At 35.2% G+C, this 72,089-nt stretch overlaps 1 protein-coding gene across 1 annotated transcript; it reads right to left on the reverse strand.

The window, feature by feature from the left end:
* Positions 1-16,922: 16,922 nt before the first annotated feature.
* On the reverse strand, positions 16,923-41,367 carry MCHR2 (melanin concentrating hormone receptor 2). The gene is made up of 5 exons (XM_074190220.1): positions 41,186-41,367; positions 31,136-31,345; positions 20,846-21,040; positions 18,439-18,558; positions 16,923-17,247 (listed from the first exon to the last, which is right to left on the reverse strand). Exons 1-5 carry the CDS (start codon positions 41,365-41,367, stop codon positions 16,923-16,925), a joined length of 1,032 nt encoding a protein of 343 aa, XP_074046321.1.
* Between the last annotated feature and the right edge of the window lie 30,722 nt (positions 41,368-72,089).

Genomic DNA, 72,089 nt, shown 5'->3' on the forward strand with positions numbered 1-72,089 from the left:
CAATGGGGAAACTGCATCAAGAGGATTCTATCTTAAACCATAAATTTATCCCAAGAATATGCAACTACCTGTAAGCAGTTTCAGGCTATATACAGTACATGCCAGGTTCTGCTATTGACTTCATGACAATTCAGACAACCATCTCTGTAATTAAAATTCAAAATTTTTATCTCAAATAGAAAAATTTCACTAACCGAAGATAAGGGACTGAATATTATTAATTGTCTTTGCTTTTCTCTAATAGTTACATTTCACTTGTCCTTGTAAATTGAAACTAATCACATTCTGGGATTTTAGACATATAAAAAACTGATAATTGACTCATATTAATGTATTGAAATCATATATTTAAACCCCCTTATATATTTTCATAATTTTTTGAATGAAAACATTTTATAGAAAACAATGTTAGTATGTTTTAAAAAGATGCCCCATTAAATATTTAATAGTTTTCAAATATCCATTTTTATCACTTTTTTTAAAAGCTCAATTAATAATCTAACATCATCTGGATAAAAATATTTATTTTCTAACATTTCTACTATGATTTCCTGAATTTCACAATATGAGAGAATATAGAAATATAATAACAGACTAATGTCATGTATTTAAAACATGAAGCAAAACCAGTAAGATGACATCAATTCAGCCAAATGCAATCTTACACTCAAATTATCTTACATAGAAAATCATTAATCTTAAAACCTTTGGAATTTTATACTAAAACCTAGTATGCAATTACATTCAATTAAATAATAATAATAATAATAATAGTCAACATTTATATAGTACTTACTTTGCCAAACCAAGTACTTTGTCAAGCACTTCACTATTATTTTAAAACTTTGATCTCACATCACCCTGGGAGGTGAGTATCATTATTATTTTTCTCTTTACAGATCAAGAAACTGAAGCAAAGATAACTTCTTTAAGTTATATATTATATATATTTATACATATTATATAAAATATATTAATATTACATATTACTATATTATAAATTAAGTATTATAGCTAACACATTTCTGAGACTGGAGTATAACTCAGGATTCCCTGTATTTTCCCTCTTTTTTTTTGCATCAGATGGCACAGTTAATAGGAGAACATGTTTAAAGAGCTAATTCAATTATTTTTGTGTACATAACTTAGACCCATCCTCTCTTTTCTCAAAGTTTTTCGGTTTTTAAATCTGGGAGAAAGATAGGGAGAGATTCACATTACCATCCAAGTGATTTGGAGCTCATGAGATTCCAAAGATTGGGGGATATGCTTCCAGACTAGTGTTTTAGGGGCAGAATACTATATTTCCTAATTATATCTCCAATTAAATAAATAGCTAATCTTTATTCCATAGAATTTCTCATTTGTAATTTAGCACACAATTTAACACAACTCCAATTAATTACAATACTGCTACCTTTTTGATTCCTAAGAACTTGCAAATACATGGTTTCTTTCTTTTATGGTTTGGTGACTTTGCTTCTAATTGACTTAAACAATCGTGATATATAAAATTTTGAAAAGTCTACTTAAGCCTTTCTAGTTCTTAGTCATCTCCCCATGGTTCCCTCTTTGGCTTAAATCACATTTTAAATTAAATTTTATTCATTTTGAAGTTGCTCCAAGACTTAAACAATCTTTTTTTCTTTTTATAGTCTAAGAAAGATTGATGAGAGGGAGCTATTTAAGTTTCAGATAAATTGTAAAATGCAAACCACATATCGATTTTTTTTCTTCACTGGGATTACTTTTCACACTAGCTGCCACACTAAAACAAAAGGTCTATCAGAGTCTGGGGAAAAAGTAATCTAAGCGTCATTTACTCTCTGAAATTTTTACAGAATTTAACCATTATTTTTCCTTAAAGCAAATTCTATGGAGTGCTACCCAAAATTCACCAAGATATTTCAGCATATGTTAAGCTTCTGCTAAGTGCCTTATCATACCTTATCCATATAAGATGAAGAAAAGGAAGAGAATTCTTGGAATTATCCAACGTCACAGGAGTTCTTCCTACAATCTTAAAATGATTACTCTCTAAACTCTTTAAACTCCAGTCCTCTTAATCTCTCTCTTAAATCCACTAATATGTTTTTAGCATTTCTACAAACCAAGAAAGTATTTTCTTTTCTCCCACTGGAAGCATAAAATGAGAGTTAGTCTTGCTTCCTGGGATAGAGAGTTTAGCATCTGGGAGTACTGCTTCATTAATCTGTTCTTTGTCTACAGCTTTTTAGTAGTTTTTCTGGCTGGCTGTATTTTTCCCTTAGAAATATGTAGCAGAATGTACAGACCACACTAAATATGACACAGGGTAAAGATTTTCTTACATTTTTAAAAGAAACAAACTCAAGACAAAATAATTTTACCCGGCATTGGTGTTGCCAATTTAAGATTGAGTGGTCTTGAAGGGTGAAAGAACTCACACCCAACCTGGGATTTGAAGCCTGCAAAGTATACAGATTACAATCTTTTTTCCTCATGGAGAAGCAGCAAGCATCTTGTGAGCTACTTAGAGGGCCAGGAGAAAAACAAAAAAACTAGGCAAGGGAGGGAGAGAGAGAAAGAGAAAGAGAAAGAGAGAGAGAGAGAGAGAGAGAGAGAGAGAGAGAGAGAGAGAGAGAGAGAGAGAGAGAGAGAATGCCAGGGAGAGCTGATTAGACTGAGATTCAATGAAGTGGGCGAGCCACTGTCTTGTGGAAGCTGGGGTGGGGGGGTGGGAATGAGGACACGTTATGAATTTATATTTAACTGGAATAATAGGAGTCAATTTACATCACAGAATCAGATATTTTTCTAACAAGATAAAATTTAACAATATAAAGGATTTCAAAATGTTTCCAGTTACAAATCTCCTATGTCCATAACTGAATCAATAAGACAAACACAATTTGCTAATTTAATTTTTTTTTTAATTTTCAAGGATGAAAAGTGCCAAATTAGCCAGGTACTGTACTAAAAGTTTTCAGTGCCTATATTTGGGAACCTAATTTGTGATGAGAGCGCTTACCTGGGTTAGGGAGGGAAGGTCTCTGAACTGGGATGTGAGTCAGAGGACAATTTCTGAACTAAGATGGGGGGTACCGATCTGGAATAGAGGTCAGAAGAGAGTGGGGGGCTGAAGGTGTTATTGACCTGGGACAGGTGCAACTTAGAGGGTCCCTGATCTGAAATAAGAGTTGGAAAGGGGGATCTAGAATGGAGAAATCAAAAGGGGTCCCTGACATTAGATGAGAATAAAATGAGGGAGTTGTCTAAGTTGGGTGTAGGGCAATACACCTAAATTTAAACATAAACCCTACCTTATTCAGGACAATTTGGGATCAAGAGCAGGAGTCTTATCTCTAGGAGCAATTTTCTATGAAAAATGCCCCTGGTGAAAGATAAACCCAAGTACTCTAATCTAAAGAGTTTTTCTTAAAGATTATTGTTCTGGGGGTCATAATCCTGACTCTATCTAGTATGGTTGGCAAAAAACAAAACAAAAGAAAACAAAACTGTGGCAGTTGAAAGATGAAATGACTAAGGAAATAAAGGTCTGAACTTCAATTTATTAAGCAACGAATGCCCAATTGTATAAAAAATTGGGACTGGGTCTCCTCAGTTTTTGCATTGGATCCCCAAAACACGGGGGAGTCAGATTTTTATGCATTAAAAACAATCAAATAAAACCAATTAATTAAAAAAATAACTAGGACACAAAATTAGGTAATCTGATTTCTAATTGGAGGAAAGATTGGGGATTTTCCAAATTGGGTGTGGGAAAGTGAATAGGTACAATTGACTCTTACCAGCTATTTGAGCTGGCTCTAGCACACCCCTTTAAATCATCAAACTGCTCATATGAAAATAAGCCATCATCCTATATCCTTTATAAAGTTATTTAAGTCTTTCTGACACAATTTATTTTCTATCCCTATTGATCAAATCCTATCTGACAACTTTGATTGCTTATACATGAATTTTAGTAAGTTGGTTTTTAGGTTTTTCTTTCTTTTTTTCAAGGCAATGGGTTTAAGTGGCTTGCCCAAAGCCACACAGCTAGGTAATTATTAAGTGTCTGAGACCAAATTTGAACCCAGGTACTCCTGACTCCAGGGCCAGTGCTTTATCCACTGCAACACCCAGCCGCCCTGTAAATTAGTTTTTTAAAATTAGACCATAGTTCTTTCCCTACTATTTTAAGGATCATATATGAAGGAGATAATATCTAACATCATTTGTCAGTTGATATAATTATTTTTTCTTTACTCAAGATAATTTTATGCCCCTTTTAAAGCACTAACTGTTCCATATAAAAGACTATTATTGTAAAATGACATTATCATACATCAATGATACTGAAGCCATGAACATCTTATATATTGTCATAGAAGGCAGGGAAGTTGAAGGTTGGTGTAAGAAGTACAAAGAAAGGTTTTTGAAGTCTCTCCATGGGGAATGCAGTAGGGAGTCAATATAAGGGGAATTAAAGCATTGCTATACATGAATGAAGATTCAGCTGAAATTATATCATATCAAAATATGTTGAATTTTACACCTTTCCATTTAATCCCTGGAATGAATACAGCCCAAGAGTGTACATCTGTGGCCAAAGAAAAGCAGGGAGTTTTTTTTTTGAATTATAAAGATTTTATTTATTTTGAGTTTTACAATTTTTCCCCTAATTTTACTTCCCTCCCCCCACCCGCCACAGAAAGCAGTTTGTCAGTCTTCACATTGTTTCCATGGTATACATTGAACCAAATAAAATGTGATGAAAGAGAAATCATATCTTTTAAGGAGGAAACATAAAGTATGAGATAGCAAGATCAGACAAAAAGGTACCAGTTTTTTTTTCTAAATTAAAGGTAATAGTCCTTGGTCTTTGTTCAAACTCCACAGTTGTTTCTCTAGATACAGATGGTATTCTCCACTACAGACAGCCCCAAATTGTCCCTGATTGTTGCACTTATGGAATGAGCAAGTCCATCAAGGTTGATCATCACCCCTGTATTGCTGTTAGGATGTACAATGTTTTTCTGGTTCTGCTCATCTCACTCATCATCAGTTCATGCAAATCCCTCCAGGCTTCCTTGAATTCCCATCTCTCCTGGTTTCTAATAGAACAATAGAGTTCCATGACATACATATACCACAGTTTGCTAAGCCATTCCCCATTTGAAGGACATTTACTTGATTTCCAATTCTTTGCCACCATAAACAGGGCTGCTATGACTATTTTTGTACAAGTGATGGTTTTTTTTTTTTTTTTTTTTTTTTACCATTTTTCATCATCTCTTCAGGGTATAGACCCAGTAGTGAATGGTTTTGCTGGATCAAAGGGTATTCAAATTTTTGTCATCCTTTGGATGTAGTTCCAGATAAGCATGGAGTTTTTAAAAAAGAGAGATAAATATTTTGAAAGTAAAGAGACAACTCATGGTAGTCCAGATACCCTATTATCATCTTTTTGGAAGAATGAATGAATAATATTAAGTGCTTACTGTATGCAAAGCATTGTGCTAAGTCCTGGGGGTACAGTTAGAAAAGTGAGATAAGTCTGGGCTATCTTCAACAGCATCTGAGGAGAGATGGTGGTCAAGGTGATATTAATTGTACTCACACATACATAACATAAATACATATATATTTATTTATACAAACATATCATAAAAATTGACAAAAACTATGCCCTCCCTCTTAATCCCTACCCCCCACCCTGTGAGCTAGTGAACTCAAAATTAGAGTGTAATGGTACTGACTTATGTTTCTAAAAAACAACTTGGCCAAAGGGTAAATACTTATCTCCTATTTACTGGAACAATTTTGTACACTCCTTGGGAAATTTCCCTTAAGTATAACTTTCTTCTGAACTCTAAGGGAAAGTATCTCTGTGGAGTTCAGAGCTGACATTTTTCTTTGCCATGACAAAATATTGCTACCTTAAAACTGTCACAATCCTCATGTCACTATCTTTCTACCTCTGTGGGCATTTCCTCTATGTTGGTCATTCCCATTCTAGTGTCACTGTTATAGGTTCATATCACCTGGGGAATGTAAAAATGGAATTTCCTCTCAGGAGTTTAGCTAGTTATTCACTCCTTACATTGTCCTGCTATTTAGAATAGCATTCTAAATTGACTTTCTGGGTTTTTTTTAAATGCCCTCATGGGGCATTACTGATTCATTTCAACCAGTGGCATACTACTTTCCATGTGGCCTCATCTGTCTTTATCCAATGACCTATGATCCTTTCACAATGATCAAAGACTTTACAAGACTTTACTTTTAGCTGATTGATTCAAAAAAGATAGTCTGGTCTTTCAGTAATTAGTTGGAGTTGAGGTGGACCTCTACTCTTACACCTCTATGAAAATTTTCTCTTCTGTTCCTAGCTGGTGATCAGCTCTTTCTATTCAAGTTTTCTGAAAGCATCTTCTTTCATTATATCACCCTTATTTGTATTTATGCTATATATGCCTCATTATAGAATATTTCATATTTTGGTCTCCACTATCTACTACAATCTTTGGTACATGATAATTATATCTATATTATATATGTAGATATTTAAATATATATGGATAATTTATTAGTTGACATTTAATCTCTTTAAGTAATACAAAACATATAGGGTTTCCCAGAGGGAAATTTTGAATTGTTAACATTTAAAACATCACTCCTTTTGGAACACTGTTTATAAATCATCTCATTTGAACCTTACAATAATCCCCTAGGGACAAATATAATAGATATTATTATCTTCTTTTTCATAGAAGCTTAGGAATTGTCTTGATTACCCAACTAGGAATTAAGTGTTGGAGGCAAGATTTGAATCTAATGTTTCTTGACTCCAAGTCTATACTCTTTTCCTTATACCTTTCAGCTTCTGTCATTTCTCTGTAGATGTTTACTTGATTTAAATTATTTCATTTTGTTCCTTCAAATGACCCTTTCACAAATTAGTACAAATTACTATGGATTTATTCATTTCTGTAGTTTATCTGTAGGGGGAAAAAGTATCGAAGCACATGTTCAAAGAAAGAAAGGAAGGAAAAACAGTACCCTCCAAAAGACCTGACTGATTCAAAAACCTGAAAATGGACATAAAAGTTTTCATCACTTACTTACTCTTATTGGCTTGCCTCTTGCAATTTCACTAGTGTGTGTGGTCCTTTCATAGACACAGAGATCCCAGCCCCTCAAGATCTTGTAATGCCATCTTTGGGAGTTGTTTTAACCAGAAACATTCACACCTAAGGGATGAACTTCCCCAAATTTAGTAGATGAGAAGTATAGTGATGCTCACAAAATATTAAAGGAATTAGAATATCTTCAATGTGTTAACTAGATGCAGGCATTTTTTTCAAAGGGTAGTGGCTATATCACTAATCATGGATCTTTGATATGTTCAAGTTTATCAGAGTGATAAGATATTTGGAAAGAATGACAAGGGAGAAAAGTAGAACTTTATTTCGGTAGGTTACACATGGTACATATTTAAAAGCAATTTATGTTATGTATGATAGAAGCACCACTTAGACTTAGATTTCTCTATGCATTTACATCTAAGTTTTGAATGGTGATTTCATCTATTAGAAGCATCCTCCTGAAATCTTTCCCTCTGATTGGCTGGATTTCAATTTAGAACCTTCATTTCAAGGGGAATGTCCAGATCCTCCATATCTTCATTTGTTTCCAGGCTGCATTCCTTACTTTCCTTTTGGATTTTCTCTATAAAGCCTCCACCCTAGGTACTTTTATATCTCATCCCCAATATTTCAACTTCCTTTTTTTATATGTTGTCTTCCCTCCCATTGGAATGTAAGCTCTTTCAGGGCAAGGACTGTCTTTTTTCATATATTTATATTCCTTGAGCTTAGTATAGCATGTGATAAATAGTAAGCAATTAATAAATACTTGTTAATTTGACTTGACCATGCAGCTAAGAAGCCTGAGGTTCAGTTATGCCTTGCATCTCTACGGAATGACTTTTGATGAATTCATGATGCAGACCAGGAAAGACTACATCTTTGATTTATTGCCTTTGAAATCACTTTCTCTTTTCAGCTCAGGGCATGACTGAGAAAGTTTAGAAGATAAATAGTGGGAGGTAAAGCAACTTGAAAATAGTGAGAAAAAATAGGTTTGCCAACTGGTGTATAGAGTTCTTTGTTATGCACATGTTTGATAATATAATAAAATATATAGCTATTCATGCCAAATATTCCCCCCATATAATTGTGTCACATTATAGAAAATTTCCTGAATATGAATTGGAAGAATTTAATTAAAACCATAAACATTTTGGGCTTTTCTCTTGGTGGAAAATAGATAAAACAATTTACAAGATGAAATATAAGACATATTTATGAAACCTAATATCCATAGAAAGTCAAAAAAGTTGTAAGATACAACTCCTCAAATGTACTAGCATAAAGATTCTTTTGTATGTTGAAGTGACTTGGTTGTATTCTATGTGCTTTGAATGATAACTTGATGGTCATCATTTATGTTTTTTTGTGAAACTGTCCTTGAAAACAATTCTAGGAAATGAAATAAATATAAAGTTAGTATTAATACAACTAGTAGTCTGTAACTCCTTTAAAAATAATAATACTTAGAGGAAGAATGGATCAGACTAAGAAGTTATGGAAGAGCTTAGAGTTGTGCAGGAAGAGAGATGAAATTCACCATTTTGAGGGCTAGAAAGGTCTGGAAAGGCTTAAAAGAGGAAAAGAGGAGATTGAGTCAAATAGTAAAGACAAAATAGCCTTGCAAAAACCTAAAAAAACCCCAAAACTTGGGGGCGGCTAGGTGGCGTAGTGGATAAAGCACTGGCCCTGGAGTCAGGAGTAAAGACAAAATTATATTTCAAAAATTTTCTTTATGGTGTACTGAAAAGAGTTAGATCAGAGGATCTGAATTCAGACTTTAGATTTACTTATTACTACCTTTGGTTTCCCTAATAAAATGAGGGGGGTTGGATCAGATGGCATCTAAGTCATCTTTAAATCTTTCCCCTTTAAATCTGTGATTTTATTATTCTTCGTTGATCATCTCAGAGACTAAACTCTCCCTCTTCCTCCTTGTTCTATAGTTATTCAGAAAGAAAGAAAAAAATCCAATTCCTTCTTGAGGCACCATGCAGAATGGGTTAGGTCAGGATCTTCCCAGGTTAGGGAAGATTAATGAAGTTTGGAAGTGATTATGTAAACCATTGGGGAAAATGGAGGTCACAGTTTCATAAGTAATAATGAATAGTTGAAGCCCATGTTAGTTACCTGAAGGCCATTTTGCTTACCTTTGTCTTCTATTCTGGGTGAAGAAGGTATGATATTCTTTTGCCTGACACTAAAAATATTACCAGAGTCTCATGGTGTGAAGACTAGGCTCTTTTTGACAGAAATCAGCCATGGGTCAATTTGCTGTTACAGAAACTTTAGAAAGACTGATTGCTCTGACCTATAGATAGTCCAGGTGAGTTCTTAGGTGGTATATTTCACAATAGCAATATCTTCTGTTGTTCACTAATGCATGAAATTAAGGAGGCTTCCCCAGGTACACCAATAGAAATTTTGTTACCTTCATTTAAGAATGTTATTCCTAACACTATTGTTCTATTAGAAACCAGGAGGGACAGGATTTCAGGGAAACCTGGAGGGATTTGTATGAACTGATGCTGAGTGAGATGAGCAGAACCAGAAAAACACTGTATACCCTAACAGCAACATGGGAGTGATGATCAACCTTGAAGGACTGGCTCATTCCATCAGTGCAACAATCGGGAACAATTTTGGGCTGTCTGCAAAGGAGAGTGCCATCTGTATCCAGATAAGGAGCTGTGGAGTTTGAACAAAGTGCAAGGACTATTCCCTTTAATTTAGAAAAAAACAGATATCTTATTGTCTGATCTTGTTACCTCTTAGACTTCTCTTCTCCTTAAGGATATGATTTCTCTCTCATGACACCCAATTTGGATCAAGGTACAACATGGAAACAAAGTAAAGACTGACAGAGTGCTTTCTGTGGGGGGGGGGGGGAAGCAAGATTGGGGGAAAATTGTATAACTCAAATAAGATCTTTAATAAAAATAAATTAAAAAAAAGAATGTTATTCCTATAGAAATGCAAATCTTCTTGGGAAAGGTAGCAATTTGGGGTAGGAGTCATTTACACTCTAGTGACAATAAATTTTGTATAATTTAGTGGAAATTATACTGTATTTGGAGGCAGAGAATCTGGATTTTTGAATTTTGGTTCTGCCACTTATTAGCTATGTGATCTTGGACAAATCATTTAACCTCTCAGGACCTGGGTTTCTTTATCTGTAAAATGAGAGTATTGGCCTCCAACATCCTTTCCAATTCTAAATCAATGATCTTATGATCATGAAAGCAGCTTTTAACAGAGAAAGAAGAAATTGGGCAGAAGAATTAGTAAGTTTCAGTTTTCCATCCATTTTATACTTTTATCAATAATTAGAGTTTCTAGTTAGTTCCAAATTTCACCCATTGCACCTTTGAGGCAATTTTCTCACCTTGAATCAGGGCTATCTCTGTCTTTGCAGATTTGTATCTAGTCATTACATTTCTTAACCTTCAGAAATGTAGCCTATTATGTAAGTTAATAATTTTAAATGGAGGTGGGGACATCATTTATTCAGGAAGGTTATTCATTTTTTTCATAGTACTATGACAAGATACATGAAGCAGAGAAACTGAAATAAGTATTCTCTCAGTTGGATATCTTGAAACCTTTCAGGCAGAATGTTCTAAATGGAGTGTCAAAACCTTTCCATTCAGTGATTAGAATGACATTGAAGATTTCCAGTCAAAATGTTGCTCTATACCTCTGGGATGCCTGTTTTTAAATTATAGGAAACAATCCATGTCTTTATGTTTTCCAAATAGAGGTCTCTGCCTTCAGTGTATAAAAATGCTATAAATTCTTCAAATGAAAGGTAAAAGGAAAGGTAAAATCTTAATAAACTGTTTATAATGTAGGGCTGCAGTTCTTCCTGTGGGGGGAAAAAATACAAGGTAAAGAGGACAAATATTTATTGATTCCAACCACATGCAAGGTGAAGTGTGAGATTCATAGTTGAACACAACAGAGCCATTAATCTCCAAGAGTTTTTAATGTAATTGGGGAGATGAGGCACAAACACAGAAAAAGTTACATATAAGATTTAAATTAGCATCCAATAAATACAAAAGTTCAAGAACTTACACAAGACCGTACACAATAATTGTAGAATGTGGAGACTAGGGTTGTCAGAATGGCAGAGGGAAGAAATTACTAGGCTCCAGAATGGTTTGGAAAGGCTTTCTGGGGGTTCATATTGTAAGAAATCTAGAGCTAGAATGGACTTTAGAGATCACTGAGTCCAGCCTTCCTCATTTCCTGATGAGGAAATAAAGCTTAAATAAGTTAAATGACTTTACTAATGTCACACAGCTGGTAAGCATCTGAAGGTAAAATTCAAACCCAGATCTTCCTGAAACCAAAAAATAGCACTCAATTCAAAAGAGGGGTTTTGAAGAATGTAAGTGATCATGAGAAGAAGAAAAAAAATGAAACTATACAAGCAAAGAAAATTAACTTCAGCAAAGTCTGCTTAAAATCCAGACTATAGAGTTGTTTGGCTGTTTGGTGGTTGGTCACCCTGGCTTCTGGGTTCTTAACCTGTTGTTGTTCAGTTTTTTGTCAGTCATGTTCAGCTCTTTGTGACCCTCTTTGGGTTTTGTTATCCTTTACAGATAAGGAAACCAATGCAAGAAGTTCCATGTGATTTGCCCAGGAAATTACTCAGAGTATGACTCTTCCTGATTACAGAACTTGTATTCTATCTACTGGGCACCCATGTTTATATTGATTTGTAAAATTGCTATCTTTTCTTTCCTCCCAGAGTCCTCTTTACTCTGGAGGTTCCTTAGAGCCCTGGACTTTACACAGTTACCCTCTGTCCCTGAGGACCCTATATCTGATGGGCTGGGCTGCTTTCTCCCAAATCTTCCATAGACTTTCTCTATAATGCCATCCCCCCATATTTGTACCTTCACGTTTCATTCCCTTAACTTCCCATTCTCATTTCAGCTTTTCTTTTATGTGTTGTCTTCTATTTGAATCTAAGTTCCTTGTGGGCAGTAGCTATTTTTCTGCTTGTATTTTTATTCCTAACACTCAGGAATTAATGCTCGGCATAAATTAAACCTTCAATAAACTTGCTGACTTGTTGACTAACATCATTTTATTAAGACCTCTTAGTGAATTTTTCTGAGATCCGGATAATATTTATAAGTTTCTACAGCTAAGCAGAAAGTAAATGTTTCAGTTTCAGTACCCCAACAGGGCTTAAGAGCTACCTTGCTGCTCAACTGAGGTATTCAGTTGGAATGGTAATAATCAGGGGGAAATGACAGAGGTACCCAGATATCATCATATGATGCTCATGATTGCAACCTCCAGTGAGTCCTAAAACTTAGTCTCAAACACACCTATTTAACTATGAATAAGTCACTTAACATTCCTGGGGCTTGGTTTCTTCACTTGTAAAATGAGGGGGTTGGACTAGAGGTCTCCAAGATCCTGTAAGGATCTATGATCCTGTGAAATGAGCATTTAAATGAATGGTTCCCTGTTCAAACCATGTAACCTTCTGGGTTTTTCCTTTGAAATCTTTTTCACATCTGCCCCTTTCTCTACATCTTCAGTGCCAACACTTATCTGGATATAGACCTAGGTTATGTTAATACTCTCCTAACCAGCTTCCATGTTTCCAGTCTCCTCTTCCATTCCACAAATCATTGCTTTACTAACCTTCCTAAAACACTGCTTTCATCATGTTGCTCCCTGGCTTAAAAAAACCTATTCAGTCTCTCTAAAGTCCTCCATGTCATGTCTAAATTTCTCTGTTTGACTTTTAAGATAGTCTTTGCACAATGTGGCCCTACTTACCCATCTAACTCTATTTCCTTCACTCTAAAGACCAAACCTCTCTCCAGGGAGTGTCTTCCCTTCCCCTCCAGGACTCAACTTTTTATTCCCATCACCTAGAGGGATATCACAATGGTCTAGGCAAGTGTTAGATAAGGATGATACACTAGGAATGGAGAAGAAAGGAAGGCTAGAAGAAAGTGTTCTTCATTCATATTACTCTCCTTACTTCTTTTCCTGCATCCAAATCCTATGGCTTTAAATCCAGGCCAAATCATCTCTCTTTCATGAAGCCTTACTTTCATGCTTTCATAGTTTCTACAATCTTCATCCATCTTACCTTTCTTTGAACTGTAACACTGCATTTCTACCATATAATTTAGCCCTCAATTTTATACAGTCCTGTATTGGTTACCAGTTACTTCCTATTTGATAGTTTTTGTTTTTTTTTCTATCTAGACTGTAAGATTTTTGTTGGCCAAAAACCATGTTAAACACCTATTTCCCTTATAGTGTTCAATGCAATGTAAACAAATAGTGTCAGGCAAGTTAGACAGAGGTTATGAATATTCATAAAATAAAATGCTGCAGTTGGAAGGGGACTTAGAAATCATCTAATTCAATATTTTCATTTTGCAGATGAGAAAACTGAAGTTTAGAAAAGGAGTGATTTTCCTGATGTTACATAACTCGATAGGGGCAGAGCTGGAACTAGAACCGTCTCCCACCTCCCTATCCAGAATACTTTCCACTACTCAAGGTTGAGGCCTGACTCTCTAGTTCAGGAGGACTTCAGTTATCTAGAAATCTGCTGAAAGTCTCAAGATGCCAAAGACCAGAACATCTGTTAAACTCTTGGTTTGCCTTAGTAAGAATTTCATTTCTCAGAAGATGGAGCAACGAGAGTAGATTTTACTTTATAAACATTCTAATAACAAAAATTAGATAGTATTGTAGAAGACCTAGGAAGAAAATGACTCATACTGGAATTTATATTATTGAAAGAAGGGAAATTCTGTTTATATCAGCTACAGATCCATAACTTTGGTAAAGATGTTTACCAAAAGATTGAGGGAAAAAATATGATAATATAAATAAAAAAATAAAAGGAACTATGTTCCTAAAGGAATATGGCTTGGAAAAAAACCCCTTAAATTCTTACAATATAAACATGAATAATTCCAAGCCTATTTTTTTTTTTTAGGTTTTTTGTAAGGCAAATGGGGTTAAGTGGATTGCCCAAGGCCACACAGTTAGGTAATTATTAAGTGTCTGAGGCCGGATTTGAACTTAGGTACTCCTGACTCCAGGGCCAGTGCTCTATCCACTGTGCCACCTAGCTGCCCCTAAACATGAATAATTCCAAAAGGGAAAGAAATTTATGTGACTGTACAGTGAGTTCTTTGATGAACTTAGATTTTTTAAAAAATGAAAAAAAAAAAGATGAAATAACACATAACCCAAGAATTCAGAAAAATTATAGAGGGTTATGAGAATGTCAAGAAGTTATACTAATAGAAGAAGAGAAGGAGGAACAAAGAGAGAGAGAAAGATCAGAGAAGATGAAATTTGTGAAGATGATCAGAGTCAAGCAAAACAGTTGAAGCCAAATGAGATTGATATATCCTGCTATGACTCATGTGTTTCCATTAATCCTGATATTTAAAGGGGCTCCATCCTGATCAGGTTCTAATATCCCCAGGACCAAGCTCTTATATGCACAAACTGAGCTAAGCAAATTAAATATTAGGATAAGTTAGGTTAGACAAACTCAAAAGTGAAAACAGCAAACCAGAGTCAACAGTAAGAGGAAATGTCACATAGTTGTAAGATTACTTCTGAGATGATTTTAATGGAAGTCCTAAAAACCAATATCCCAAACTTGAAATGATTCAACTAGACCCAAATGTTTATGAGAGGGGAATGCTTACAAGAACTCATAAAATAATTAGTAGTAAGAGGCAGCCTGGTGTGGTAGAAGGAGCTCTCAAGTCAAAAGAACTGAGTTTGAACCCTAATTCTGATATTTATGAGCTGTGTCACCTTGGGTAAATTTGTTCACCATTTCATTTGTAAAATGGCATTAATAAAGTTACCCTAACAGGACTGATGGAGGAAAGTATTATGCATATCTTAAAGTCTTATAGAAAAGTTTATAATACAATACTGATGTATTAATCAAATATATGGAAATAGTCATTAAATTTACTTAGATTTATACATAAATATATGTAATAGGGATAAATATTATATACATATATTTCATCAAGAAGATTTAGCAAACCATTCTTGTATGTTTGCATAAATGTACTTATCATTAGAAAAATATACAAAGGTACCAAAAATTAATAAAACATCACCTGCTTCATTCATGCTTCATTAGTTACCGTATTAATTTATAACTCATAGACAGGGACTTTTTCCTCAACCTATGAAATATTATTGCATGTTTGATATTTTCAATTATTTTAAGAGAATTGAAAATATTAGAAAAAATTATTTTCCCATAGCCCCAAGCACATTTGAAAGTTTTTATAAAACACCAGATTTAGTTCTAGTGTTTAAAAAACAAAGAATAGAAGTTGTCAAATTACAAAATTTATATATGGCTGCTTGTATTAGGTCTTAAAATGCAATTTAGGATTTGAAACAAGTATAAATTTTACTATGGTAGCTACAGTGCTAAAAGGAATGGGAATATAGTTCTTTAATTGCACCCACTTCATTGGCACCATAAATACTTGCAATTAGATTGTGCAATGGGGAGGAGCCTAAAAACTCTTTTAAATGGTTTTCTATTGTATCAAACTCCAGTTCCAAGTACAGTATCTTTCAAGTACTATCTGTATTCAGTGTTTTACCAGTTTGATTCACTAGAGAAAATTTGAGTCCCAGGGGGAAGATGGGTTATTAGAATCTTTTCTGAAAGGTTGATGAAAGATGATTAGATTCAGTTGTCAGTGATGCAAATCTTTTTGTGTTTCTGTAATGGAGGTTAGTTTATAGATTTTATTTGCTATTTGAAACGAGCAATACTACCTGCTCTAAAAACATTAATAGTTTTCTTCAATATATGTACATATATACTATACACACACACACACACACACACATATATATATATAAATAAAAGAAGAGGAGAAAGTTTGTAATGAATAGCTGTGATTTGAAAATGATATACTTTTGACCCTGTTTATAAAGGCAGGTTTCTTAACATGAAGATGATACTTTAGGTGTTGGGTTAACAATCTGAAGAAACATGACAGTGTGTTCCTATTTCCCCATGGTTTAGAAGTACAAGAACAACAATAACAAAATATAAGCAAAAGTTACAAAATATACTTGTGACCTCTTGTTTTAGATCTGAAAGTCTTAGAATGCTAGTCTAGGTCCTAGATTTAGAGATTTCAATGTTAGACTTTTGATCTAGACTCAGAAGCATGGGAGATAACCCTATCTTTGCTTTATTAGATTTTCCCCTTCAGTGTTTAAAAAAAAAAAGAGCAGAAGAAGCCAGAGCACCTTAGAGTCTCACTTTGCACTAAGTGCCACAGTGAGGTAATGAGCATAAGACCCCTTCTTAAAAGGGATTCAGATACATAAGTACTAATAGGACCCTCATTGAAAGGCAGTCCGGTGGTAAGGAAGTTGAGGGCAGTGCTGTGGGCAGGTCAGCGTGTAGAAGGCTGTTTGGCCAGGTGGCTCAGCTGGCTGGCCATCTGTGGTGGCGCAGTGCCCAGGTGGCTGATAGCAAGCACCACTACTGGGAAGACTGGGTATCTTAATGTAACTCCTGCCTCCAAACAAGGGACAAAACCTTAACTACAACGAATACATTGAATTCATTGCATTTGACCTGTTATATTAATGATTTATGATGTTGTGTCCTACACAAAAATAAAGATTACTACATTCTATTGGGCCTACTTGATATACCTCCAACAATGGTCCTTATCTAAACCAATTTGCATTTCTATGCCCTCAGTGAGCCAAGGATACCCACTAAAAGCTTGATTTCAGTGTGTTTTCAATATTGTTTATTTCCCTCTCAGTCGTCTTCCTTTGGATGTGTATACATTGAGTCAGACGTTTCCGGAAATTGCCACTCAACAGGATGTAGAGAAAGGGGTTGATCCCACTGCTGGCATAGCTGAGGCAGATAGAGAGGTAATAGCTCACGTAGAACGTCAGCGTTGGCTGTGCCATCTGCAGGTTGACCAGCTGGATCACGTGATAGGGTGTGGCACTCAGGACAAACACCCCCACCAGCACCAGGACCATTCTTGTCAACTTCAGAACCCTTTTCCTGGGTACACTAGGGTTATAGCTGCAAAGGATGCATCAGGAAAGAAGTGAATGTATAGACCAGGGTATGAGGAAATGAGAAGAAAATGAGAAGAAATTTCAGTAAGGTTTCTAATGGTTTTTCAGTGGCATGTGGATCTTTAAAAAAAAAACTCACTAAGCATATATGAATTCACCATTTAATACTAAATACTTAAGATTTATATTTGGACAGAGCCATAACTAGCATGGGTAAAAAGGTATTTTCTCCCAGGATACTTACATTTTCGTGTGGAGGCATGTTCTGTCACCTAGAAAGTGTGCTTTCCCCCATTGTTACAACAATGCCTCACCTAAGGGTCTTTTCATGTTACAACTGGCAAAACTACTTCCAGGCCATGTGCTACCTCTTGACTGGTCCTTTCCTTGAAACTTTCTTTTCCTCTAAACTCCTTCAGAGGAAAAGATGAACAATTCCCTTCCTTTCAGTAACTATAGTCTCAGTCATATTGTCAGTGTCATTAGTGCCTATCATTCCTCCTCCCACAAATGATTTTACTCCATGAAAAAATATTCCTAGTGAGAGATTTGCAATTATATACTCAACTGAACATTTCCCCAAGTGAATCTTACTGATCACTACTCTTGGAAACAATGGTCTATGACTTGGAGATGATAGTTTCCTGATGGCTACTGTTTTAGCCACTACACTAAAATGCCATGTAGGAATACACAGATATTTATACCTTACCATGCTGCTATATGCACATAAATATGGCAGCATGATATCCTATAATATATAATGCACATAAATATACTCTTATATATACACACATAATATAAGACTTTTAGAACACATACACATACACACATGTATGTCTTAGAGAGTTTCCCCGAAAACAGTGAGAAATTAAGTAACTTGTCCAAGGTCACACAGCCAGTAGATCAAAAACAGGACTGGAAACTAGGTCTTCCTAGTTTCCCTGCCAGCTCTCTAATCATTACTCCCTTCCTCTCTCCCTCTCCCTCTTCCCATCCTTTTCCCTCTTTTTACCCCACTTCCCCTTTGCATATACAGACATGCAATATATGTACTCATATCCATATTATATACATACATATGCACACTCATATTTAAAATAATATTTATGTAGCACATATATTGGGATATATATATATATATATATATATATGAAGTTTCATTAACCAAACTGATAATAAAATAGACTCTTACCATCCTGCTTTCTTGTTTTGTTGAAACATCTCCCAGGTGTAACATAAAATTAAAATATAGCACACCAAAATCAGAGGCAAAGGGAAAAAAAATGTTGTTATAGTCAAATAAAGTGTGTACCTGTAAAGTAAAAAAAAAAATAAAGAGAATTGATACAACTGTGACATCAGACTGAGAATTTACTCAATAGTTTATAGCCCATCATAATCTTTCTTCAGATTTGGGCAAAAGTATAAATGTCTAAGAGGCTTCATGTATGTTCCTACATCAACAGATCCAGGAAGACAGGGGTTCTTAAACTTTTGTGTGTCTTGGACCTCTTTGGCAATCTGGTGATCCTTTTTCAGAATGTTTTTGAATGAATAAAATAAAACACATAAGATTGCAAAAGAAACCAAAATTTTGTTAAAATAAAGATATAATTTTTCCCCATTCAAGTTTATGTACACCCCTATAATCTACCCATGGATCTAGTAAAAAAAACTCCTCATAATGCAGTATTTGTTCTGCACCTCTTTGTGATGAAAGAGGACAAAGTAAAGATATATAGAGAGTGAAAAGGAGCTAATTACTTAGAGTGATTTCTGCTGTCAGTTCAGTTAAGATTACTTCATATTTCTTCATGTGAGGAGGGACATGTGAACTGTGAATATGATTTTATTTTCTTCATATGTATGAACACACGAGGTGGCTAAATGGATCAGTGGATGGAACATTGGACCTGGAGTCAGGAAGACCTGAGTTCAAACTCAGACACTAGGTGTATGAGCTTGAGCAAGTCACTTAATCTCTGTTTGTTTTAATCCACCAGAGAAGGAAATAGCAAACCTCTCCAGTATCTTTGCCAAAAAAACCTGATGGACATTATGGTCAAAAGGGCTATGAAGAGTCAGACACCAGTAAACAATAATATCAATATACTATCCCTTCTGGCAGCTCTATTCCCTGATTGCCTCCTTTTCTATCTCTAGTACTCAGCATAGTGCCTTGAAGGCATTTAATGTTTGTTGCTCTATTGGTCATAGGATGAAAATGGCTGTACCATTTTGAAGGACAAACCTGTAAAATGACAAGTTGTTTCATCTTTCCTTCTCTCTCTGCTCAGGGTATTTCCCAATTATTTTTCTCCTGGGGTCAAGTTGTGATATGAAGTCCTAATGCCAGAGTGAAAAAAGCAGACAGGAACAAGCAGCAGACCAGTACAAAATGCCTCCATTTCCATGCTCATTTCTTCCTTTTATTAAGTTTATGCTCTACATTTGTTAAACTTATCTTGTTCCTGCTGTCTTTAAGGAATTTTTTGAAATTATCCTTTGAAAATTATAACATTGGGTATAAATTGGATTAAGGGAAAAATAAATGATGGGTAGAGGTTCTTTCCATATAACATATCTACACAGATTTGTTTATATGGAGTCATTGCTTTCATTGTAGAATTTAGGACTCAGCCACACTTAGTCTTTGTCTATCTAATGTTGAAATAAGTGATTAAGTTGATCAATTCAGTTAAAATTAGTTTGATAAGTAGAAAACAATCAGCAAGTGTGCTGTTTTATAGTCTTTAGATAAATGAAAAAACTCTACTTGGTTATCTTGATTAGTACTCTTCAAATAACTGAATAGAGCAAAGATTTAGAACTTTTAAGAGTTGTTAAAGGTCATCTATTCCCACTCTCATTTATAGACGGTAGTGGGGAGAGGGCAGATGTCAGCTAATTACAGAGAACCGATGGTCACTTGGGCAGCAAGGTAGCAAAGTGAATAAAGTGCTAGAACTGAAGTCAGAAAGACTCATCTTCATGAATTCAAATTTGGCCTCAGACACTTATTGGTTATATGATCCTGAGCAAGTCACTTAACCCTGTTTCCCTCAGTTCCTCATCTGTAAAATGAGCTGGAGAAGGAATTGGTCAACCAGTTCAGTAGTTTTGCTAAGAAAACCCCAAATGGGCTCATGAAGATTCATACACAATTCAAATGACTGGGTAACAATAATAAAAATATTCACACATCTCAGAGACAGAATTTGAACCCAGGTCTTGAGTCAGTTACCTAGATATAGACTAACATTCAAAATTGCCCTTTAGTGCTTTCCTGTTCTTGATTATTGCATGCCAGGCTAGCTAATATAGTGTGTTGTTTTAAATCAAACAGTTTAATATATTCTAAATCAATTTTGATACCATCTTAAATTCAGGTTCTTTTATAAAGGTTATCAAATGTTCAGGCTCTTCTGACTCCAAAATGAAAGTGTCCAATTGATCGTGGAAAGCTAGGAGATGAGAGGAGAGGAGTGTGCTGAGTACTTGGAGAGGATGCTCTCCAATGCTGCTCATTCACAGACAAGTGGAATGGAGTACTTGACAACTTAATTCAACTTTATTTTCTCCAAGTTTTAACAACTTACCAAAGCACATCATCAGGGGATGCTAAATCAAAAGCACAACTTTCAAAACCATCTTTGAATTTGATGACTTTTGAGTAGATCCAGACAGGCAACATCAGAGCAAATGAAGCTACCCAAAGGCACAAGTTGATTCGAATGGTCTTCGACCTTGTTCTCAAACTGGTAAGCCTAAATGGCTGGACGAGAGCCAAGTACCTGTAAAACCAGTTGAGAAGGGTTTGTGAACAATCAATAAAAGCTCTGAGCTCTAAGGATGAAAGGTTCATGACAAGAGTAAATTATTAGTATTATTATTCTCCCTGAAGTGCAATTCTATCATGATGAAGGAAAGTAATACTTTTTGAAAGCTGGGTTACACCTTTAGAGAAAACATCTTTTCAGCCTGGATGCCTGAATAAACCACTCACACAAATAACTGCCACTACAAATAAGAGTGATAATGATAAAAAAAAATCTTTAGACTGAACTTTACCTTTACAATGTTGCCCTTTATAGATATTCTCTGAAAATTAGATTCTGATCGGGGATTTCCTTCCGGAGGAAATGTCCTTATTATGATTTCAAGAGGATTCACTTCTAAGTACAATCGCATTGATGGAGAGAGAGTTATGGTGGGTTTTTTTTTTTTGAGAAGGGTGAGAAGGGTATTGGAAAGTTCCATAGAAACATAAAGGAAGAATAAAGTTATGTTTAAATCCATCATTTCCTTTATTTATAGAAACACAATGTCAAATAGAGGGAGAGAGAAACAAACCTATAGAAAGCTAGTCATATAATATAATTAATCCAGTTAAAACATATACATATGTATACATATACATACATATACATATATGTGACTATATATATATATACAATTGGAAGTAGAAAACAAATGTATATAAATATATTTATATAAATATACATATATACAATATATATAAATATATATAAGAATCATCAGAATTTCTCCTCTCTGATGACAAAAGAACCACCAAGTTTGTATTCTAATACTTCAGTAGCATATGTGTTTTATAAATAAATGGCAATATTCTTAAAAATATTTGTTTCTAGGGCGGCTAGGTTGCTCAGTGGATAGAGCAGCGGCCCTGGAGTCAGGAGGACCTGAGTTCAAATTCGGCCTCAGACACTTAATAATTACCTAGCTGTGTGATCTTGGGCAAGTCACTTAACCCCATTGCCTTAGACCCCCCCCCCCCCAAAAAAAACCCAAAGGAATATTTGTTTCTGACCAGATACTTTGGAATAGATTGTAAAAATACGTCAAAGGGAGGAGGAAAAACCCAAAATAATAGAAAAGATAATATGAAATTTTAAAAAGTTAACTGAGAAGCAGAAAACAATGACATATATATATATATACTTTATAAAATATTTTAAGAATATTTTGCAAATATAGAGAATATCTTTTTTGAAGATAATATGCAAAAGAAACAAAAAGTCTTTTACAGATGATTTCTCTCATTGGATCATATCTTTTAGAGTAATAAAACTGAATGAGAAAAGAATACAAAATTTCACTGTTGATTTTTTAAAGAAATCATTTGATTTGGTGATATAAAACCTTGTCCCCAGATATCTTCTTCAACAAGGTGTTACCTTTACCACTATTAAGTGAGACATGAAACAGGGTGACATATGGCTGCCAAAGATAGCTGTTAATCTCCTGAATGGCATACTGTGCAGAGTACAAATAGAATAATGATTTTCTGTAAGTGGGTAGGTACTATAGAAGATTCTTTTAGTGGATGACATTGTTCAGAAACCAAATCTCATAGTATACCATATCATATACTGACTTTACTGATGTCTTGAGCTCTGTCCCCACTATTGCCCTACCTTTGCCAAAAGTTCTCTTTTTCCATGCAAAGTCTTTCAAAGGTTCAGAAAATTTTGGTTTTTATAAATAGAATAGATCATGGAAGCATTGTACAATTTTCCAAGTAGAGTTTAGCTTTCTCTTCTGTTCAGTTATTGGTCCAGCTCATAATTCACATGGGATATTTGTTCAAGATATTTGTAGTGGTAGACTAATTCATCTAGCAGTATCTCCTAATTTGGGCAATATACTTTCTTCATCCACTTGATTTTCCTATGTAAATTGCTAGGCTAATCTCTTTTGCATGGCCATGGATTTCATTGAAGAGGATTTGTTTGAGTGTATCTGGCAACGGGAAACAACTGTATGTAGAAGTCGAAGACACCTGTAGCTGATCACAGTTGATGTTTTGATGTATCATTGAGGCAGGGCTTAGAGAAGAAAGGGGAGGAAAAAACAATTGGTGCATAGGGCAATTTGTGCATGGCTGTAGAGTCAGGAAGAATGAGTTCAAACCACTCAGTGTGTGTGGTGGGGGGAGAGGGAGAGAGAGAGAGAGAGACAGAGAGACAGAGACACAGAGACACAGAGACACAGAGAGACAGAGACAGAGAGAGAGACACAGAGAGACACAGAGAGAGAGAGACAGAGAGAGAAAGAGAGAGAGGGAGGCAGAGAGAGAGAGAGAGAGAGAGAGAGAGAGAATGTGTGTGTGTGTGTGTGTTCTGGAAGATAGATATGATTGCCAAAGCAAATATGTAGGCTGGCACAGTTTGGCTTTCTGATAATAACTAAAATAATACTAAAATAATAAAAAAAGATGTGAGATGTGGGATTTTGGGGATTAGTGAATTTCCAAATAGTGATACTAGTATTAGGGATCCAAAATTGTGCAGTTTTACTACTCATAAACTTAATCTTGATCTTAAAAATAAATTGTGTGACTAAAGTGGTGACATCATAGGATCATAGATTTAGAGTTTCTAGATCTCAAGTCTCTGTCTACTTCATACAGTTGTCAAACTGATTTTCCTAGATACACTTGTTTGGTTATCCCCTCTCTCCACTGCCCCCCCCCAGTATAGCCATATCATTGTGCATACTATTCAGCACATACATAACTTTTCTCTTTTCTATACACATTTTCAATGGCTATTCTTCATGCTTGGAATACACTCTTTTCATCTTCACCCTTAAATTCCCTTGTTCATTCACTTCAAAACTCATCTCAGGTGTCAACTTTTAAATGAAGATATTCCCCATCTTTTAACATCTTTCTTCACCCAAATACTTTTGTATTTATTCTATATAAGTAGTATGGGCATGGAGAGTGTTGCCTCTTTTCTTAGGTGATTTCTCTTTCTGAGATGGCTTATTCACTCTAGTAAAAGAGCTGCGGGTAATAATGGATCCAGAGAGTGGGACTCAATGCAATAACTCACTGTCATGTTCTTCTGCCAATTTACATAATGTCCACTGAGGAGAGAGAAAGCAAAATTTATAGAAACTTAGAATGGAAGTCACATGAAAAGGGGGAACCATGTACCTAGGACAACTTAATTCTGAACTGCTCTCCTTTATAGGAAACAAGCTGTACCACATGTCACATACCATATTCTGGGTCTCTCTCCATCCTTCAGGTACAGAGTCACTTCTTCAATGACTAGTACTCTTACAGCAGTTTTAAGCTCTTTTAGTGAAAGCAGAAACCTTAAGCGTTCTTCAGAGCTATTCAGATCTCCTCCCTTGGCTGTACCCTGAAGGAACATTAGTTCTCTAGGAAAAACAATTTCACCAAATCTGTAATCCACAGCTATTTATGTCTGCTCTCTAAGCTTGGAAGAGGTTTTCCTCTCTCAGACTGTAATTGGGGGTAATGAGTAAAGTAGACAAATATCTTAGGGGATTTTCTACCTTTCAACCTATAAGTAACAGTAGAGGGCAATTCAAACTGGACTTTCCTTGCTCCAGTTAGCTCTTTAAACAACAGAAGATTTTCCTGTTCTCTGTTTAGCTTTTAAGAACAACAGTCAGATCAGTTCCCAGCAGGTTTAAAGACTATCTTCCTCTCAATAGGACTTAGTTCTAAGCAGTGGCTTTTCTCTCCTTTTCTGCTTAGCTTCTGTCTCTTAGTTCTGTTTCTATATTGCTCTTGGTGCTTTGCATCTATCTTTGTTAACTTATTCTAGTTGCTACCCAGTTCATGCTTCAAAACAGGATTAGCTGGTAAAATATGGCTCCTTTCTACCTTAGAATGAAAACCAAAATTCACATTTCTATAATACACAGCATGGGCAAACAATCTAGAATTGTCCCATAATTACCAAAAAGTTATGATCATATGAGATTCCCAGTATAAACCTCAAAGTCTGAACAACAGTATATGCAAATGACTGCTGGGGAAAAAGACATTTTGGCTATCTTTCCTTCAGTAAGTAGTTTTTGCTCTGAGGGACTGTTTTTGTCACTGTATCTCACACGATTTTCCCTTCCACTTCCAATAAATAAAAAATGTACAAATAAGAAACTACTTCAGACATTATTTATACATGTATGTATATATAAACACATATATTTATTTGCATTTATATATGTTGTATCTCTTTTTTAGAATATAAATTTTATATAGGAATTTTGCATCACCAGCCCCTAGTAGTATAATGCCTAACACAAAGTAGGTGTCTAATAAATGCTTCTTGGTTGGCTGACTTTACAGGGTATTTAGTACAGCTTCCTCATTTTAAAAATGAAGAAAAAGGCATCCAAAGAAGTGAAATTATTTGCCCAAGATCAAATGTGCTATAAGTGATGTAAGTGGGATTTGAACTCAGGAATCTATAATAAGTTTGGTGCTCTCTAATGTATCACACTACTTCTTTAGAATAGGCCTTTGACTAAAGGAAGTTGGTAGTGTTATTGTATATTCTTATTCTGCTAGACAAATATGTATGACTTAGTATACAAAAAGAACATTGTCAGATTTTGATGTAGCTCACCAATCTTTTGGAAATGCCATAGTTCCAAAGGGAATCAGATGCAGGTCCTATGCTCAACCAGTCTGGGTTCTGAGATCTGTTCATGGCAATCAACTGATTTGGGAGCCTAGTTCCAAAGAATGTTTGCTCCTAGACTATGGCTTCAGATGTTCAAGATAACTTATTCACAAAGGCTGCCTTTGCTGAAAAGCCTGGCTACACATTTTATTTTCCTTCCAAATGTCCTGGAGGCAAATAAGATGAAAGTTGGGAATGTTAAAATTTAGAGAGCTATAATACAGTGCAGTGGCTTCTGCTTATTATTGAAATATTCCACAATGGCTGCAATTGGCTTGTCTCTAATCATGGAAAGAAAAATTATAGAAATACTTGAAACACTTGAGTTTTATGATCCATTAAACTGACAGCCATCAAAGTGTTTTAAATATATAATTGAAAAGGTTTGCTGATCACATTACTGAAGCTATAAAAATCAGCCATCAAGAGCTTAGTAGTTTACATAGAAACTTCTATTTCTCTTTTGAGAATATAGGAGAGAATAGATATTTCTTTGTATTTTTTTTTTAAAATTTGGCAGCATAGGGATTCTTTGGTTTGTGAATTTGCTTATAAAGATATTTTGATAGCTATATTTCAATATAATTGGTTTCCTTTGTAATCTTACATATTTTTATTTTAGGCATTTAAAAACATAATTCTGAGAAGGGGTCCATAGACTTTGCCAGACCATCAAAGGAGTCCATGATACAAAAGAGGTTAATAATCCCCAGGATAGGGAATAAAATGATAGACATAGATTCAGGAAGTTATGGGTTTAAACACAACCTCAAAAAATTACTTGATGTGAAATCATGAGCAAGTAATTTATTCACCCTCAGTCTTGTTTTTTTTAATCTGTAAAATGAGGGGGTTAGACTCAATGTACTCTAAAATCCTATTAACTTCAAATCTATGATCCTTTGGTCATAGATTTGGGATACATCACAATATACTCTCAAAGAAAGAATATTAATCTCTTTTATTTCTTATATGCATGTGCATTATGAACACTATAAGGTGTTTTCTTTCATATTGAATATGGGTGATAGGGAGGTTCACTGAAAACCAAGGCATATGGGGGGATCAAGAAGAAGACTGGGAACCCGATGGTATTATGGACTAAATAACTTCTTGCTCCAGTTTGTAACAAGAACAAGAGAAAAAATCCATATTAAGAACTAGACTCAGAAGGGCTGTTCTAGGTAGCAAAATAAAAATGGAAATACTTCTCTGAAATAGGTGGTAAAATGTGCAAAGATCTTGTATTGTTTTATCCAGAACATATTAAACATCACTTTCTATATGCTTCTGTTTTGGAAGCTCTCTGTGAACATCAAGTGAATGATTTCATAAAATAAATGTCCTAATCTGTATCTGGTACTCCTTGGATGTAAGAGAGAAAGAAGGATAATTGAATTCCTTCTTGTGTAAGAAAGGAACTCACAATTTTAATTGGATAAAGAGGAGCAATGGAAGAAATCAGGGGAACTCTCACTGATCCACTTAGGACACAGCACACTCCTAGAATTGCATGAGAATGCACCTGCAGGAGCCTTTGGAGGTAAATACATGGAGCTCAATCCCTCCTGAGCACTTGAAGTGATGTATGTGGCTTAATGATGAAGGATTTGCCCTTGAGGTTGCTGAAACACTCCCAAGAGGTCCTTTGGTTCACATTGGAGCCATGAAAGGGAAGGAAAAGAACTCTGTTGAAAAGAATTGGCCACTGAGTAGCAAAAGCTGCCACTCAGTATATTTTGAAGGAAAGGACAATTTCTACTTTACTTTTGCCTCTCCCCTGAACTTGAGGATCAACAGCTCTCTATGCTTCTCTCTCAGTAAGAGGGAGGGAGGGAGGCTCCCTGGTAGTTATTCTACATACTCAAATACATGTGCACTTGATTGGGTCTGATTTCAAATTTCAAAGTCATAGTTAACTCTTCGGTTTTGTTGCTGTTGTTGTTCATCAACAGGTGATCAAATAATGATGTTGTGATGAAAATTTCCTGACTTAGTTATCTGGTAAACTAGAAAGTTCTGGAATCATCTGAGAGATTCAGGAGGTCCCCTTTAAACTTTAAAATTTTTATTTCTAACCCAAGAATTATCCATATATTCTGACTTGTCAGAAGACATAGACCTTGATGGTGATGTTCAGACAATGCTGAGTCAAAGTGAAGACCAAATGCTTGTTTAAAAGTCTTACAAAATGTTCCATGTGTTATTTTAGGAAAGTATAATAAGAGTTATGGATTATTGTTTGTTGCTTTAAGTCTTTGTCAAAATAAGCTTATGCATCTTTTGTTCTTTAAGCATTTCCTTTGTGTAATTGAAATATATAGCTGTCTTATATCAGACCTATCATGTATATTGGACAATTCTGATAATTTCTTCTGGGGAAATATTAGGCATGAGTCAAATGTAGACTTAAAGAGGTTTTTCCATGGGCTCCAAGGTAAGGGCATAAAGAGCCAGAGAATATGAGAGAAAGATCTTGATTCCTGCCTATAGAAGACAAATTCTTAGATTGAACCCCAGAGCAAAAATTCTATAGTAGGAAAGAGAAGAGATTACTTGAGCCCAGCAGGTATTGTTAAAGAATTTTTTAGGAAGGAGACAAATTGTCATTCCTAAAATAGATTAACACTTTCCTTCCACCTGTGTCTGGTAAGAACAAGGTGTTCTTAAATAATGATGACATCAATGGATGTAGTTAGAACTTAAGTGTCTATGAAGCACATTGAATCAATTGCATTATATTATTTGTAGAGGCAGCTAAGTGGCATAGCAGAGTACTAGGCCTAGAGTCACAAAAACTCATCTTTGTGAGTTCAAATCTGGTCTGAGATACAAGCTGTGTGACCCTAGGAAAGTCACTTTATCCTGTTTGTCTCAGTTCTTCATCTGTAAAATGAACTGGAGAAGGAAAGGGCCAACCACTACAGTACCCTAAACAGAGCAATATTATTTGATCCTTATAACCACCTTTTGAAGTCAGTTCTACAGATAACATCACCTCTATTTTTCAGATGATTTTTCAGATATAGTGTATGAGATAGGATGGATTCAAACCCAGGTCTTGTTGGCTTCAAGAACACCATTCAGTTGAGAAATTGGTGATACTAAGTTCCCATTACCTGGAACTATTTTGCTAGTAGTGGTGATGGATTCCTTAAGGGCATTAGCTATCCTCAACACTGTGGAAATACTGGCTTATTTGAGACTTCCTGAATATCAACTATAAGAGCCCTGCTCCACATTACTTATATTTTTATGTAATCATAAGGATTTGGGTGATCCCATTAGTGTAAATCCCTGTATGTCACCCTGGATTTATCGAGCCCTCTACATTCTCTCATCCTGTCCACTTTGTGACCAAAATACACAATTTTCAGGTCTGGGTTACAGACTGTGATCATGGGACAAGATATAGTTAGCTGGTCTGCATCAAATTTGTACCCATGACTTTGGCTCTGTACTAGATGTAGTCATGAGAGTACTAATTACTATGTAAGCTATTAAAAGATGTAAGAGAAAGATGCAAGTTTTACATTTTGAGATTTTTTTTAGAAATGAGGTAAGAAATTAAATATTTGATATTAAAGTATAACCATGTTATTCATCTCCATTTAAATTCCCATTATGTGTAGAACCAAAATAAAATCATCTGCTTGGTTTTTAAAGCCCTTCATTACTGGGTTCCTTCCTTTATTTATAATCTTTTTTCCTCATATTACTTGTTTGTACTTTTGGCTCAGTAACCCTTGTCGCTTGGCTATTTCTCAGACATTACACTCCATCTACCAAGTCCATGAATTTTTCCTGGTCTTTACTCATGACAGCAATGCTTTCATTCTTCATCTGTCTTCTGACTTCCCTGATTTCCTTCAGATCCCATACAAAATCTTCCACAAGAAGTCATTCCACATCCGTCTTAATTCTGATGCCTTCCCTTTGTTGATTAGCTACAGTTTATATACAAGATAATATCTTGTTTGTGTGGAGTTTTTGCAGTTGCCCCCTTCTTCTCTCCTTATTATAGTGTGAGCTCCTTGACAGCCAGGATTATTTTTTTAAACTTTTCTTTGTATCCCCAGCTCTTTTGCACAGTGTTTGGCATTCAATAAAAAGCTTGTTTATTTGACTTAATATTAGCATAGATGACTTATGCTGACCTTGCTGATCCTGGGTAACACATTTGCACAACTGCTCCCCTCTTCCCCACCTCAAGGACATATTCAGGCAAGATACTCATAATTCAGTCCAATTCAATTATCATAAAATACATGAAGCATCACTGAAGTCCAGAACCTGAACAAAACCTCTTACTTTGATCCAGTGGATTCACTGATATCCTGACATTTTGTTTATTATTGTAGCTATTGTGCCTTCCTCTTGATGGGAACAACAATGAAGAATTTGAATACAAGATATTTTTCAGTGGTTTCTGACTTGTCCTTTGTGGTTCTGTGCACCAGGTTTAATGCCCTGAAAGTATGTTACTGTTGGCTACTGTAGAATAAATTTCTAATAATGTAAAGTGGCATCATTTTTATTTCCCTAATGAAATTATTAGGTCTATAGAGCTGTATAACCCCAGATAAAAATGGATCCTTATTGATGTATATTGACTTAGAAACCCACAAATTAATATCCTCTACACTGAGTATTTTTATTTATTTTGTTAAATGTTTTCCAATTACATTTTAATCTGGTTCTAGCCCCACTCTGGAGTTTTGTCTGCTGTTTTGATACTTCTGGTCTATAGAACCAAAGATAATCTCCATGGGAGACTCAAGGGTCCTATAATTATACTCACAAACAGCTGTATTTGAAACTCAAATCTGCTTAAATATTCAGATCCAGAATCAGTTGGCATAATCATTGACTCAGCTTCACTGTCAAGGGTTTTTCAGATTCTCTGTCTTGCTTTCTGACCTATGACTTCCTTCTGCAATTATACTTAAGAAGTAGGACTATGTGAGTCAATGAGAATTCAGGAAAGGTTCAGTTATTTTTCTAGACATTGCTTCATAAACTCTAGGAATCCCAAAAAGGGGGATGCACTTGGAGGGAGAAGGCACAGAATTGCCAGGAGAAAATACAAAGGAAAAAATGAAAATCCAGGAAATGAATATAAAACAAAATATATCAATAAAATGATTTTTAAAAACAAAATTAAAAATTTAATATGAAATTAAATTATGTAATTACGAAACCTGAAAAAAACTTTAAGTGGGAAAGTTTCTACCCTCAATTACTTGATATTATAGTGAAGAGCAAAAAAAACCCAACCCAGCCCTATTGTTGAGAAACTGACACCAATTTTACCTATATTTGAAACATCTCTGCTGAATGTTCTACTTGTAAAGCCAGATCAAAGTTTTCTTTATTTTTCTATCCATTAATGAGGTATTTCAAAACACATTTGCCTACCTGTCCAAACTCATTACAGTCATGATAGCACTGCATGCAAACTGGTTGCAGGTGTCCAGTGAGGTTATGATGGTGCAGAGAGGACTCCCAAATACCCACTCTCCTCCTCTGGCCCATTGATGAATAAGAAAAGGCATTCCAATGATATGGACTAAATCAGCTACAGCCAGGTTGCAGATATATATGTCTGGTATAGTTTTTTTCCTAGACCTAAAACAAATAGAGAAAGATGGATGACTAATCAAAAATGCTATCTCTTCCCAAACCTGGGAAAAACTGTCACTGTCCTAGAGACCATTAAAATGGCATGCTTATTTTTAAACAGATAAAAGAAAAATGGATTTATATCATTTTATTCAAAAATCTTAAAATTGGTTTATCATGCCACTGTCATTTTCCCCCAACTCTTCTCCCTGCACTTCAGTCTGAACCTGTGATGTTTTTGAGTATAGAAAAACCCCTTCTCTGATACATACCCACCCACCCATATATGTATATACATTTACACATATACATACACACACAACTCTTCTGTGATACAGTAGTTAGAATAATGAACTTGTAGTCATGAATGTTTCATTTTTAAATTCTATCTCTGATGTTATTATATAACTCTGGGCAAATCACTGGACTTTACAATTCTCTAAAATGAGGAGGTTAGATTAGATGGCTCCTATGGCCCTTTCAGCTCCCCATTTGTGATCTTGTGAAAATTAGAGCTGGAAATGAGTCTCCAATTCTGGAATAAAGAATAACTAGAAGGGACCTTAAAGGTCATCTATTCAAAAAACCCTCATTTTATGGAATCGAAAATCAAAGCCTAGAACAGCTTTTCTAAGCTTAGTGAGATAGTCAATTATAGAATCCAAACTTGAACCTGGGTAGGTCCTCAAAAGCTAGAACTCTAAAACATTGAGAGTAACTTTCCTGTGGTCAAACACTCAGAATATGTCAGAGGCAGAACTTGATCCTCAGTCTTCATAACTATTGAGCTGAACCTCTATCTCCCTTACTATCTAAACATAAGGTTAGAATTAATGTTCTTGTTGAAGTAGTTCAGTCATTTTAGGTTCTGTCCAACTCTTTGGGACCTCATTAGGCTTTGCTTGGCAAAGATTCTTGAGTATCTGCCATTTTCGTCTCCAGCTCATTTTACAGATGAGGAAAATGAGGCAGATAGAGGTTAAATGACTTGCTTAGGGTCACACAGTTTAGTAACTGAGACCAGATTTGAACTCAGGGAGAGGAGTTTTCCTTGCTCCAGGTTAGCCACTCCATTCACTGAGCCACCTAACTGTCTCTAAGCTTAGAATAATAGGTCCAGCTAATCAATGCTAGTTAATTTTATGCTCCCTCAGATCAGGGATTATATATTTCCCTATCTCAGGGTAATAACTCCTATTAATCCCTTAGTAATAGTCCCCATTAATACTGGGTACTTATGACTGTGTAGCAACAATGAATTATTTGCATTTACATTTGCCAGTGGAATGGCATATTTATGTATTATCTTCCACTGTTGAGTCCCTATTCCAGACTCTTATGTTGAGTCCCACTTCTGGATTCCCTCAATCTTCCCCAGGCAATGTTGGAGGGGCAGGAGACAAGGGAGACAAGTGCTCCATTTATTTACCAAAACACCAGGGCTTAAATACTTTTCCAGTCTCTAATCCACTACCATTCCCATGCCACTTAGAAAGATAAGACTCTGGAGTTTGAAGGTACCAGATGAAGATAATTTACAATGCTCCCCATACACAAGGGTTCCTAACATTCTACCCTTTACCTCAGTGTGGAACTAAGATCATTCCTTAAAAAGGAATTAAAATTATTATTGGCAACCTTTTCCACAACAAAATAATCTAAGCCAATAACAATTCTTTGACCAGAAACATGGAATACAGGAAGGGAGTAAAGGTTTGTCATAATTGTGTTGTGGGCAGCCAACCTTACTTTTTCAGTTTAGGTATAAATGAGTTCTCAGGATGCATATAAACACATGAAAGTTGGGGAAAGACACAGGTGAGTGTGACACAAAGTAGAGTAAGATACGGTAAATAGAGATCCAGGGAAAGTAACTTAGGAAATTCTAGGAGAAAAAGTTCTCGTTACCTAGGGAGTCAAAAGTTGCATGGGGGCAGTTGGATGGCGGGGGTATCATTTCAGTTAATCAGACAAAAAGCAATTTATTAAAAGTTTACCATATGCAGGCACTGTACTTAATTCTGTGGATACAAAAAAAAGTTTTAAAAAATGTACCAGATCTCAAAGGATCTCATTTTCTAATGCAGGAGACAAAACACAATAATGAAATACCTGTATGATCTCATAGGGAAGATGATCCCACCAGGGGATTGGGAAAAGGAGAGCTAGGGAAAACCCTTCTGCAAAGAATGGGAGCTAAATCTTGAAGGAAACCAGGGAAGCTAAGAGGAGAAAGAACATTACAAATAGGAGAGAAAGTGCAAAGTCACAGACTTGGGCAATGCTGTATTATGTTTAAAGAACAACCCATTATTCTGAGATGATTGTTTAAGGAATGGAAGATCATTATATCATTACAGATATTATCTGTAAAGTATTTAGGGTTTTTTTTTTTTCCCTAGGTTTTTGCAAGGCAAATGGGGTTAAGTGGCGTGCCCAAGGCCACACAGCTAGGCCATTATTAAGTGTCTGAGACTGGATTTGAACCCAGGTACTCCTGACTCCAGGGCTGGTGCTTTATCCACTGTGCCACCTAGCCGTCCCATCTGTAAAGTATTTCGCATATTGCCCCACACATTGTAGGCATTTATTTTCTTTTTCTTCCTCCTCCTTTCACTTCTTTCTTCCTTCCTTTCTTCTTGAGGTTTTGGCCAAGGGTGGACATAGGGGAGGAGGGCTGAGAAATTAAATGACTTTCCCAGGGACACAAGACTAGTTAAATGGCAGCTACAGACCAGAAACAGAACCTGAACCTAGCTTTCCCTAACTCTGATAGAGTTTGGCATTTCAAACACTACTTTAGGCTCTCTACCTCTTCTTATACTAATAGAATTTAAGGAATAGTTATAGCTCCTAAATAATTAGGGGATGAAATAGTTTCTATCTGAGAACCAAATAATGTCCCAAATAAAGTTAGAGTCTTGTTTCTGTTACAAAGTAGAATGACTGATGAAGAAAAGGAGGTTGGAGAAATATTTGAGTTCTAACCCAATGCCTCCTGATTTAGTTTTCTAGGACTTCCATCTCTTTTAACAGTGGGAGGAAAGCGATAGATAGAGATGAGGCAGAGGCAGGTGAGGAGCAGGATATAAAGATGTTAAAATTCAGAAACAGTACCATAGATTTTGCTACCTATTATATTTTATCTGGTTCTTATTCAAAACTCTCCTAGTCCTTGGTAGATAGGAGTTAGCAATTTGCATTTAGCTGCCACAGCCTTCAGGAGACAACTTTATCATCCTTTTATTATTGTGTATAAATGTAAGATTTTAGTTGAGACCGTGGTAAGCTAGCATTATGTTCTATATAAGGAATAATGTAATCACAATTAATTAGAATGTAAAATTTTAGTGATCATGTTTTAATTATTACCAATGAGATCATTGTGTCTTTACAATGAGAAGGCTGCTGGTCCTGGAGTCAATGGAGCTGGATTTAATTCTCACTCTGATAGCTTTCTCACCTTGGGAAAATCGCTAAACCTCTCTGGGCTTCAGTTTCTTCATCCGTAAAGTGAGAGCATTGGTCTAGATAACCCTAGTGTCCCTTTCAGTTCTCAATCTAGGATCCTGTAAATTAGCTACCTGTTTTTTACTGATAATTAATTACAGCAGTTCTGGGTGCTATAGTGGATAGAGGTGCTGGACTTAGAATCAGTAAGACCTGATTTCAAATCCTTCCTAAAATGCTTACTATCTGTGAAATATTGGACCAGTCACTTAAATTCAGTGTGTCATAGTTTTCTAATCTGTAAAATGAAGGGGTTGGACTTGATGGCTTTCAAGATCCATTTCAGACCTACATCTATAAATTTATTACATGTGGCAAGAGTTTTAAAAATAATCTTATTTTCATTTAAAAGAAGAAAAAAATCTAAATGTTGTAGTGAATATAGCAGAAACCCTGAATTCTTACCCTAAGAACAAAAAGAAAAAAGGTGTTTTCTTAAGGATGTAACAGTTTACTTATACTTGTTCTACATTTTAAAATTTTTATTTATTTTTTATTTTACAGCAGCTACGTGGCTCAGTGCATAAAGAACTGACTTTGGAGTCAAGAGGATAGGAGTTCAAATCCTACCTCAGACACTTGCCACTTACTAGCTGTGTGACCTTGAGCAAGTCACTTAACCCTTATTGTTTTGAATCCAAAGCTATCACCAGGCATCCTAATCCATATCTGATCACCAGTCCCAGATAACTCTGGAGATGAAAGTGAGGCTTGGTGACTTAACACAGCAGCATCCCCCCCCACCACTCGAATCACATGCTTGTCATGGCTTCACCTCCCTTCACCTTCGAAAATGAAGGATAAACATTATTTTGCCAGTTTAGAGATACTTAGGCAATAAATGCAAGAAAATAAATTCATTAACTAGTTTATTATTGCAAATGACACTATGCAAAACAAAAGCAATGGGAAAACAAATCTTCTAATCTGCCATGTCTGTGTGAAATATTCTTATAATTTGGGTTTTATTTCCCATAGTTACTACATCTTTTGCATTTTATATGCCTGCTCATTGCTGTGGGTGAAAGACTTTTATAGTTGTCCATGTGTGTGTATGTGTGTGTGTGTTTGTGTGTGTATGTGTGTGGGGGTGTGTGTGTATGTGTGTGATAAAGTTCAATCATGTTTGAAGGGCTACTTGTCCCTGTCTGCTTACTCAATAGGACACAGCACCTAAATCTATATTTTGATTTATTTTTCCTCGTCTAATCCTTTCTCATATTTCTTGCTGTTAAGTTTCAGTAGATAGCTTTCTTGCACATTCCAAGGGTTTAAGAGACCAATGAAGAGAAGTGGTTTTGTTTTCTCAAGTAGGAATTACAGTCTAAATGTGCTCCAAAGTTAACTTCCTATTTCTCACTTTCTACTAGGAGTCAGGTATGATGAGGCTTTTAAATGTTATTACAGGCTTTTTTTTTTTTTAGTTTTTGCAAGGTAATGGGGTTAAGTGGCTTGCCTAAGTCCACACAGCTAGACAATTATTATGTGTCTGAGGTTGGATTTGAACTCAAGTACTCCTGTCTCCAAGGCCGGTGCTCTATCCACTGCGCCACCTAGCCGCCCCATTACAGACTCTTGACAAACTCTTTCCCAACATAGTAACTTTGTTTGATTCCTCAAAATTGATTTTTGTTACTTAAATGATGATTTCATTATTATATTTTGAACACCCCCTGAAGTGAGATTTGAGTTCAGATCTTTCTGGTTCCTCCTCTCTCTGTGCCTCAGTTTCTTCATTCAAGTCCAGGGTTCTATCTGCTATTTCTTGATAGGTTGTATGGCATATTGGATGGAGTACTGGTTTTGGAGTCAGAAGATTTAGATTTAAATTTCTACCTTGGTCACTCACTAGCTGATTGACTTGGTCAAGTCACTCAAAATCTCATAGCTTCTCATTTTTCTCATCTGCAAAATAACATAGTTGAACTCAGTGACCTCTGTGGACCTTCTACCTCTAATCTACAATCTATAATCTTTTTATGATTTCAGTTCAATTTTCCATGCATATTGTTAGCCTCCTTTTGATGTATGAACAGGAAAATGTTCATAGCTTATCAATTTTCCATCTGACTATAGGATTTATTGTTTTTCATCTCTCTAATATAATTTTATGTATGTAAAATGTGAAATATCTTTCCTTATTTAAACAGATTTAACATTTTAAATTTTAAAGATAAAAAAATGCCTAAGAAGAAAGGCTAATAAGAATGCCTTAAAATATAATAAAGCTTATTGTAAAAATAGTCTTAGTAATAAAAAATGAGTTTTCAAGTGCTACTTGACAGACTGAAGCATTCATTTTAAAAGCCACATTAATATTACTTTGGCTAAAAAATGACTCTTTTTTTTGTTTGTTTTTACAAATCAATGGGGTTAAGTGACACTAAGTATTAAATGTCTATGGTCAAATTTGAACTCAGGTCCTCCTGACTTCAGAGTCAGTTCTATTCACTGTGCCACCTAGCTGCCCCTAAGATTGATTTTTAATAGAGAATCACTTTCTATGTTCACAGTCTTCTTCCAAACATATTTCTAGATCCAGTTTTAAGGGTAAGAAGAATAGGGAACTACCTAATCCTAGTGGGATTGTGTCAGAAAAGTCCCCTTGGTCAAAATTATCACACCATCAGTCTACCCTGATGGGGAAATTCTAAAATTCTCCTATTAGAGCTGTAGGCATTTCTTAAACTTTGCAGTATTTAAACTATACCTATTAAAACTATAAATACTCTGAGAAGACACAGGTCATGTCTGAACTGACTGAGATACAGGATACTGTGTGTTATTAGAGGAGAAGTGGTACCTACTTACCCATTGCATGACCTTGGAAAATAAATTTGCCTCAGTTTCTTCTATAAAACTAAAGAGATTAGACTCAATAGTTTCTAAGATTTCTTCTAGCTCTAAATGCAGGACTATGGCTATGTAAAAGAATACCAAAGACAGACTCTGACTTCATCTTGACTATAGTTGACCCTATTTATTTTTACTATGCCCCAAAATAAAAATCAGGAAGACTTGAGGCACTTACTAACTGTATCATTTAAGCTCTTTTGCCAGTCATTTAACCTCTGTTTGCCTTAATTTACTGATGAAGGAAAAGGCAAACCACACCAGTATCTTTGCCAACAAAACTCCATGGACAGTGTAGTCCACAGTCCATAAGCTGAACAAGTCTAAATGATTGACAAGTGCCTCCAAATATGTCCTCTGCTCAGTTCAGGTTGCTCATCTAATAGACCCTATGCATCAAGTTTATTCTTACCTTCATGTATTTGCTTATACTGTTTGTCAATCTTTAATGCACTAAATTGCTCTCCTCTCTCCTTTTCACTTAGATATCCTTCAAGGCCCATCTCAAATCTTACCTCTTCATAAATTCTACCTTGTACCTTATCTCTTTCCTGATTTTCCATTATAATACTCCCTACCATTCATTTTGTACTTGCTTCTGTTGTATTGTCCTATAATTATTTCATGTGTGTGTAAATCTTGACGTTCTGATAGGATTGTAAACTTGAAACGATACTAAAATTCTTTTTTCTCACATAGTTGTCACTTAATAATTATTAAACTAATTATGTAACTATTTTCAGAAATGAATTCTTTACTTGGTATTCTGACAATAGAAAGGTGGATTTTTATTTAGCATTTAATGTGCTATGTATGATCAAATCCTTGATAAGGAAATTTGTCAGGTCTTTCAACCATTGATGATTAATTTGTACATAAAAATTTTAATGGCACAGATTCTCTTTACAGAGATAAGAAATACACTATGGCAGTCAGAGCAGAACTGAGGACCTCCAGTTCTAATTTTAATCTAAATCAGTTGAAAAGTAGAGTTTAATTTTTGAAATGTCACTTTATAGCCACCATTTCAGAATGTATCTACACTGAATGTGGAGTACCAGCATTTATTGGACATTTCATGCATTCATTTTCAGATGTTATTAAAATTTTATTCTGAAGTCTAGCGAAGACATTTTTGAAATAACAGCAACATTAATGCTGCAGAGCTAGTAGCAGTCTGAATTTCTAAGGTATTTTGAGTGATGAGAGTGACTGCTTAGCGAAGTTATGAACTCTTAGGCTATTTCCATGTAATGGATTGACTCAGTCATGTCAGGGTCAATTGGTGTGGGGAGGATTATAGTGAAAGTCTATTAATGACTACTACATAATTAGCTGTGCAGTCATCCAAATCAGGGGTTAAAATGAACAGATCATCATTGAAATAGAACTGGGAAGGGGCAACTGGATTGCACAGTGGATAGAACATCAGCTCTGGAGTTGGGAGGACCTGAGTTCAAATCTGACCTCAAATACTCAATAATTGCCTAGTTGTGTGACCTTGGGCAAATCACTTAACCCCATTGCCTTAAATAAATAAAAAAAATTTTAAAAGAGAGATAGATCTAGGATCTAAACACTAAACATGGGAAAGAATTCAAAGGGAATAGGAAGATGCTTAAAGATCATATGGGAGAGTTTTAAAAAATCATTCAGAGGTTCATAGATTTAGAGTTAAAAGGGACAATCAAGGTCAGTAGTTTAATAGATGAGGAAACACAGGCTCAGAGAAATTAAGCATTTTCCCCAGGATCACAAATGTAGTCAGTATCAGGTTTTCCTGATTCTCAAAGACTTGAACTCTGTTCCCCAAACCACAATGCCTTTCTCTTCTCCTGTTTTGATTGAAAGTCCAGTGAAACTGAGGATGGGATGAAATGGGATAAGATAGATAGAAGAGGATGGGATGGGATATGTTTAGATAGGACAGGAATTTTAGAGTTTGGCAGGAACTTAGAAATCACCCAGTACATCTCCCCTAATTTACACATGAAAGAAATAAAATTATAGCTAGCAGTCTGAAGTCAGGAAGCCATGAGTTCAAATGTATTTCAGACACTTAACTAGCTGTGTGACCCTGGGTAAACCTGTTTACTTCAGTGTCTTGATGAGTAAAATGAGCTGAAGAAGGAAATGGCAAACTGATCCAGGTTCTTTTTTTAAAAAAATTATTTTATTTATTTAAGACAATGGGGTTAAGTGGCTTGCCCAAGGTCACACAGCTAGGCAATTATTAATTGTTTGAGGTCACATTTGAACTCAGGTCCTCTAAGTGCTCTATTCACTACGCCACCTAGTTGCCCCCTGATCCAGTATCTTTGACAAGAAAACTCCAAATGGGATCACAAAGAATTGGTTATGACTGAACAAGTCAAGAACAATAATAAAAAAGAAACAAAAACTCACAGAGTTCAAGTTGTTGGTTTATAATTACATGGCTAGAAAGTGACAGAACTAGGTTCTTGACAAGAGGTGATAATTAATCACAAAGAGCATAAGTGAATTTTCAGTTTATAACTATACTGGAGTGGGGAGTTTTTCTGCAAACTTTTCTGCTAACTAAAAAAAATCACAAAGTTTTAGATATTTGACTAGATTTTTAGTTGAGCGGAATTAAGAGAGCCAAATGTAGTTTAGGGACAGAGGGTTTTGGGAATCTGATGAGAAGTTTGTTTAATAATTTCAGGAGGTTCTCAGTTTGGCTTACATGGAGATAGTTTCTATTAAAAAAGAGAGCAAATTTGTATCCTATGGAGATCAGAAAACTTCTCTCTATTTTCAAGGTATAAAACTGATTGATCAACTTAGTTTTCTGATTTGCAATTCAGATGAGAATTTTCTATAGGGAATAATTCTCTGGTGACATCTTCAAACCTGTTAGTTAACTAGCTCATGTACTTCTGGGATATCATTGTGATATTTCTTGAAACCTCTCTTTATTATCTTAGTAGGTTGAATTTAGGGCTGGAAAATTTATTACTCTGCAGTCAATCTTTCAGTAATGAATCTCTTCAAATTTACTTATGCTACTCTGAAGTTTCCTGACATACTATCTGTCATCTGGCCCATACTCAGACTTCTTGTCTTGGTAGTATTTGCCAGAGTTTGCACCTGGCTACCATAACCTTTCTAGAGCCCTAGCTTCACATCCTTGCTGTGAGACCCAAGATTCAGACTTAATAGTAAGTAGTATAATGTGTCAGTTTAAGAATTTTTATTAAAGATGCTTCAACTTTAATTCCTTCAAAAATTCACCAGTGTATCAGTAGACATTTATTTTGTCCTCCAAGATACATATGAGAATCAACTAGTGTCTTGGTTGCTGTAATTACATGAAAAATTGACCAAGTAGTTTAGGAAATAATTTAAAGACTTAAACATGCAAAGTACAATATTGTGGGTAAAAAAAGTTTTACTCTGAAATCACAGTTTAACACTATTGAGAAAGAATATAAATATGAGTCTTTAAATTCATTCTCATACCTTATTATAGTGAACACAATGAGAATATTGCCTACTAGGCCTGTGGAACAGAGAATTCCAATCAAAGAAGGAAGGATGATGGTTTCTGCTGTACTGATGCTCTGGTAAACGAACTCTCTACTCTGGGATAGGTTCAAAGGGTTGGAGGTGGTGTTCCAAAAGGAGGGCCCAAACGAATCCATCCTTGATGAACTTCCAGCAGCTAAAGCTGTAACAGCAACAGAAAAGTGAATTATTTACTGAATCTTGTAATGTAAATACTTCACTTTTTAATGTAAAATGCTTGCAAAGTTAAGCTGAGAATTAAAAACTAACTTGCAGATAGATTCTGACACATGATGGGGGTGGGGAGGGGATAAGTGAGTAACATTTGAAAAATATTTTCTCCATCAAATTTGAGTAAAATAGAAAAATTCAGTCCCTTATCTGGATATTAGTTTAGACAAGCTACATTTCCATTAATACTCCTTTTTAAAAAATTAATCTACTTTTTAATTAACTCAGATTAATTTCTCCTTAATGCTAAGGTCCCACTAACTTATTTCAATCCTTTTTTTTTTTTCATTTTTGGCGGTCATTGGCTCTGAAAGCCTTAATCTGGTTGGGTTTTGTAATGTCAAAACAAACAAATTAGGTAATATTTCATTCAAAACTATTCATCAAATCAAAGCAACATATGATGGATAATGGACAAACTTCTTGTTCAAACTTTCTGAAGACTCTGACATTGACTTAACTCAATCGCAAAGATAGTGATTCAGAGAACTATATTGCTATTTGAAATATCCAAATCCTAACTATTTTAAAAGGCAATCTATCTATTTATTTAACATCATATTGACCAAATAACTAAGGGAAAATTGTGGGTACGAAGTTATGGCTAAAGAGCACACTTTAAAATAATTTATTTAGGTAGTATTTTATTTTCCCCAGTTACATATAAAAACAATGTTTATAATTTGTTTTTAAATTTTTGAGTTCTAAATTTTCTTCCTTCCTCAAGTCCTAGCCCCCTTATTGAGAAAACAAACAAGTTGATATAGGCTATAAATGTGTAGTCATGCAAAACATTTCCATCATAGTCATTTTATGAAAGAAAATATAGTCTACCCTTCCCCCCACAAAAAGAAACCTTAAAAAAAATAAAGTAAACGAAGTATGCTTCAGTAGGTATTAAGACACTACCAGCTCTTTTGAATAGGATTTTTCATCATAAGACCTTCAGAGTTGTCTTGGGTCACAATATCACTGAGAAAAAAGCTAAGTCATTCATTGTTGATCATCTTACACTATTGGTGTTACTTTGTATACAGTATATTTCAGTTTGCATCATCACCTCATGTAAGTCTTTCCAGGTTTTTCTGAGAGTATCCTGCTCATCATTTCTTATAGAAGAATAGCATTTCACCATAAGAACATACTACAATTTGTTCAGCCTTTCCCCAATTGATGGGCATCCCCTCAATTTCCAATTTCTTGTCACCAGAAAGGAGTTTCTATAAATAATCTTGTTCATACATATCCTTTTCTTTTTGCTTTTCATCTCTTTTGGAATACAGACCCAGAAGTGGTATTGCAAGGAAAAAAAGAGTAGACATGGTTTCATAGCACTTTGGACACAGTTCCAAATAGCTCTACAGAATGGTTAAATCAAGTCACAACTTCACCAACAGTTCATTAATGTATCATTTTCCCTACATTCCCTCCACATCTATTATTTTTCTTTTCTGTCCTATTAGCCAATCTTATAAGGTAGTACTTCAGAATTGTTTGGATTTGAATTTCTGCAATCTATAATGAGTAACAACATTTTAAGTATTATGGCTAAAGATAGCAAAGATAATCTCATCTGAAAACTTCATATCTTTTGATCATTTATCAATTGGGGGAATGAAAAAGCACACTTTTAAAACATTTATGTGATAATTTGAAATGAGATATGTACCAGCAACCAGAAACAACATTTCTAAAAGCTCCTTATTAATTCTGAGTTTAAAATAATCAATATATAAGCAATTATTAAGAAACTACTAAATGGTAGGTACTATGGGGGGGGGGGTAAATCAAGACTCCTTACTCAAAATAATATTATTTGGGAGTGACTTTTTGTCATTCTGAAATGACAACTCAAATAAGGATATTTACAAATTTTCCTAAAGAATTTTCTATGGGAATTTTAATTACCTCCTCCCTCCCATCATTATGTAACCTAGAACCTCAGCTTTCCCCAATATAGCCAAAGATATGTGACTCTGTGAGATTTTACTGAATAGAGTCTCGTATAAAATGAGATATAAGTTTTTTGTTTGACTTTAAAATTTAATCTATTTTGATACATGCTAATAATTTCCTTCTAATAAAGATGAGCAATTTTAGGAGACAAATTCTTCCTCTTCTATAGTCTTTGTTGTCTATAGCATCTGCTTCATTCAATTCAATTCAACTCAAATTAATTCAGCAATTAAGTACTTACTTAATGTGCAAGGTAGTGTTTTTGTGGCATACAAAGACAAAAATGAAGCAGTCCCTTCCTTTAGTGACCTTATTTTCTTGCAGAGCATGTCCATAACATTCAAAATATATATAAATGTGTTTCGAGAGAGAGAGAGCTGATAACTAATGGTAACAGAAAAGCCAGGATCCAAGTGGTGGCATTTGAGTTATTCTTTAAAAAAATGTTTTTTAATCCTTTTTGGCATGTCTTGGACACCATTAACCATATAACAAAGTCCATGGACACTTCTTCAGAATAATTTTTAAAAATTCATTGTTTGAAGGAAATGGTATATTTCAGTTAGAGGTTAGTGAAAACGAAGAAATAATTTCCCTCCCATCCAAGTTCATGGACTCCCTGAAATCTATCTATAGATCCTTTATATTATGGACCCCAGTTTAAGAACTCCTGGTTTTGAAGAAGCTAGGTATTCTATGAGCTGAATGTGAGGAAGAAATGAATTCTAGAGATCAGAGACCATTTGTTCAAGGTGCGGATGAGGGAGATGGATACAGGGTATAGGGGTCAGACCAATTTGTCTGGAAAGTAGAGTATAGCAAGGGGAGAAATAGGATTAAGGTTGGAAAATCATGTGGAATTCAGATTGTAGAAAGTATCAAAGCCAAAACAGAGTAATATGTTTCATCCTAGAAACAAGCAGAAGCCACAGAAGCTGTTTTTTTTTTTGAGTGAGTGGTGTCAGATCTGTCTTTTAGAAATATTAGTTTGGTAGCTGGATTGGGAATTTGAAAAAAAAATAGATTACAGAGGGAAGAAAATAGAATCAGAGAAACACATGGGTGACTACTACAATAATCTACATACGAAGGAATGATATAAACTAAAGTAGAAATTTTTTAAGTGACCAGATGTCAGATTGGGACCAACAAGCCCAGGCAAGAGATTGGGGAAGAATCAATAATGATACAAAGAGGTTGACTGCCATCAAAGGAAGCATAAAGAAAGGATAGATTTTGGGGGGAAAACCCTAGTCATGCTGAGTTTGTGATGCTTATAGGGTATCCTAGTGGAGACTTAATTTGCTAGGTCTTTAATTTTATCTGCCTATGTTGTGTCTCTTTGACATTGGCATAAATGTCTACACTGAATATTTTGAGGTTCTTCTCCATTGAAGATGCTTAGACTCCATTTGAAATTTCTTCCACTTCCAATCAAGTTCCTTCATTTTTTATATCCTACAACTATTCTTAGGGTTGCACTGGGAAAAAAAATTACTGTATATAGACCTATTCCTTATTCTACTCCCATTTCATTTCCTTGGTCCTCAGCAGCTATGGTCCATACCCAGCTGAAGAGGGCCAGAGTATAAAAAGGGAAGAAACCAATATGTGATATTTTTAATATGTAAATAGAATTTGGAAAGAAGCTTATATTCCTTTAACTTAATAAAAATTCTAGAGAATTGGGTCCTTATCATCTTATTGGGAACATTCTTTCTCTTCACCTTGGCACCAATGAAAACTTATGGTTGGAAATTGTTGGAATTGTTAAGGTTAACATTCTGAAAGTAGAAAACAAAAAAACAAAGTACTTTCTTTGAGAGATTCCCAAGTGCAAAACTCCGTTTCCTTGTGTCCAAGTTTTGTCATTTATTTTAGAATATGTTCCCCTCCCAAACCTGCTCTTAAATAGTTTCTAATTCCTCCTTTTTGGAATTTTTTTTAAATTCCCCTTAAAAAAAGGAAATTTATGCCTGTGAGGAAGAAGACTGACAGTGTCATCTTAATGTATTCTGATTCACATCAGTCATCTGTATACACTGATATCTTCATACATTAAAAATGCATTCTTTGTGACCAGGACCAACAGAACGCGGAATGAATTTAAAAGGAATGTCTTTTTTTTTTTGAAAAGAAAGTGTTAAGAAGTTTGAATAGTGAAAAGCAAACTTATAGGCCAAAGGGCAATGAAAAATAGAGAATAAATCATACGAGAAAGCAGATCAGTTTATTTTCATTGCAGTGACAATTTCACACATTTAAAAAGTCTTAACATAATTACCAAATGAATATTTTTTTTCCTCTGTAAACTGCCTCTAGTGATGGTAAGATTCTTAATAGATCAAAATCATTTGTAGAAGTTTACATTAATATAATTATACATATATATAAAATATTATGTAAATTTTAGTTTTTTTGTTTTTACTTTTGAGTTTGGGTCTCTCTATTTTGCCCAAGCTGGAAGTTCAGTGGTAGCTCATGGTCTGGTCCCACTGCTAATCATCAAGGAAGTTTTGAGCTGCTGTTTCCAGCCTAGTCTGGATCATCACTGCCAAAGTAGCCTAATGACTCCCCTTTCTGGAGGACTCTCCATATTGGTGCTGCACAGTGTAGATATCCAGAACTCATGAATTTAGGTGATCTACTAGTCTCAGCTTCCCTAATAGCAGGGACTACAGGTATGTACCACTGCTACTGGGAGAAGATAGTCTTGAAAGAGAACTGATAATTTACATAAGACTAATGAAATTGTTTCTGATAGCTTAAGACACTGACATTTTAATTTAATAATAACATTTATAAAATACTTTGACATTCATAAAACACTTCTTTTGCAACATGACATATGAAATATATTCTGCATGACTTTATTTGTTTAACTGATATTAAATTGCTTGCCTCCTCGAGGAATGAAAAAGTAGCAGGAGAGAGGGAAAGAATTTGGAACTCAAAATTTTGAAAAAATAAATATTTAAATATAATTGGGAAATAGTTAATAAAATAAATATATTTAAAATAAAATTAAAATTAAAAAGATTTATAAAACACTGTTGCCAATCAAACCTATGGGCTAGGTAACAGAATTATTGTTATTTCCACTAGAAAAATTGAGGCTTAAGAGATGTTGCTTTTGCCAAGATTGCATAGTTGGTAAATGATTGAGTCTGGAAATTGAACACAGATAGCAATTCCAAGTCTAGTGTTCTTTCTACTATTAAATTTTTATTTATATGATATAGCAATCTAATTTACTGTCACAAATAGTTGGTGACAGCAAAACTGGTGAGTCAGATAATGCTGGTAAATGTTAAGTAACAGTTTGGGACTGTAATTAGGACTTACTTTTGAGTTTAATCTGTATTACAAATTCTTCCTTAAATCTAAAAATAAAATCAATAAAATCATATATCACTACTGATTTGTAACTTCCTGTTTCTTGAAGTTTCTGGAAGTATAAATACTACCAGGGCAGCTAGATGGCACAGTGGATAGAGCACCGGCCCTGGAGTCAGGAGTACCTGAGTTCAAATCTGAGCCTTAGACATTTAATAGTTAACTAGCTGTGTGGCCTTGGGCAAGCCACTTAACCCTATTTGCCTTACAAAACCCTTAAAAAAAAACAAAAAAAAAGGATACTTGAAGAACTTTATCAAACTTAACATTTAAATTTGGTCTCTGCTCAGTATTAACTAATTCATTATTGATGGATCCAAATTAATAGTTAGCAATATATTCAGTTTTTGTCTTGTGGACAGGTAATTACATGAAACCCACTAAACTTTCTTCATCTTGTTTTTAGAAGTAGCCTAAGGGGGACAATCTTTCCCCTGATGGAGACAAAAATACTGATTCCTCAGACCAATTAGATAAAGAGTAGAGATAAGATTAATGTAGAGAATTATGAATGTTGCAGAAACAAAATCTGTAATCTTTTAATGTTGTTAAAATCTGGAAATCTTGTTAAGGGTGTGGAAAGTTCTCTGCTCTTGAGTTGCAAACTGACTCCTATTGTTTCATAGTTTAATGTAAGATTTGTATCCTGTTCCCTCATTTCCAACCCCCAGACCTTCAAATTTCTACCTGTTTTAGTCAGGTAAGGGGGAGGGATTTCCCCTTTTTGCCCTTAGAATCCAGAGCCAGGTAAGGGGCAAGGCTATAAAACCTGAGCTGGACCTCCACTCAAGGCCAGCTCATGGGCTCTCTCTCTCTCTCTCTCTCTCTCTCTCTCTCTCTCTCTCTCTCTCTCTCTCTCTTCCTCTGGCCCAGTCAGCTCTCTCTGATTGACTTTCCTTATCTCCCTCTCACTGTCTCAACCTCTGTCTACTAAGCCTAGCCTTTTATTATTCACCCAGTCATAAAGTGCTTGTAGACCCTTTTGGAAGAAAAGCTTTTCTCAGTTCCTGGGTGGAGCCAAGACTCTCTTCTGGGGTGTGAAGCTAACATGCTCTAGGAGCTTTTTCCTTCCAAAGACAAATTAAGCCTCTGCTCTGACATTTACACTACAGATCCCACCAAGAAAAAGAGAAGATTCAAAGAAATTTTCAACTATAGACATTGTAGAGGATCTTCAGTGAAGGTCTTGTCTCTTTGGGGGGAGGAGGAATGGAAATAAAGTCCAGGAGGCCAGAGAGCAGGAAAGCCAACAGAGGGCTTTTAACTACAGTGCAATCTAAGTCCCAACAGCTAAACAACAGCAGAGGTCCGGACAGCTAGAATGCAAGCCTACAGGGAGGACTCCTGTCCCAAAGTCTGAACCCTGAGAACACTGGGGTAATAGACAGGACTGGGTCAGGAACAAACTACTGTTAAGTTAGAACCTAGATATAAAGGAGGGGGGAAAAAACCCTCTACAAAGGCAAGGCCTGGACTGCATAGGCAACATCCTGATAATAATATGAGTTTATCAAGCAATCAAATAATCAAACTGTGACTGATGATACCTAATTAATAATGTTAGAGTGATAAATAGCACCAAGGGAAGATTTACAAAAATTCATAATTTTAGAGGGAAAGAAGGGAAAATGTGAATGTTAAGTAAATTCTATTTAATAGATTTAGTCCAGTGGGGGAATAAAATACATTCCCACTTGGGTTTAAAAATCTAACTTAATCTGCGGGGAAGGGGGTGGGGGGACTGGAAAAGAGAAAGATAAGGAAAGAAGGGATTGATAGAAGGAAAGGGAAGGTATAAGTGAAAATAAACTGAAAGTTAAATTTTTAAAAGGAAAATCAAAGGGGAAAGGTAATAAAATTTTGGTGAGGAGAAATAAGAGAAAAGCAAAGAGAAAAATATAAATGGAGAATGATAGCATGGAGGTAAATACAGAATTAGTCATCTTAACTGAAAATCTGAATGGGTTGAACTGTCCCATAAAACAGAAGCAGATAGCAGAATGGATTAAAAACCAGATTCCTACAATATATTGTTTACTAGAAACACATTTGAAGCAGAGAGATACACACTGGGTAAAGGTAAAAGGTTGGAGCAAAATATATTATGCCTCAGCTGAAGTAAAAAATTCTGGTGTAGTGATGCTAACCTTAGATAAAGTAAAAGCAAATATCAATCTCAATAAAAGGGATAAGGAAGGAAACTACATCTTCTTAAAAGGCACCACTGGTAACAAATCTATATCATTACTAAATGTGTATGCACCTAGTGGTATAGCATCCAAATTCCTAGAGGAAAAGCTGAGTGAATTACAGGGAGACATAGACAGCAAAACTTTAATAATGAGAGACCTCAATCTCCCTCTTTCAAAACTAGATAAATCTAACAACAAAATAAACAAGAAGGAAGTGAGAAGTTGAATGAAATCTTAGAAAACTTAGATATGATAAACATCTGGAGAAAACTTAATGGAGACTGAAAAGAATATACCTTTTTCTCAGTAATATATGGCATCTTCATCAAAAGTGATCATGTAGTAGGGCACATAAACTTATAATCAGATGTAGAAAGGCAGAAATAATAAATATATACTTTTCAGATCATGATGCAATAAAAATTACATGTAATAAAAGATCAGGGAAAGATAAACCAAGAACTAATTGGAAATTAAATAACTTTATCTTAAATAATGGGTGGATCAAACAGCAAATAAAGAAATAATCAATAACTATACATATAATAAAATGATAATAATGAGACATCATACCAAAATTTATGGGATACAGCCAAGGCAGTTTTGAGGGGAAACTTTATATTTCTAAATGCCTAGATGAATAAAATAGAGAAAGAGGGGATCATTGGGTATTCAACTAGAAATCAAGGGAGAGATTAATAAAATTGAAAGCAAGAAACCATTGATCTCGTAAACGAAACTAAGAGTTGGTTTTATGAAAAAGCAAATAAAGTAGAGAAACCCTTGGTTAATCTGATTAAAAAAAGAAAGAAGATAACCAATTATCAGTATCAAAAAATGAAAAGGGTGAACTAACCACCAATGTGGAGGAAATTAAAGTGATAATTTGGAACTACTTTGCCAAATGTGTGCCAATAAATTGGATAAGTTGAGTGACATGAATAATATTTGTGAAAATACAAACTGCCCTGATTAACAGAAGAGGAAATAAATCACTTAACCCTATTTCAGAAAAAGAAATTGAAGAAATTACCAAAAAACTCTCAAAGAAAAAGTCTGCAGATCCATATGGATTTACAAGTGAATTCTAACAAACATTTAAGGAAAAATTAATTCCTATTCTATATAAACTATTTAAAAAAAACAGGAGAGGAAGGAATTCTGCCAAACTCCTTTTATGACACCAACATGATGGTGATACCTATACCAGGAAGAACCAAAATAGACAAAGAAAATTATAGATCAATCTCCCTAATGAATATTGATGCAAAAAAATCTTAAATAAAATTTTAGCAATGGGACTACAGCAAGTAGGATAATACACCAGGATAATACACCATGATCAGGTTGTATTTATACCAGGCAGGCAAGGATGGTTCAACATTAGGAAAACACTCAACATAATTAAACATATCAATAGCAAACCCAACAGAAATCATATGATTATCTCAATAAATGCTGAAAAAGCCTTTGATAAAATAGAACATCCATTCCTATTATAAAAAAAACACTAGAAAGTTTAGGAATAAATGGAATTTCCCCTTAAAATAATAAATAGTATCTATCTAAAACATCAACAAATATATGTAATGGAAATAAACTCAGAGCATTTCCAATAGAATCAGAGGTGAAACAAGGATGCACATTATCAATATTACTATTCAATGTAGTTTTAGAAATGCTAGCAGTAGCAATAAGAAAAGAAAAAGAAATTGAAGGAGTCAGAATTGGAAATGAAAGAAACAAAACTTTCACTCTTTGCAGATGATATGATGGTATACTTAAAGAACCTGAGAAAATCATCTAAGAAACTCCTTGAAACAATTAATACATTTAGCAAAGTATCAGAAAATAAAATGAGCTCACATAAATCATCACCATTTCTATATATGAACAACAAAACTCAAGAACAAGAAATAGAAAGAGAAATTCTATTTAAAGTAACTGTAGATAACATTAAATACTTGGGAAACTACCTTCCAAGACAAACCCAGAAACTTTATGAGTACAATTATAAAGCACTCCTCACCCAAATAAAGTCAGATCTAAATAATTGGAAAAATGTCAAATGCTCATGGTTAGCTTGAGCTAATATAATAAAAAAAAAATGACAGTTTTACCCAAGGTAAAATACTTATTCTGTGCCATACTAATCAAACCACCAGATAACTACTTTACTGAGCTAAAAAAATAGTAACAAAATTCATCCAGAGCACCAAAAGGGCAAGAATAGCAAGGGAACTGATGAAAAAAATGTAGAGGAAGGTGGCCTAGCTCTACCAGATCTAAAACTCTATTGTAAAGTAGCACTCATCAAAACTGCCTGGTACTCGTTAAGAAAAATAGTAATAGATCAGTGGATTAGGATAGGTTCAAAAGTAACTGCAGTAAATGACTACAGCAATCTACTATTTGTCAAATGCATATACATCAGCTTCTGGGATAAGAACTCATTATTTGACAAAAATTGTTGGGGAAACTGGAAAATAGTATGGCAAAAACTAGGTATAGATCCACATCTCAAATGTGGACAAAAATAAGGTCCAGAATTTAGACATAAAGAGTGATACCATAGATAAACTAATAGACCAAAAAAATACTGTATCTATATGAAAAAAATGCTCCAAATCACTATTGATTAGAGAAATGAAAATTAAAGCACCAATGTATATCATCACACCTATTAAATTAGTCAAGATGAGAAAAAGGGAAGATGATCAATGTTGGAGAGGTTGTGGGAGGACTGGGATACTGATGCATTGCTGGTGGAGTTGTGAATAGATCCAACCTTTCTGGAGAGCAATGTGGAACTATATGCAAAGAGCAGTGAAATTGTTCATACCCACTGATCCAGCAATTCTAATTCTAGTCTATAATCCAGAAGAAATTATAAAAAATGGGAAAAGTCCTACGTGTTCCAAAATATTCATAGCAACTCTTTTTGTCATGGCAAAGAAATGGAAATTGGGGGATGGCTAAACAAGTTATGGCACATGAATACTTTGGAATATTATTGTTCTATAAGAAACCATTAATGATCAGACTGTAGAGAAGCATGGAATGGCTTATGGGATCTGATGCTGAGCAAAGACCCAAGAGTACAATGTATACATCAACAACAACATTATGAGATGAACAACCTTGATGGAAGTAACTCCTCTCAGCAGTTCAGAGAGCTAGAAAAACTATATTTGACTGGCTATTGACTATATTATCTCCATCCAGAGGAAGAAAAACAAAATAAAACAAAACACAAAATAAAACAAAACCCAATCCTTCTGAATCTGATGATCACTTTATAAAAATTATCTCTTATGTATTTCTTTCCCTTAATCCTAATTCCTCATGCCATAAATAACTAATTTGTAAACATATTTATTAAAATATGTATGTAAAATGCTAACCTGACTGTTCCATGCTGAAAGGAGGGGTGGGTGGAAAGGGAGGGTGAAAATTTTGTATCTTGAAAATTATGCTTGTGCATATGAATGAAAATAAGTTAAAAATTAATTAAAATAGGAAAATTTTTAATCAATTTACTTTGCTATCATAATAAAATTCTGAGCAATTTTAACATCCCAGAGAAAGCTCAAATTTCTTTCATCTTTCAGTGGCCCCCAAATTCCTATTCTTATTTGGATATCCCAGATCCCATCAACAACAAGATAACATTTGCCACTCTGGTTTTTCTCAAACTGATATGGCAATCTCTGCAAGGTAAAGTTTGGGGCTAAAACATACAGTTAGGTTCAAATAAATTAATAAGGAACATATTAAATGACTACTATATACAAGATTAGATACTAAAGGAGACAAGAGAAAAATAAATGAAATAGTCCTTGCCCCAGAAAGACTTCATACTTGTGGAAGTGGAGTTAGAGGTGGTGTATATTAACTATGTTAGTGTATACATGTAGGAAAATTTGAGGAGAAACCAATCACTAATGACAGAGGGGATCAAGAAATGTTTTGTGTAAGAAAGTATACTTGGACTTTAACTTGAAAGAAGTTAAAACTTCTAAGAGAAGTAAGGAGAGAGAGAGCATGTTTGAAGCTTGGAGGACAGGCTATTAAAAAGCACAGAGGAAGGGAGAATAAATATTGAGTTTTGGAAACACCACATAGGACATTTTGTCTGGAAAGTGAAAATGAAATATCTAGAAAGGTAGGTAAGCCAGAGCCAGTTTTTGGAGGGCTTTAAATATCAGCCTAAGGAATGTTACTATTGAGATAATAGGAAGGCATCAAAGGTTTTTGAGCAAGGGAGTGACTTGATCAGATCTAAATTTTAAGAAGATTTGTTTCACAGTTATGTGGAGGATGGATAAAGGGGAAGAGCCTGGAGACAAAGAGACCCATTAGTAGGCTATCATCCTAGCAAGAGAACATGAAAGTCTGAACTAAGCCCAGGTTAATTTAGAAGGGGATAGAGACATGAAAGATTCAGTGGAAGTAGAATAAATAGAATAAAACTTAGCAAGTAACTGGATATGGGGGCAAGGAGAGGGAGAATTAAAGGATGATGCCAAAGTTGCGAATCTGGGCTTTTAGATTGATAGCTGTTCCATTAATATAAATGGGGAAGTTTTGAGGAGTTACTTTTGTATATTTTGAATTTGAGATGCTTATGAGACATTCAGGTGGTATTGTAAGTAGTTTGTAATGTGGGACTGGTGTTACTGACTTATGAGTTTATGTTATAAGTTTATGAGGTTATGAGTTATGAGCCAACTTAATGAAGATGGTAATTGAGTCCATGGTCATTGAAGAATTCAGAGTGAGGAGGGCTCATGACAGAACCTTAGAGGGCAGGACATAGATGATGATGATCCAGAAAAGAAAATAAAGAGGATTAGTTTGAAGAGCATTGTCAGAAGAGGAGCAGAGTCAAGATGGTGGAGTGAAATCAGCAATTTTCTGAGCTATACAGACGCACCTTTTACAAAGTAATCTAAAAAATTGCTTTAAATTTAATTCTAGGCAAATCATAATAAGTCATTTTCCAGCTCAGGGAAACTTAGGAATTCAGAAAGAAAGGGGCTGGCCAGGTACTTGTGGTGTGGCAGAATCAGCACTGGTCTTAGTGGCTAAACTGGGCTATAGCAGTGGCAAGAGTGAGAAGCAACAAGGATGGTAAGGGACTGATTAGACAGGAATCCCAAGAGACCTCTGTACCACCTTAGGGCATAGAAACAGTTGCAGTTGGCAGCTCTGTCACACAAGCTCCAGGGTAAAGAGACAAGCAATCAAGATCATGAGGATGCAGAGACCCTACCTGGATAAGGACCAGAACACAGGCAGCTAGGGACCAGATTTCTCCTCAGACCATACTATGTTGGGAGCACCAAAACCTTACAAGGCCCATGTTGAATTGTGAAAGTAGCAGAAGGGCACAAAAGACCAAAAAAAAAAAAATCAGACCAGGCATCTTGTGCTACCCCTAGAGGTGAGCAGCTCCCAGTTCTAACATAAAAGTCAAAAGTCAAGAAATAAAATGGAAAAATCAACAAACAATAAGAACAAAAGAACAGAGAAACTCAAGACACAAACTCAGAAGATAATTGCTTAAAAATATCTCTAAACAAAGCCTCAAAGAAAAATACAAATTAGACACAATCCCAGTAAAGATTCCTAGAAGAAATAAAGATAAAAAAAGAACAAAATTCTTTTTCTAAATTCTAAATTCTAAAATTTAAATAACAGCAGTGAAGAAAAATACGAGCAATGCAAGAAAATTATGAAAAGAGAATTAATAGCTTGTTTAAAAAAGACAAAAATACTAAAGAAAATAATTCTTTAAAAATCAGAATTGGCTATATTGTAAAAGGGGTACAAAACAAACACAGAAGTCAAGGGAAGAGTATATTCAGAAAGAGGTGTTAATTAGCAAAGTCATGTCTGCAGAGAGATCAAGAAAGATGTCTAAATGAGGCCAAAGAGTCAAGAGATCAATTGTAAACTTGGAAGAAACAATTTCAGTTGAAGAGTGGTCCTTTCCAACACTAAGCATCAGTATCTTAGACAATTGTATACCTAATACTTGATTCTTTTTTATATTTTCAATGATAAATTTTATTTTTATACTTATTTTCCCCAGATTGTCTAACAGTATTTTGTATCTATGTCTCCCACCTCTCCAAGAAAAGGAAGGAGATGTATTTTCTCATTTCTTCTACATGGTAAAGATTGTTTTTAATGTGCACTATTGAATTCTGTTTTAGTTTTCTCTTCGTTGCATTACTGTAATCATCATAAATTCTTCTAATCTCTGAGTTCCTTGAAGCAAAGACCTGGTACTAGTGATATTTTGAAGCTCAAGTCAGGATCTCAGGTGGATAAAGATCCCCTTCAGTGCATGCCTTCTAGTTCCTCTTGGAATTTTGGATGGACTTCAGTGAAGTTTCTCTACTGTTAGAAGTTCCTTTTGCAAATGGTGGAATGTTCTTAAACACACAATTGTGACATCTGTATCATAAATAAGCTGTTTGTATTTTTAACTTGTGCTCATTTAGAACTGTTCAAGTGGCAACACAAAAGAGGCAGCATACAACTTTAGTCATTGTTTTTTCATAGTGCTATGTAGAGTACATAATTAACACTCTTCAAGGTGTCATTAGTATTAAACATAATAGTCAATGAGAAGCCTGAGGATAATCAAGTGAGGTCCATTTTCCTAAACTACCTAGAACAACTTCTTTTCAGAGAAATACTGGGGGAAATATTCAACCCAATTAATGTTATTTGACAACTCTAACAGAAAAGATGACCCCCCTTCCTGACAAAGCCTGAACTCTATTGCAATACAAACAACTGCTTTAAAGGAAGATTTTTAGGAAAAAGGACAAATAATCCACATTTTTAGTTATAACCTTATTCACCTAATTTTTATGTAATAATTAGCCTTTCCTTGCTTGAGAATCAATCAAAACTATTTATTGAACATCTGTGCATGAGATACTTTGCTTTTGTTCATTCTTGCTATAAAAAAGGATATACTTTAACAAATGATTACCTGATCTGCATCAGAAACTGAAACTATTGAGTGCTGTTGAAGTATTTCAAGTCACTTTGTCAAGAGTCATAGTATAATAATAAGTAATAAGGTCTCTGCTACTGGAGATGTTCTAGCCAAAGCCACTGGCCAAACAAACCTCTAGAAAGAATTTGGACTTTGAATGGGGAACTGAATTACATAATATTCTATGACCTTTTCAATACTAAAAACTAGTCATTATAAATACCTTACAATTTAATCTCACAGCTAACAATTTATACAATATATTGTCTAATTCAACTATTATCTAATACGTCCTCCCTAGATTTTCATGATCCAGTTACATAGCCTACTTGTAGTTCCTCAATATAATGCTAAGGATATAACAGCACCTATGGTTATTGGGAGGATGAAATGAGAGAACACAAGTACAGTGCTTTGTAAACCTTATAGTGTAAACCACGTTTTAGAATATAGACTGCTTGAGGGAAGCCTTCTATGTATCTCCAGGCTGAGTAGTAGACACTATTACACAGTGTTTAATACTACAGTAGAAGACTCAGACTTGCCAGGCATTATTAAATTCTAAACCTTCCCTTATGAAATGCTTACTGATTTGAAATGGACTAAAATAGGATTATGTATCTAGGGTTAGAAGAGACCTCAGTAGTCTATCCCCTCTCTCATTTTTTTAAATCAGGAAATTGGGGACCAGGCAATTTAAATGATTTGCTTAAAATCACACAGGTAGTAAGTGTCAGCGACTGGATAAGAACCCTGGTTCTCTGACACCCAAGTCAGGGTTCTTTCAAATGTACCATACATCCCACTGCCAAGTCTGTCCTTGGAGCCTTTCTAGCTTGATAGGAACATGTGCTCTGTTGGCTTAGTCTTTGAGAACCCAGAGTGACATGCCCTGTTTACACACTATGTTGGGGCAATAGACTTGGGCTTTGGTGATAGTCCTGTGCAGTAGTAGCCCATTCAGGTAGTTATTTGTCTCATTGTCCTTTAGGGCTGTGATGTTTAAAAAGTTCAAGAAACATAATTTCTGGATAACTAATCATTATATTAATCATGCTAGCATACAATTAATAAAAGGGGTCAGTGATACTTTTGAATGCCCCAAATCCCTTATTAACCCTTGCAAGAGCAAGTGTTCCTGAGGGTGGCAATTGACTCTGATTGGATAACAATTTATAAGAGAGAATGAATATGATAAGGGGTAGACTTCTAATGAGGGACTAGGAGTTGTGACTTTGATCATGTCATTTACTTCCAAACTAACCCCAGCCTTGGGCAATCTATTCAAAGAATTTATCCCTACCAAAACCTGAATAGAAAACAAAGGAACTCTTACTCCCCTCCCCACCCCAACCCCACCCCCACCCTCCACCCCTCCATGGGTTCTGGACAAGATTGAGGAGAAAGTTAATCAAATTTCACTATCATCAATATCTTTCTGATGCTGGCTTGGCTTAGAAGAAAATAAAGTTTTAGAAAGGGAGGAATCTTGTCTCTCTCCAATATTGACAATTAGTTATTTAATAATAATTTCTCTCAAGGCAATGTTCATAGCTGACCAAAGTTTCAATATTCCAATGCATTTTGTGCTTCTGTGTTTCTTCCTAGGCCTCCAAGTCACTTTGTCTCTCTTCAGTTCATGATCTGGTTGCTGCTATAGAATATTCCAACATATTTGCAATCTAGAAGAACTACTATATATTGTAACAGACTCTAGTGTCTTTTCTTGGTAATCTTACCTTACCACTTAAGAAAGGAAGTTTTAGGGGGGACTAATGTTTTCTCCTCTATTAACTTGGTCCTCACCCCCAGCATGCCTTTTTACGTGAAATCTTATACATTCTGCAACATGAAAAATAATTTTAAAACTTAGAGACATCATGTTAATACTTTAATTTGCTTTGTGATTTTATAGCATAGGAATGCTGTCATGTTATGTCATCACATAATAATTTGCTTTTCAATTGACCTCTCAATTTACTGAAAAACTATTTTCCCTCTCAAGTTTATCTGGTTCAATGTTAGTTTTTCAAAGTTAATTTAGCATTTAGGATACCATCTATGTGACACTTATCAGTGAATAAGTATGGGAAATCATGAACAAAAATACAATGTGTTCCTCCATCCCAGCAGTATTTGTCATTTTAATTAGCACTTTCAAAATTACTTTGACACAGGTTTTCATTATGTGCAAGGATATGTTTCCTATGACTTATACCCTAGGTAAAAGAAAAAAGGTAAAAGGGTTCAAACAGTTTACTTTTTCCATTAGTAAAGAAATCTCTGGGGTTCTTAGAAGGCTCAAAGAAAACTATGGCTCACCACCATGTAGACAGAGACTTTTACAGAGATGATCAAGGTAAAGTGAATGTTGTTAAACACTTCAGACTGTTGGATAGAAAATGATTGAAGTACTTAATTATATGGATAAAGAGAATGCTCTCTCTGCTTAGAAATTATGGGGTCCACTGGACAAAGTAGACCAGATTTATGATTCAGTTCACTTATATCTCAGTAAATTGCTTTCTAAATCTAAACACCTTTGTCTATTGCTCTATCCAAAACACTCTTACCTGGCCACCACACCCATGTACATTTTTGGTCTAGAGACTTTTACTGTTTTTATTTGTATCCTCAGGGTTTAACATAATGTCTGACCCATATTAGTCCTGTAATTCATGATCACTCATTCATTCATTTGTTCATTCATTATGTCTCATTTTACTTACATCTGTGGACATACAAAGTATAAAATCACAATATGATGCTATTTCTGAAAATTTAGGGAAAAAAGAAACATATTACATTAGCAACCAGCTATTAAACTAAACGTGAGAATAAATATTGGATATTCAGAAGATGATTAGCTAATAGATAAATAGAATATTTTGTGGTTATGCATCACTCTAAAATCTAGTATTTCATTTGATCCAATCAAAAACTGTGAGAGATAGGGCCCATAGACATAGAAATCTTGAGGTCAGATTTAGGTTTTCACTAATGTTAGTACCTCTTGTGATGGTAACTCTGGAAGGTCGGCTTAGGGCTTGTGAAAGATTGCAGGTCCTTGAATATTTTCCCCCTTCATCACCTCTATGGAAATTTTCTCATCACCAAAGTAGATCTGCAATTCCCTTGGAATATTATAGTCTCCCTGCGCCCCAGTTAATAGTATTTCATTTTTTTCCAATTAGATGTAAAGACAGTCTTCAACATTCAATTTTTGTAAGATATTGAGTTCCACATTTTTCTGACTCCCTCTCTTTTTCCTTCCTCACAATAAGAAGTAATTCGAAAAAGGTTATATAATGTACACTTGTGTTAAACATATTTCCATTTTAGTCATGTAAAAGAAGAATCAAAAGGGGAAATAAACCCATGAGAAAGAAACAAAAATACAAATTTAAAAAACAGAAAATGGTGTGCCTTGATTGGCATTTTAGCTCCATAATTCTTTCTCTGGTTATAGATGGTGTTTTCCATCACGAGTCTTTCAGAACTGTCTTTGATCACTGTATTGCTGAGAAGAGCTAAGTCTATCATAGTTGATCATTACACTATGTTGCTGTTAATGTGTACAATGTTCTCCTGGTTCTTCTCACTCCACTCAGCATCAGTTCATGTAAGTCTTTCCAGTTTTTCTGAAATCTACCTGCTCCTGATTTCTTTTGTATAATAGAAATTTTATGGACTTAGAGAATAGCAGGGGGGGGTGGGGGGTTGGGGAGGAAGGGCACTAAAAAAATGTTGTGACTTGACCCTAGTCACAAAACTAGTATATACCAGAGGCAGGACTGGTTGAAAGGCCAGTCTTCTATCTATCATACTAGGGTGTTACTTAAGGCAGATATTATTATCTCTATTTCACAGAGGAAGAAAGTTGAGATACAAAAATGTTAAATCAAGTCAAGTCAATAAATAAAATATAAACAAAAAGAAAAGACAGTTTCTGTCTTCAAGGAACTTATCTTAGAGTAGTAGGGGTTGAAGATTACATAATAAAAATTAGTTGAAAAACTGGGGTGGATTGGGGGAAACTGTACTTTTTCCTCCATGAAGGAATGGGGTGGGGGAGGATTGAGTCTTTCCTCAAATTGAAGGTTCCCAGAAGAACTCACCAGTGGGAGAAGAGGACTTCACCAAAGGGAGAAGAAGGCAGTTAAGATATGGTGGTGAAATTGAGAATGAAGGACTTGAAAAGACTTGGATAAATCTCTATCTGCCATCTAGCAGATGGCAGAATTAGGACTTGAACCTGAGAAAGAATTTATCCACTGTTATCTCACATTTTAACATCTCATTTTGGTGCATTCAAACTGAAAACTACAGTAACTGAATTTCCTCTATAGTAAAATCCACAGGGTGTTTATTCAGTTATCTATGGACCAGATCAGAGACGTGAAGCGAAGCATGTGGCCTGGGACCCACAACATTATCAAATAAGGGCCCAGTAAGATTACAATGAGGTTGGGAAATAGTTAAAAAAAATACAATAAAATGTAGACAATGTTAATATGTAGTTTTCTAAGTCAATACATGAATTGTGGGGATTCTTATGTATAGTTTATTATTTCTATTAGAGTTTGACATCAGATAATATGATCTCTAAAGTCCTTTTCAACACTAACATTATATATTATGATCCTATAAATACAACTATTTGGGAAAGACCACAAATAGAGAGGAAAATAAGAAAAAAAGAAAAAAACTTTAAGGAAGAACTTAAAGTTTTGAACATGGGAAAAAAGCAGTAGTAGACACACCACATGGTTTGGGCTTCAGGAGGAATTTAGGGCCACCAGGATGATTCCCCATCTCTTAAAAATAGGTTCCTGCATCTTGTTCATGACTCCCCTCAGTCTCTTATAATCCTGTAGTAGACAACAGCCAGGTTTCCCCAAATTTGGTCTCAGTACTCCTTAACACTTTTGAAAATTACATAAGACCTCAAAGGAAGGTCTTATACATTATATCTATCAATATTTATTATATTGTAAATTAAGACTAATAACATTTAAAGTCATTTATAATTAATTTTAAAATGATAATAAAAATCCATTACATAGTAAAATATGTGACACCTTTGAATGAAAAATAAGTAGATTTTCCAAAATAAATTTGTTTTGCATATTTTTGCAAGCCTCTTTAATATCTGGCTTAATAGAAGATAGCTGAAGCCTCATATCTGCGGCTGCATTTAATCTATTGCAAAACATTATTTTGGTTGAAATATATGAAGAAAATCCAGCCTCACACATTTATGTAGCTGAAAATGGGAGGAGATTAATAGGCAAATAATGTAGTATTTTTATGAAAATAGTTTTGACCTTGTTTTTCTTTCAGGTTTTCTCCTCAGGGGCCTAGTAGAATTTGTCTTCTCTCTGACTACACAGATTGTAAGCAGTTAGAAAGGGAAGAATTTGGATTCAAAACCAAATCTTTTCATTTTAAGTCCTGTGTTCTTTCCATTACACTGATTAATGATTAAGTCATCTCACCATTTTTCAGCCTCAGTTTCACCATCTTCCTAATAAGAGAAAGAGAGATTGTCAAACACTCTGATGAAATACAGGTAGACTCTATAACATTATTGCTCTAGGCTACTTAAAATTGACCACATGACTTTCCATTGTCCTTTATGACATTTATATAATTTCAATTCTGACAATGTGATATTCTTTAATTCACAGCAATATAACATCACTAGGACAATATCAATGTAGATAAGAACTATTTTAAGATAAAATAAAAATTGAAAAAGAGCTTGTAATAAATCAAATGTATCTTGGGTAGTTTTTATAACTAGTATTTGTAAGAGTACAAGAGAAGATGAAATCTTGAGATAGTTTGTGTCCACAGGGATTTATTCAATTACCTAGATTAATTTGATTTTTTTTAACATGTAGAGAAAAATTGTCAAAGTCTGAAGATTTATAAAGGAACTACCCTAGTGACTAGGGTCACTTTAATAATCCAGAGAAATATTGATCATTTCCCAGATGGTCTGAGTATAACACTGCATTTTTACAGGCTGCCCTCCATCTATAGAATAGATTCCCTCTTTACCTGTGCCTTGTAGAATCCCTACTTTTTTTTTAAGCTCAGCTCAAATACCTCTGATAACCCTTTTTTGTAATTACCTATCTTTTAGTACCCCCCTCCACCTCAAGAAAAAATTCTTTAAATTTACTGTATATTTACTCTGTATAAATTTTTATCTAAATATATGCATATTATTGTTTTCCTCATAAAATTTAAGTTTCTTGAGGTGTAGGAAATATCTGTTTTTTTTGTTTGTATTTCTAGTATCAAGCATGTAATAGAACATTTATGTCAATTATCAATAGTTTATTATTTGTTTGATTGATTTTGTCTTTGTCTAATGAAAAGAAGTATGAAGGGGTGACTGGTCACTCCTGGATACTGTGCATGGGAGAATGAAATCTTGGAAATTTGGTCAGTTAGCTTAGTAGAGGAAGAAAGTTATGTTTTGTAATGAATCTGAGTTATAGGAGTTGCCATCATATGAATTAGGATCAGCAAATAAATGCTTTGTGCAGATATTTTTAACCTCTGATCATTCTGGTTTATTTATTATTTGCTCTATTCACTCAATGAGTCAACACTAGATTTATTTTTTTAAGAATTGGAAAGAAACTTAGATATCATCTAACCTGATTTTTTTTAAGGCAGCTAGGTGGCACAGTAAATAAAATGTCGGACTTGGAGTCATGAATACATCAGTTCAGGTCAGAGAAGACTGGTGGCCCTGAGCTGGAGTCCAGCTTATTTACTCTGTGACTCTGGGTAGTTATTTAGTCTCTCTGTCTTAGTTTCCTTACCTGTAAAATGGGAATAATGTTGATGGAGAACTCATGTGTTCACACACACACACACACACACACACACACACACAAATACAGAAAAAAACCAGAGGGTTCTTGAAGGATTTTTTAAATGAACAGAAGGAAGTTGGGAATGACAGGCAAAAATAACAGCTTTGAATGTCATTTGTTATATTTACTTTCCTTTTTTTTAAAGCAAGCTGTGAATCAGAGAGTCATAGCTTCACACGTAATTCTTCTTTTGCTTTATATGTGGAAATGTTTCTTTTTGGATGTTTCTAAAGTTGAGAATTTTAAAAAACAAAATTATAATAAATAAAAGGGCAAACATACTAGCACCTACTTGGGAATGTTGTTGAGAGGATCAAATAAGATAACATTCATAACGATATCTGCAAACCTTAAAGTATTATACAAATCCACTATCATCATTATCACAACCACCATTACCATCATCATTAATTACATTAGAAAGATTAAGAAAGTGAAACTCAGTGAAGTTAAGCATTTTGCCTCCAATGATCTTTCTACTGCTAATGTTCAATGGGTTAGAGTGAGAAAAGAATCTCATTATGCCATACTACCAGAATACTAAAAAAAGCAAAGGATTTTAAAAAACAGTGAGGTTTGCTCAATTAATTTCAGGGCAAATCTGGAATTAGCCAACTTTTGCTTTCAGAAAAGTCAAAAACTTTTCCTTGCAGTCTTGGGTTGATTTGATCAAAGACTGACAATATAAGTAGAACACATTCCATTGTAATTTTGGAATAACAGACTTCCTAGAGATATAAACAATCCCCAGAGTGGGTCTCATTTCTGATACAGAGCTAGGGCTGTTTTTCTCCATCTTCAATCACTTTATCCCATTAATTCCTTCTACATTTTCTACCATCATGGCTAGATAGTCCCCCAGATTAAGATCAAACCAACCAACAAAAAAATCCTTTTTGTTTGACACTTGTTCAGTCATTTTCATTTATGTCTGACTCTTTGTAACCCTACTGGAATAGTTTGCCATTTCCTTTTTCAGCCCAATTTCCCAGAGGAAATTGAGGCAAAAAAAGTTAAGTGACTTGCCCAAAGTCACACAGCTAGGTAATTATTAAGTGTCTGAGGCCGGCTTTGAACTCAGGTACTCCTGACTCTAGGGCTGGTGCACTATCCACTGTGCCACCTAGCTGCCCCACTTGACATGTTGAATTTGAGATGCTCCAGGGGACACACAGCTAAAACTGTCTAGCAGAAGTTGGGGATGTGAGATTGGCTTGTATTAAAGGCCTATATATGAAGATGTGGGAGTCAGAGAGAGAGGGAGCAAGAGAGAAAAAGAGACAGAGACAGACAGAAAAACACAGGGAGATAGACAGACATGGAGACAGAGGCAGAAGAGAGAGGGAGAGGGAGAGCTAGAGACAGAGACAGGCAGAAAGTCCAGGACACACTCTGGTATAGAGGCTAGGCATAGTTGCTGAATCTATAAAGGAGACTGAGAAGGGATGAAGTAGGAGAGAGTATGCAGAAATAAGAGGTTGTGGTCAATAGTGTGTTAGTGTGCAAAGAAGTTAAGAACAACAAAGATTGAGAAAAAGATACGGGATTTAGCAGTAAAACGATCACTAGCGAGCATGGAGATAATGATTTCGTTGTCAAATAGTGGAATCAGAAGTCATATTGCAAAGTGTTGAGAAGTATGTGGGAGATAAGAAAGAATTATATAAAGAGCTTTTTTCTAGGAGTTTGTGAAAGGGAGGAGTTTGAGGGGATGGTAGAGTCGAACAAAAATTTTTAAAAGAAAGGGTGAGATCTGATCATGTTGATAGACAACTTGGATAAAGTGATGAAGGTGAGGAAAAAAATGATACAAGGGAAAGATGAAGAGAATTGTGAATGTAGAAACTGGGTGGAGATGTTAAATTGACTACCACCTACTCTTGAGATGTAAATTGACTAGAAATAGAGAATTATGATTGTAACAGAAACAATTTGTAATCTTAAAGGCTGCTTGGGTGGAAACTCCCCATTCTTGATGTAGCATTTTTTGTTTAATGTAAAATTTGGCATCATCCTCTACCCAATTTCTGGTCCAGGAAGAGAAAGGGAGTTCACCTTTTGCCCTCTGGATGAGAGACAAGACATAAAAACCTGTGCTGGACTCCAGCTGAGGGCTGCCAGTCTTCTCTGACCTGTGGCCCAGCCAATGCTGCTTGGTAATTCTTTTATCTTTCTTTCTATATCTCTCTCCCTTCCTATGTCTTGTAACCTTTTAAATAAATTTTTGTTTTATTTCCCCACTTGCTTTCTCGAGTCTGAATAATGACCTCATAGGCAGAACCAAACTCAAGTAGCCAGTGACTACAAAAAAAAAGAGAATGAAGGGGCTAAGTTCCCAGAAGCCATTAGAAGTGAGGGGGTCTAGGACATGGAAAAGGGTTAGTATTGGTAAAACTACCTCTTCCTCTTAAAGTGGAGCAAAGGAAGAGATGATGGGAAATGATACTAAGGTGATTTGAAGTATAGAATTGGAGAACAGAAGGTCTTCTTTTGAGATAGCATCAGTTTTTCATTTAAGTGCCAAGTCCTTTGCTGAGAGGAAAGCAGGGAAGGTATGATAGTGGTCACTTGAAAAAAGAAGAGAAGATTTGAAACTACAACAATGGAAGGTACAATTGAGTTGACAGAGGAAAGTAAAAATACTGCCATGTAGTGACAGCCTAGTAAACATAGGATAAAATAAATTTCTTCAGCTGTACCAAAGCAGCAATGAAGAAGTCAGATGGAGGAAGGCTGGAGTTTGGAAGGAGTAATTAGTAATAGGTTAATGGGATAAGGAGGTTAGGTCAGAAAAAAAGGAATTTAAGAGTTATAAATTGTGGGGGGCAAAGCATTAATGGGAAATAATGAGATAGATAACAATAGAAATAACACTGGCTATGAAATCAGAGGACCAGGCCTTGGGTCTAACTTCTAATCCTTGCAGTTACCTGTGTGATTGATTACAGGCAAATCACTTAAGCTTCTTGGGTTTCCTTTATCTCAGTTGTAAAGTGAAGGGGTTAGGTAAGAAGGTCTTCATTATCCCATCTAGCTCTCAAACTATGATCTATCTATATGTGGATGAAGTAAGGTGAAAGTTCAAATCATAGAAAATTCCCAAGGATAAATTTAGGATTTGGAATAGAGAGAAAGATTGTTAACAAGGTGCTAAGCTCCTTGAGATTGGAAGGAGGAATGAATAGCCACTAGGATCAGGATCAGTATTTCCTTATACATACACACATACAGTATGTATGAGGAAATGACATTAAATGATGATGTTTAAGGGAGAGACTCAAAAGGCATAAAAATAAATTCCTCTCCCTTTCTTTGCCCAGTATACTTGGGCACATGAGAAAAGATACATCCAGAGCTAGAGATGTTAAGCCAGATTTCTGACTATAAGGAACTTGTGAAGAAGAATTCTAATATGCAGAACATTTTGTATTTCATTTTTTTAAAGATAAAGGTTGATGGAAAGGGAGGATAGAATTTATATAGGCACTCAAAGGATTAGGACTGGCAATGACAGGAATGAGGAAATGAGAAGTCAGTTAATCAATAAGCATTTTTTGAGTACCTACCATGTATCAATTGCTATGCTAAATGCTGAGAATTCAAAGAAAGACAAAAGCAGTTCCAGCCCTTAAGGAACTCTTATGCTAATGAGGAAGACAATATGCAAGCATTTCATACATATAAGGTATATAGAGGCAAAATTAGAACCTCATGTGGAAGATCATAGCTATAAGGGGAACTAGAAAAGGCTTCTTGTAGAAAGTGAGATTTTAGGGAAGACTTGTATCCTGTGCAAGGAGCAGCAAGGAAATCAATATCAAGAAGCCTGGAATCCTGGGAAATGGCAGGTTATGAAAGGCTTTAAAACACTACATAGAGCATTTCATATTTTATCCCTGAGGTAGTAGGGAGCTACAAAGTTAATTGGGGGCACTGAGATGCCACAATGGATTTAGTGCTGAGCCTGCAGTCAGGAAGACTCTTCCCAAGTTCAAATCTAGCCTCAGACACTTAGCAGCTGTGTGGCCCTGGGAAACTCACTTAAAACTACCTCAACTTCCTCATTCTGTGGCTAGTATCGAACTGAGACATCCTGATTCTAAGCTCATCTCTCCATCCATCTTAGATTTTGTCTATGAAAGAAAGGATAGAATTCATTTATTTTAATATTATTTATTCATTTTCTCTCAGGTGACTGAGAAGCAGTTAGGCAGTAGGAGAGAACTAGGAAAAATAGTGTTATGGAAACCCAGAGGGGAAAAAATATATCCAGTTCTAAGGTGGAATAGAATTTGGAGAATGTTATAATTTAGTAACAGCAATATAGTAGAATCAAGAATTGTGAATAATTTAGCTGTTCTCAGCTATGAAATTATCTGAGACAATCCTAGAGAACTCATAACAAAATATACTACCCACCTCCAGAGAAAGAACTGATAGTGTCTGAATACAGACTAAATCATATTTTTCTCCTTCCCTCCCACTGTCCCTTCTTTCCTCCCTTCCACCCTCTTTTCCTCTCTCCTTTCTTCCTCTCTCCTTCCCTCCCTCCCTCTTCTTGCACACACACAAAAAGCTAATGGAGATGTTTAACATGATTTCACATGTATAACCTAGTGCTTACTATCTCTGGGAGAAGAGGGGAGGAGGGGATAGAATTAAGAACTCAAAACTTAAAATATTTGAAAAGTTTTAACATGTAATAGGGAAAAATGTTATTTTTAAAAATAATATCAAGAAAAAGTGGATGATCACCAGTATCAGGGTGAAGATTTACAAAAGGTCAATAGACTCAGGAGTCAAATGATCACTCTTGACTTTGGAGAGAGAGAGAGCTGAATGTTAAGTGGAGGCCAAGGAAGGGAGTTTGGTTTAGATGTATAACCTCTTTGGTACCATGGACCCCTTTGGTATTCTAGTGAAGCCTATGGATCTCTTCTCAGAATCACGTTTATAAATGCATAAAGTAAACTACCTAGGATTTCAAAGGAGACCAATTATAAAAAATAGTTATTGAAATATAAAATACCCCAAATTCATGGATTCCAGGTTAAGAACCCTCTTAGAGTTAGATAGTCTGCAATTCAGAATCATGAGGATCATTAGTGGAACCATGGAATAACATATTATCCTGTCTTTTACATTAACAATAGTAACATTAATTTGATTTGAGCAAGAAATGAAAAGCTAATGGTGGGAGAAGGACTTGGAAGGAAGTATTGGTGGCAGAACAGATGGCAAGGTGGTTTTGCTTGCTAGACTCCTGATGGAATTGCTTTATAGGATGAAGCTACCATTAGCACCAGTATTTTTCCCTTGGCCTGTGTGAATAAGAGACCGAATGAGAGAAAGGATGTAGAATCAATTCTTGTCCTCTTATGACAAGGACCTACAAATTCAATAACAAAAACACGTTTAAAAAAATATGAAAACACCAAGGAGAGATGCACTTCATCTCTGAAGCAATCACAGCAATGTTAAACAAATTTAGCATTCATATCTGCTGTTTTATAATGAAAAAAATGGCAAGGCCACTTTGTCAGTTTTGCACAATAAAACTTCCAACAATTTGTTCCTTCTGCAATGGGGTCAAGTGTTCATGAAATAAGAGGGATGCTTTTGGGTTGGAAATAACAGACAATCATCGTAAACTGCATGGATTCTGAAGGATGAATTTGTTTCTAACCTTTAATTCTGTGTACATAGGCACAGTGATCAGCATTTCATTCCTTTTATTTATTTTTGAAAAATACATATTGTTCTAGAACTGCTGGACATATGGTTGAAATAAAAAAAAATTTCCACATCTAACACATCCTTTTTTACATTTAATGTGGGAGGGAGAAGTAGAAGACTTAGGAAAGATTGGATTATTGGCATTTGGTGTCAAGCATATCTCCTAGGAATGGCCCTGAGAGAATGAGGGCAGAGGTGACCAAAAGACACATAAGATTCCTAGTCTTTGTTGGTTATCTTCTCATGCTTCTCCAATCTTTTCATTATTCCTCCTCAATCTGGTTGGTACTCCAGTTATTTACTTGAAAGCTTTCTGAGAAGTCTTACTGCTCAACTGCTACCCTATACTCATGTTGTTTTCTTGTTGTCTTGATTCCATGTTTTCACTCAAGATTCTTCTCATATATAATGGAAATCTTTCTCCTGACATCCATGAAATTCCTTCTTTTACTTTCAGAGTGCTATTCAATATTTACTTTTTATTGCTATTTTATTTTTCCAATGAAATGTTATGAAAGTTTGTCAACATTTGTCCCCTTGCATATTTCTGTTACACAATTTTCATCTAGCCTCCCTTCCTATCCTCACTCTCCTCAGCAGCAAACAGTCTAGTGAATGTTGTACCTGTATATTTGTGTTTAACATGTTTGAGTATTAGTCATTTTGTGTATAGAGAATTAGAATTAAGGGAAAGAAAGAAAACCATAGGTTAAGAAGGAAAAACATAAGAGAATTTTTTAAAAAAGTGAAAATAGTATTCATTCAGTTTTAATTCATTCAGTTTTCTGTTTGTTTTTTGTTTTTTTTTATCTGGATGTGAATGGTGTCTATAACAGGTCTCCCAGGGTTGTCCTAGCTCTCTGAACTGCTGAGAGGAGATGTATCCATCACAGCTGATCAACTCAGAATGTTGTTGTTAATACGTATAATGTTCTTCTGGTTCTACTGTCCTTGCTCAGCATCAAGTTCATGTAATTATTTCTATGCTTCTCTAGAGTCCAACCATTCATAATTTCTTATAGAACAATATTACTCAATAGCATTCATAAACAATAACTTGTTCAGTCATTCCCCATCAATGATAACTTTCCAGATTGTTGTCGTTGTTTGTCCTTTGTTCTGGAAGAGGATCATGACACCAGGGAAGTGATGCCATGATTTGCAAGTGATTTGGATTTAAGTGAGGGAGGTTTGTGCAAAGTCACCAGTCACATTTTCTCCTACTGAGTCATCTGGGTTTATTTGTAAGATATAGATCAGGAAGATTGGAGATGGCTCTGGATACAGTGGGAAATCTTGGCCTTTTTAAAGCTAAGGTCTTTCAAGAGATCCATGTATTACTGAGAGACAACTTCCTTTCAGTGATTAAAACTAGGTAAGAAATGAGGCAGAGAATGGCCTCTTTCACCTAGTCAAAAAAAAAAAGGTCAATCTAAAAAGGGAAGACTCTCAGGGTTTATGACCAAAATAGAAAAAAATTGTCAATTTACATTCACCCTGAGACAGCCTGGGTCCAAATAGTGACCAAGTGGGGCTTGGCCTGAGACCTATGGTTGGTCAAACAGTAAGTAGAGTGGTTTGATTTTAAAGCATGGTTTTTCAATCATCATTCTACTTGCAAATTGATATAATCTTATGTCTTCTTTGAGGATTTTTAATGGCTTTAGTTTCTTTCTCATGACTTGTTATAGTCAGCATTTTCTGGTGTTTAGTCAAATAATAGGGAAGAGAGAGGTTTTTACTTTTTTTTTTAGCAAAGCAGTGGGGTTAAGTGACTTGCCCAAGGTCACACAGCTAGGTAATTAAGTTTCTGAGTCACATTTGAATGCAAGTCCTTCTGACTCCAGGGTCACTGCATCACCTAGTTGCCCCCTGTCTTTCTTTTATTTCTGTAATTATTGGGAAATCTACTATTTCTTCATTGCAAATAATGCTAACTTTTGGGTTTGGATATTAAAGATCATAGATGAATAGAATCACAGATTTAGAGCTGAACTCACCAATTTCTGAATCAAGGAAGCAAGAAAGGGCATAGACTAATTCATAGGTTGTTTACAAGTAACTATAAAGTCCACAGGTTAAGTTCTTTGGAGAAGCAGCAAGATAGTGGGTTTCTTAAAGGACAGGCTGATTAGCAGAAGTTGAAGTTAAGAAAGGTTAAGTGCTTAAAAAGAAAAAAGGAAAGAAAAGAAGCTTAGGATCCAGCTGCATGGAGCTGGGGTCCTATTATTCTAATAGCATGAACCAGATCATGTGGATGTAGCTTAGCAAAAAAGAAGAGAAGAGAGAAACAGTCCAGCTAGATTTCAGGAGAAAAAGAAGAAAAGTGCCTATGCAGACCTCTGCTCAAACACATTTCTGGTGGGTGGGATAAGGTTGATGCCTGAGCAGCAACTTGGCACCTGGCTCCAGGTATTCTCCAATGAACATACCATAGGGGCAATCCTCAAGGAGTGGCTAAGATAGCACTTGCTAAGCATGAGCAGCTATTCATTAGGACTACTTTTCCTGACTCAAAGGGTGTGATCAAAAAGTAGTGGAGAACCTTCCCCAAGAACAGCTCTGTGTCCAGAGTTCCCTTGCCACAGGAAGGGAAGTAACTCAGTATAAACCAGGGAACCAAACCTCTTTCCTTTTTTTTTTGATTAAAATAGATCTTTTTTTCTCCTATGGTTTTTAGGAGTTTTAACATAAATTAAGGTTGTATCTTTTAAGTCCAACCACCCCCCATCTAATGTTTTGAGTTATACTATCTTTAGTATGATTAATTATATTTCTAATGTCATCATCATCATCATCATTCTTGGTATAAAACTAACTTCATAATTGTGAATAATTTTATGATAGCATATCAGTCCTATATTTTATATTTTTTAAGTCTATTCTTCTCTTTTTCTGTCTTTTTTCCCCTATAGTTTAAGTACTAGGGAGATATTTCTGTAATAAAAATAGGTTTTCTGGAATTATTTCTTTCTCAACAAACATGATGATATCAGAGGAACAATAAAAAGAATGATCAGAATTTATTTTCTACAATTAGCACAGACTTTACTAGACTGCCAGTGAGATCTGTGATATAAAAAGTGGTCAAAAACTCCTGCTCTAAATCTTTGGACATTAAATGGTTACTAATGAAGCATTCTCATCGCATGATTAGTTCACATTTTCTAGTCATGCTTCAGATCAATGACATCCTTTGTGCAAATAATAATAATAAAAAGAAAAGATGAACAAGCCCTGAAATATCTTGAGAATTTAAAAGAAATTGATGAGTGATTATAATCCTCCCTGACCCACCCCATTAACAAAACTAGAGACAGAATTATTTTTATTTTTTTTAGGTTTTTGCAAGGCAAATGGAGTTAAGTGGCTTGCCCAAGGCCACACAGCTAGGTAATTATTAAGTGTCTGAGACCGGATTTGAACTCAAGTAC

Source organism: Macrotis lagotis, chromosome 5 (assembly GCF_037893015.1).
Source record: "Macrotis lagotis isolate mMagLag1 chromosome 5, bilby.v1.9.chrom.fasta, whole genome shotgun sequence".
NCBI classification, from domain to species: Eukaryota; Metazoa; Chordata; class Mammalia; order Peramelemorphia; family Peramelidae; genus Macrotis; species Macrotis lagotis.

Excerpts from the sequence above, each read along its gene's own strand:
- MCHR2 (XM_074190220.1), bottom strand. The coding sequence starts at position 41,367 with ATGGATTCGTTTGGGCCCTCCTTTTGGAACACCACCTCCAACCCTTTG. Across the intron at positions 18,559-20,845 it reads TCCCCTGATGATGTGCTTTG|GTACACACTTTATTTGACTA; the intron begins GTAAGTTGTTAA and ends TTTACTTTACAG. Across the intron at positions 17,248-18,438 it reads CAAAACAAGAAAGCAGGATG|CTATAACCCTAGTGTACCCA; the intron begins GTAAGAGTCTAT and ends CATCCTTTGCAG.